Below are 72,089 nucleotides of genomic sequence, written 5' to 3'. Positions count from 1 at the left end.
TAATTGTTTTCTTTATTTCCTTCATATAATTACTATAAATATGAGGACAATAAAACACTTATTATAACTAATTCATTAATCTATAATCTATATTTAATTGATAATTACTTGATTTACAAATGCATGCAAAATTTGATCACTCACATGTGATGTCGATTTGAAATGTCAAGATTTTGGAAGCAAAATTAAATTAGTTGTTATTTCAATAAAATTATTTTTATGCTTTACTTGTACAGGATATTTCATTTTATAACAAAAGACCACAAAAGAAAAATTACTTGAGCTGTAGGACAAAAGTATGGTAGTTCTAAGCACAGAGGAAATAGAGGAGAAGGTTTGAGAAGTGGAGGGCTTTGCAAAAACTTATTTCTTGCAACCACTTCACATGTAAGTAGCAAATCATGGCACAAGTTATACCTCTCTCCCCTCTATTCCCTCTTTACTTTTATCCCTTTTCATACTATTTATTCACATTAAAATATTCTGTATCTGCATAAGCATATATTCATTTATACACCATTCCATTCACTATTACATTATGATACACCATTCCATTAAAATGTGACACTTTTTTGAGGGAAAATATCTTTAAATTTATCCTACTTATAACATCACTTTATGTACATTTATTTCACTACTGTATTAGGAGATACTCAGTACAGTTTTCCTTAGTAATTTCATGAGACCTCTCAGGGCATAGAAATGAAAAAACTCATTCACAGTTCTCAAATTCTTCCAAACAGTTCATAATTCCCATGACACTATTAAGAAGAGGTCAGGTCTTTCTCTTTATATTTGCCCTCATCATTAGAGAGAGAAGAGAGAAAAAAATCAATGAGAGAAGGGAGAAAGAGGAGGGGAGGGAGGGCAGGAGGGAGAGAGAAAGGGAAGAAGAGGGAGAGAGAGAGAGACTGAGAAAACTTCTCAGGGTCATATTAAGTATTTGAGTCAGAATTTTAAATTAAGCCTCCCTACTGCAGTCCCTGTCTGTCAGAGAAGAATAGCCATGTCTCTAATTCCCACAGTCCCTTCCTCCCTCTCTAGTTGGTGTGTTTCTTACCATGTTGCTTGCCAGAATATCCTCATGGATTCTTTCTTTCCACATTGCATCCCATGCAACTTTAGGTAACCTTGACATTCTCTTTCTTGCTATCAAAAGATAACTGACCCATGGAGTGAGTGAGGATGCCCCTCTTTTCCTCCTAGTCACAATGCATGAAAGCACTTCTTATCAGAGGCTATGAGCTGTTCCGGCAAACCTCTTAATTTCCAAAAATTTAGAGATATTAGAATCAAATATGCTTCCATGTTATAGTCAAAAAAATAAGGGGAAGTTTACATACAAAACATTTTGTTGACTTTATATTTCTGCTTGTGTTTCTTTTATGGGAGATATGGAAACTACTAGCCACAAAGGTACCCAGGAATTTGAGGTTTTCTATTACTTTTCTTCTCATTTTTGTTTTTGCTTTGTATTTTTTTTTTAAGTAAGATTCCTTCCTTCTCCCTTCACCCAAAATAAGTTTCTTTTTTTTAGAAAATTAGCTAAGATTAGTCATTAAATATATGATGATCAAATGCCTTAGTCCTTTCTGGCTGCTATAACACAAATACTATAGACTGGGTGGCTTAAACAGCAAACATTTATTTCTCACAGTTTTGAAGGCTGTGAAGTCAAAGACCAAGGTGAGAGGAGACTTGGTGTCTGATGAGAGCCCACTTCCTGGTTGCAGACTGCCATCCTCTCACTGTGTCCTCACATGGCAGAAGGGGCAGGAGAGCTCTCTGGAGTCTCTTTAATAAGGGCACTACCATTGATGAAGACTCCACACTCATGACCTAACCATCTCCCAAAGTTCCCATCCCTTAACCCCATCACTTTGGAAGTTAGGATTTAAACATATACATTTAGGAGGATACATTCAGACACATCAATTCCCTTGTTTGTTTAAACTTCCTTAATTGAAATATCACAACTTACAATACCAAAACACAACACCATAAAACCAATTCTTGTTTGTCACTTTAGCCATTTTTATATCTTTATTCTTATTTTTATTTTTGTTTTTATTATTGATATTGTTTACATGGCCATGTAGTGGCAAAGGAACTTCACGGTTTCCCCATGTTCCATACATATTATGTTTGCCTAACAATCAATTTTACTCTCATTTTTATCTAACCCAATTTTTAGACTATTTATAATATCCTTAAAGGCTTTCCCCTGAACTCTTTCCAGGTTCTTGAGCTCTCTCTAAGGGCCAAAAAAAAAAAAAAAAATACAATTGTCACTTTTCTTCGGTGTTTTAAAGATATAAAAATGAAAATAAATGAACCACTTGAAATTTCTAAGGTTGTTTCTTGATAATGTAATAGTCAACATTTATTATGTAAGTCCCCCACCAAATTGTTAATTCCATTCATACTTAAGTCTAGATAGTCTGGGCTATAAATTTAATAGAAATCTGTCAGTGTATGTGGTGGGTGTGTGGTGTGTCAATGTATGTCTGTGTATGTGTGGTGTGCGTGTGTTTGTGTGTATGTGTGTGCAGTCTGTGTCTCTACAAACTTAAGGCTTTTATATTTTTCCATCGGTATTAATGAGAAGTCCATGCGAATTTAAAAAGCACAAACCTCAAGCTATTTTACAACTTGTCAAAGTCATGAGGAGAGGCTATTTAACTCTTTTACATATTTATTTTGAAAGGACCTTGTACATGCCAATTAGTCACTTCTTTATACTGCTATTCTAAGAAATAACTAAACACAAATAACACCCATGGCAGAAAACTTAATAAATTACATTTAAAAAGCTGAGAAACATAATATAATTGTGTTTCTATTATATATTCATGAACACTTGTAATTCTGTTAGGTATATCTGCTGGCACAGTGTTTTCTTGGCACTCCATCTGCATTTGAATGTGTCATAATAATATTTACTATAGTTCTCAGAGAACATTCACAGACCATAATAAAATAGTGTCTCAGGAATGTTAACCCTTCAGTCTTTGTATTACCTTTGAGCTATATGAGGAACATTGCAGAAGACAGAGATGGCAAGATTACTTAGGACTAGGACTTTAACATTGAGTCTTTTTTTCTAGATGAATAAATAAATAGAGGGAAGCTCCAGCCAAGTGTGAACTGCCAAGCAGTTGTAGTGCTCTACCTAGGCTGAAGGGAAGAAATGAGAGTAGCATCTCAGAATCAAATAAGCACAGAATTCAGATGTTATTCAAAATCAAGTAAGATCAGGGGAGGGAAAAAAAGGAACCAACATTTTCTGATCAACTACTAAATGCCAAAGTAATATGGAGTCATTCTTAGTAACACAACTGAGAAAAATGAGGCACCTAGAGGTTACTCAGTACATATCAATACACTAAGGAAGTCATATAGCTGGAATTTTGAGCCATATAACATCTGCTTTACTTTGAAGCCCATGCTATATCTTTACACTGGTTCATCCTTACGAGCTACTGTAATATTTGCTTTTCTGGTTAGACAGACAAAAAAACAAGAAATTCAGGAAACAAAGGGCTATTAGAAAACAGAATCGGAGGAGGCAAACGGGATCAGAACATCATGGAGCAAAGTATTTCTTTTCTTGAACCTTAAGATCTTTTATGTCTTTTCTTATGTTTGAACTAATTTTACTCTATCTTTTTTAAATAAAAAAAGTATTTATTAATATAAAAAGTAATATATTCTTATTTTTAAATATAGGCTACATAAAAAGATATACATTTAAAAATCAAAATCATCTCAAATCACGGATAAACATTAACAACAGCATAAACCTTCCAAACTATTATACATTTTGTCTATGCATAAATAACTCAAATTTTTGAAAAATATCATCTTTATGAAATACAATTAGTAGTTCATGCTTTTTCCTATTTTCCAACCAATATGCCCTTGCTATCTTTCAACATTAATGAGATAGATTTATATCATCCTTCTCAACAGCTCCATATTATTTATTTAAAAAAAGCTTACCACTCTTCTAATTTAGATCATTTTATTGTTTTTTGGTGGCTATTAAATACAAGTGTTGCTACGAATATGTTGAAAAATACATTTATGCTTACTTGTGCAACTATTTTTCTAAATATGTCTTTTTCATGTTGAACTGGTGGATCAGTTTTGCATACTTTCATAACTAGTTTTTCAGACAGCACTTCTGAAGTATAAAGTGAGCCTCTTATCTCACATATTTACTCATATAAATCACTTCTCCATCTTTAGAATTACTGTCAAATAAGTAGGATCGAAAAGATATAGCACTTTTTAAATCGTTCTTTTATATTCATTAATGATTGAAAAAATCATTATCTATTGAAAGATCCTTTATCCATTGTCTATTGGGTTGCTCGTCTTTTTCTCATTAATGTATATAAAATCTGTATATAAAAAGGATGTTAACCCTTTGTATGTCATCTGTTACAATGTTTTATCAAATTTGTCTTTTTATATTTTTAAAATGTTGAATATGCTTTTGTTTCATTAAGTTTAAAAATTTCTAAAGTCAAATCTATCATCCTTTCTTCTGTAATTTCTTGCTTTAATGCCTCTGTAACTGTTGAAAGGTGGCCTGCAGGCTTGTGGGTCAAGAGCAAGAGCTACACCTGGTTCTGATAAGGGGTGAGCCATGGAAATAATAGCGAGTGCATTTCATAACACCCCAAGGAAAACCATCATGGGCTTTGGAGGGAGCTGTGGGATTAATGACAAGGAAAATAACTTCTTTTTTCAAAAAATGCCACCCTGAAGGGACTATGATCACAGCAGACAATGGTCATTGTCTGGTCACTGAAATGTCTTTTGTTTTCTTTCCTAAAAATTATTCCCTTGGCACACACACATACACACCCCATATATCTGTATATTAGATATTTCCATATGTATTATCATATGACTTCCAAAAGAATGCTGTAACATTGTTGGAGACATGGTTATTAAGTACATTTGGTACATGGAAAGTGCATAAAGTAGAAATATTTTGTACGGGATCACAGGCCAAGTTACAGACCAAGGCAAAACTAGATTCCAGCTTTTGCTTCTGTTGCTAAACTTTTCTAGAACTTCATACAGTTTATGGTTTGTCTATTGCTTTCTTAGTAACATGAATCATATAAGAGCACGGGCTAGGTTCTTTCTATGGCAGTGATTTGATTGTGGGCTAAAACTATACTAAAATGTTTAACTACATAAAGGAAACAACAATGTATTTAATCATTTTCAAATTTACTATTATGATATTTATAAGTAACTTTTAAAACAATTTTAAATCTTTATGGCATTAATATCAGAAATATATTTTCCTCCAAAGCATTTGGTTTATTTGGCATCTCTTTAGGTGTAAAATAGAGCTGATATTGAATAGAAAAAAATAAAAATAAAAAATAAAATCTAAGGTAATGTGTTTCCTGTGTATGTATGTGCATGTACTTTTTGAAAATATTACCTCATACCTGTAGAGCTCGTAGAGCTTTCCAAAAATACTCTCAAATAAAAACATTGATAGACATAATGCACTTATAAAATATGAAAGGCAGAGTAACTATTATTTTATGCCTTTTTCATATTTTAGGACTGATACATGCTCAAAGGATTTAAGCGACTCATTCAAAATCAAATTTAGGCCTATGCAATTATTTTTTTAGTGAATGTCTCAAGTAAATATTCATTAATTTCCTTCTATGTGCCAGGAAATATTCCAATCACTAGGAATAAAGCAGTGGAAAAAGAATATTTGCTTTATTCCCTCTGTCAAAGGTATAGGCACCTCTTTCAGACAGCGAAGATGTTTAAGCAGATTTAATGAAACTATACAAAAATCCACCTGGATGAAATTCTAGTATTCTGGTCTAAACCCTATTTATATGTGAGTAAAATTAAATATATATATATATTTAAAATTAAATATATATATATTTAATATATATATTTTAAATATATATATATATATATATATATATATGAGAAACTGAACAGATTTTCCTTCCCAACATCCATTAAATACATCTTAAAATCTAAGCTACTTGAGCAATTTTTTACTTGCCTGGGGGCTTGAGTACTTTATTTTATTTTGTGATTTTTATTCTTAGAGTCATGTAAAATTATAATATTTCCATAGACAGTCATACCTGAATTCAAACTCTAATACCTTATAAACTTTATTTGGTATTGATGTTCATTGAAGATAGTAAATATTAAAGACCACTAAGGAAAATGCTATGCTGTGATTCCAGAAGAGACAATGACATACTAGATTACTGAACGCCAAATTTCAGCAAGCCCAGTCTAGCAAAATCATTGATTTAGCAAGTGAACTTACTTTGAGTGATCTCATCACCCAGCATCCCAGACTCCTATTGAAAGTATTTTATAAAAATCAGTACCACGATGTTAGAGATTTTAAAAAATAAATAATAATAATTGGTTAATAAACAACTAAAATACTTGGAGTAAAAAGAGAAATGAAATAAAACTCTTGGAGATTACAAGTTCTATTTATAAATGGCAAATTTCCCACTGAGGCACAGATTTTTCAAGGTACTTGAAAGAAAACAATTTACTCATTATGTATTATAACAACTATCCTCCAAGCTATTATTGTTAATATAAGCAGTTAATATTAAGGAGCTCATTAATAATCTTTAAAAAAAAAAACAGAATCAAGGGATATGAACAAATTACATTTGTATACTGTATAATAGCAAATAAAATATTTCCCAGAAATTCCAACCACATTGTCATTGATTGCAATGCTTTAAAACAAACACCCCATGAAAAGTGTGTAGTTTATGTTACAATATCTCATCTTTTATACAACACAGATAAAATAAAAAAAGAACATTTAAATAACAGTCCATTTTTGCTGTTTAATTCTTAAGAAATTACAAACCATTACATTAATTAAATTACACTGTAGTACATAAATTATTTTGAGAAGATGATGTTGAGCAATGCCAACTTTTCTAGATTTCACCTACAGAATCACCCAATCAACCACTTTTAATTCCTAAAGTAACTTTTTGTCCCAAGTGAACACAAACTGAATCGTGATGGTTAATATGGCGGCATTTTTTCCAAAGGGAGTTGAATTCTCAGAATGAGTCATCTTCTTTTATAAAACTACTTTTTTCCTCTTTAAAACATATACTTTTAGTAAAAATTAATATATTCTAATAATAAAGCTGTTTTATCTATCTATCTCTATTATTGATGTTTGTTTACTGGATAACTTATTCAAGATTCGTGTGGATTGAAAAATCTGGAAATGCTGATACTGTAATAGATGTTTTCAATATATGACTTCGTGGTTTTACTAAGTTTGAATTGGGAATTTTTTTTTTACCCTCATTATGTATAATTTTACTCAAAACATCAACTTTCTTGGAAGAAGACCAAAAAAAGAACCCAGGGAACCAGAAAATATTGATGAGAATGCAAAAAGAGCAGCATATGAAATCAATCCTTTAACACCGTTTATGAACTACCGGGTTTACATTTGTAGATATAATTCTAAACAGATATACTTTGAGAACCGAAGTTGGGGCAAACCACAGTCTAAGTCACAAAGAAGCCACCAGGTAGCATATCTTGGGAAATAACTGAATAATACTCCAAAGGTTTTGAAAACTGAACTGGCACTGGATGCAAAACCCACCAAAAACTCTTCAGAATTTGTGGGCTGAACCAAGTGGACTGTCTTCTAAACAAAAACAAAGGAAAACAATATATATCAATGTTCTACCACAGGATTTATGCAAGATCTACAGTGTCATAACAAAATATTTAAAATGTCCAGGCTGCAAATCAAAATTATTCAGCACATGGAAAAGATGACAATTAGCATAGGCTAATGCTAAGATAATAGATATTGAAATAATCTGATAAATACTTCAAAATGACTATTTTTAAAAGAATCTAACAAGTAATGGTAAACACTCTTTAAGTGAATGGGAATATAGCAATACTCAGTACAAGATCTTGAGCATTTTTCCCATTGTTTATTATTATATCATAAAATTTTTAACTCAGTAAAGGTTATTGAATATAACCCATACTTAAAAAGCAGTATTGAAATAATCAATTGATGTTTTTTCTTTAATCAATAATTATAACGTCTTACTTTGAGTATATTCAAAACAATGTGCTTTGCGCTTTGATCTACTAGTTAATTTGAAACACACAACAGGCAACAACATTACTGAGAAAATGTATAGTTTCCTCAACTGGCTAATTTCAAAGTATACTATGGTTTGACAGAGCACCTTACATGTACAAACATTCTCACACATTCAAACAGGACCGAAAGTTAGGAGACAGATTTTTACCCTTGTCTTGCACTAAATACCTGGGAGGACTTCGGAAACACTTCTCTCTAGATTTCAGTCTCGTCATCTGTGCAGAAAAATGTTTACACTAAAGAACCTTCCTTCGAGAACACACTTCCCACTCGTTTAACATGTTCAGTTTCCATCCCCCCAACTCGCTCTCTATATGAAATAAGGCTGTTTCTTTCTTACTACTTCTATTTAATATTTTTACTAGAGGATTTTATCTATTCAATAAGGCAAAGGAGAAGAAAACAAATAAGAAAGAATAACTGACATAAAAATGAAGAATTAAAAGTTTTTATTTGCAGATTACATGATTACACATGTTGAAAATTTTTAAAGGTATGGAAAAAAAAAAAACCCTGCTAGGTATTAAAATGCAAATCCTTAAAGGTGTCAGTATACAAAATCAATATATAAAAATCAGTTATATTTTCTTACTGTAGAAACAAATTATTTTACTTACATTAGAAAAAATATCCATTAAAATACAACACTTTGCAATAGTGTCAAAAGTCCCAAATACTTAGGAACAAATTTCACAAAAAAATCTAAGACTCCTATACTAAAAGCTATAAAACACTGATAAAAGAAAATAATTAAGCTATAAATATTTAAAGAAGTATGTCAAGTTCATTGGTAAGAAGACTCAATACTGTAAAAACAACTATGCTTTCAAAATTGAGTTATTTCAGTATAGTTTTTCAGTTATTCACAAATCAATGATAAAATTTATATAGAAATATTTTTTTAAAACTGTGTAAAGGTGAATCAAGTTGGAGTAATTAATGCTACATCAATTTGTATTACTATAAAGCTATAAGAAGAGAGTATATTATTGACAATGTCAATAAGTTCAATTAAACAGAAAAAAAAATTCACACTGTGGTTAAATATTTAATGAAGACACTAATTCAACTAAATGGGAAAGAAAAAAAATTCTGCAAATGATTCTATATCAACTAATTTTTCTTTAAGAAGAGGGGCTTAAAGTTACATCACGTTATATACAAAAATGCACACACACATAAATATGCAAGCTAAAATTACAGCTCCAAAAAGAAAATATAGAGTAATAGTCAAGTAAACAATCATAAAAGAAAATACTGATAAATTGAACTTAATAAAAATACAATCTACCTTTCAAAAGACTGTTAAAGGAAATGAAAAAGAACCTCAGACTGAGAAAAACATTTCACATATTTATTTCTGACATAAACTTGTGTGCAGAATATGAAAGAACATACAACTCAATTTAAAAAATGGGAAAAAAGAAAAACTTGGACATATTCTATACAAAATAAGATATATAATTTGCTAATCAGCATGAAAAAAGATGGTTAATACTATTATGTATCAGAAATGTCAATAAATTCTACAATAAGATACCACAATTCACCAATGTCATGGATAAAAAAATTAATGAGTCTGTTTATTAATAAGTAAATATCAAAAGACATACTAAGTAATTAGATCTTTCATACAGTACTGTTAGGAGTTTAAATTTGTACAATTTTGGAAAACTGACATTTTACCTTCTTTAATTCCTTCCCCCACTTCCATCCCTGACCTACAGATGTTGTCCTCTCCTCTTAAGAACTGGATCTCTGAAGGTGGGGCATCTCCAACCATGCACGGTGCATACCAAAGGCTTGGCACACTCGGGGAGGCCGGCACACTCAGGGGGCCCAGTGCACACAGGGTATGGTCCATGGCTCCACCTGGGGCATAAACTCAGGACCTTCTGCATGTAAAGCAGACATACCAACCACTTCACTATGGAGCCACCCCCTGGAAAACTGACACTTAAAAATAAATTTATTAATACTGTTTTATGATGCAGCATTTCCATTCCTATGTTATTGTTTTTAAAATATGTATCTATAAAACAGACTGATTACAAGAATGGTCACTGCAGCTTTATTTATAAAAATAATATTTTTAAACATCTCAAATGTCCCTCATAGGAAATAAACAGATGGTGATATAGTCATCTAATGTGTAATATTACTTAGAAATTATAAGAAATGAACTATTGATTCTCACAACATAAAAATTTTTCTTAAATGTTGTGTGAAAGACTTCAAAGCAAAAGACTATACACATTCTGGTTCCATTTACATGATATTAAATAATCCAAAGAAATATAAACCAGAATAGTGATTATCTCTGTGAGATGAAAAGAAAGGGACAAGGGGAATGAATTTCTAGAGTGAAGGCAGCATGCTTTACCTTAATCAGTGTATTGCTTAAGCACATGTATACATTTGACAGAACTCATCAAATTGTGTTCTTAGCGGATGGTCATTTTATGATAATGTAAGCATATCTCAATTTTAAAAATAAGAGAATAAAGAGTTGACAATGTTCTTTTCTCTTTCATTTATTGAATAATTATCACTGGTATTAAGCAGCTAGTCAATTCCTGCTGACTTACTAGTTCTAATGTGGTTGATACACTCAAAGTTCAATTTGTCATCTAAAATGTGTCCAAGGGCATATCCTTCTGTGTTTTACCATCCTTGATGCTAATTTCATACTGCGCTATAAATCTCCCTATTTACACATATCTCATTCCACATGTCCTACATGTTCTCATTTATCGCTGAGTTCATTAGAAAGCTTTCTATGCAGTCTACCTGCTTTCTCTAATTCAGCCTGGTACTTCCCAAGGACAAAGAGAAAAATTTTTGAAACTATAAATAAATACTTTAAAGAGAATCTCCCATCTCTCTCTAGGAATCCATCTCTTTATTTCATAATAACATAAATGCATCTTCTACCAAACTGTCTCTTCCAAAGCAACTGAACAATATTTTCTAACATTTTGTCCCCCTTTCTAGAATATGATAGACAGTCAAATTAATTTCCTCTTTCAAGTGTTAATGGCTTGTGAAATTGAACTCAGGGAAACAGTATGGACAAACCACATAACCTTCTTTCTCACACCCAGACTTCCCTCTTTAAGTGTAATACTTGGTTTGTATTTCGGAATTGTAGAGAGGTGTAGAGACGAGGAAAAAAGAAAGAAAGAAAAAGCAAAAAAACAAAGACTTCAATTCAAATGAAGAGAACTAAAGTTAGAATAAGAAAAAATCAGGATAAGAAATTTCATGATAGCCATGAAGAATGCACAAGCTTTTTAATTTTGAAAACAATAATCCAATAGTTAAAATCCAGCTCTGATCATTTAACTATTTCTCTTATGGAATAGCAAAAAATCTTTATGGAGCTCTTTATTCACATATTCAATATCAATATAAATTGGAAAGTGACACATTAAAGTGTTTCCATTTTGTAGGAAGAAAAACAACTGAGTTACAATAGAATGTCATCGGAGGAAAAAATATGGCTCACATCAGCCAGCACACGCAACATTAGTATACTCATCTGGAATGAAAATTTCTCCCCAAATTTGCACAACTTCTAGCAAATCAAATAAATATGCAACATAATAATCTATTTGTAGATTTTCACATTAATAACTGGAAGATTGAAAAGGTTAAATATAATTTTACCTGAATGAGTATTTCATATAAAAACCAAATTGCATTTAAAAATATATTTCACAAGCTCCAAGCAATGGAAGACCTTGAATGAGTGGTCAGTATCTCTAACAAATGTAATTGTTCCTAGTTATAAATTATTACAACTGGATAACTCTGTTCTTAAGAATGTAGAAATCAGCCAAATTAACTTCTTCCCAGAAAAGCTTTTACACAATCTGCCCAAGTGTAAAGAGCAAAGCAGGCCACTATCGTTGATTTTTTTTTTTTTTTTTTAGCATGCCTATTCTATTTTACTTGATCTAGGTGAAAAAACAGGAAACAAAACAATTTTCTGTTATCTTAATTGCTTTTAGTATTATGTTGACTCTCTCTACCCCTGGAGCTATTTCAGTGCGGGCAGTGAAAATGCCATCAGTTAACATATTACCCAGTGGTTATCAACTTGAACACTGACATCTTCCTCTTACATTCTGTCCAGCTCTGCACACTCAACAGGAAACACAGATGCTGGATGGAAACGCTGGCACCACCTGACCGATGCTGTCAGAGCTCACCAGTGTGAAGTGCATTGCTACTAATGATCATGCCAAGAACTGTCAGCAGGATATTATTAACGACAGTGTCTGAGATCTGCAAATCTCTGGAATTACAATTAGCAGAAGTATACACATCCAATTTCATTCTCCAGATCAAACACCAAAATAAAGAAGAATCTCACATGAGGCACATGGCGATTTTCTGGATGTTCTGATTATTTGGTATTTATTATCTTTGTTTTAGATTATTAAAATTATAGTAAAATGACTCAAATCCATTTGGATGATGTATTGAATTTAAGGCTATTGATGAGTGGTATTAGGAGTAGGTTTGGAGGGGGTGAAGAAGTGTTTATGAAAGATGCCTGTATTGATTTAAAGAAATTATCTTTCCCTTTTTGAAACATGGCTACAGATAAGAAGATTTAGAGTTCATGATAACCTTTCTCAAAATGCCTCTTAATCCTTTTCAGTTACACGCTACAATCATGTGTGCACAAACTACACACACACAGCTGTACTTCACTTAACTCTGTCTGTATTTCAGACACAGTACTAGGTTCTGATAGGAAACAAATATAAAAGGCAAGACTCTGGGTTTTTACATTTTTCCCTTCAAATTAGTTAAACCATTTCAACAACCCCTCCCTCCGATCATGGACTTATTTTTGCATATTGAATTAAAACTTTCAAATCATAAACTCCTCAATTCTACAACATGATATGCTTTTGAATTTATAGGTGACTGCTTACATACCAAAATTAATCTTTGGATAATCCAAGTGAAAGAATAGTAGCTACTATTTACTTAACATTAATTATGTGCAAAGTAGTATGCTAAGGCATTTGTATACATAATTCATTCATTTAGTAATCATTATTGAACATCTACCATATGCAAGATGCTAAGCTATGCTGAAGAAACGAGGCTGAACAGGAGAGACGATTTTACTTCTATAAGCTGCACATATTCATGTTGGGAGAGACATATTTATAAAACAACAAATAGCAAATGAGATAGAAATAAGAGTTATAGTAAAATAAAATATAGCAACAGGTTAGGAGCATGTACAATGTTACATGAAAATCCCCCACATTTTCATTCTCATTTCTAAATTAGCAGAAATATCATGTATTTCCCTCATAGACTTTTCTCTCCACCTAAATTACAAAAAAAAAAAAAAAAGAGAGAGAGAGAGAGAGAGAGAGAGTGAGAGAGAGGCTTTACTCAGTTTAGAGGTGATTATGTCCATCCACCATTACCAAGTGTTTCTTCTGTAAGCAAGTTAAATCAATGGCTACCTCCTTTATTCTGACTCAATGGAATGATAAAGAAAATGGAAAAATATAATCCCTGATAAATACTTTCAGTCATGCTTTTAGTGTTTTTATTCTATTTTATGACATTTTAAATATTAAAGCTTATATCTATAGAAATCCAATCTTCATTTTGTGATACCAGTTTCTTTTGCCTCTTTTGTGGGCAAAAGAGAATTTATAACATTAAAATGTAATCATAATTTAAAAAGTCCCAGATGATGATTTTAATTTGACTCCTCAGATTTTAGAGTATGTTGGTTGTCAGTTTTTATTCTCAGTGATATACTGTTTTTAAGTCTTTATTGGTATACAGATGTTAGAAGTATATTATTAAAATTGAATTACTGATCTAGAATCCTGTTTTTCAATACAGGAATAGCACAGACACCTGTGCACACACACAAACACACACACAATTTTCTCTTGAAGATAAGGATGTACAGATAAGAGAAGCACAATATTTTAGTACTTAATAACTTGGGATTTCTTAGTCAGAAAATTCTTATTTCAAATCCTAGCTTTGCTGTCTCTGTTTAACATATTCCTACTCTGTAACATGAGAATTAAGAAGACACACAGATTGTGAGGATCCAATGAGATAATCTGTGTAAGTGCTTTCTCCAGGGTCTAACAGAGTTGAGATTCAATAATGGAGAATAAATCGTTAGTTCCAGGGCCAGGGAGGTTGGAGAGTGGGGGAAATGGGTAAAGGAGGTCAAAAGCTACAAACTTCTAGTTATAAGATAAGTAAGTCATGAGGATGTAAGGTATAACATGGCAACTATAGTCAATAATACTGTACTACATATTGAGAGTTACTAAGATAGCAGACCTTCAAAAAATTATAAGAAAAAAATTTATAATTATGTATGATAATGGATAACTAGGCTTATTTGTTGATCATTTCATAGTTATTAAATCATTATGTTGTATACCTGAAACTAATATATTATGTCAATTATAGCTTAATTTAAAAAACTTAAATTATTCTGAGATGACAGAAAGATCCTTTTCTCCTTAAGTATGTCACTCATAGTGCCTCAAGTACCACCATGACTAATGGTGTATTTAGGAAACAGGATGTGAATAAATTGTGAATTTAAAGATTGCACCCTGGTGTAAATTATTTGTTATCTAACTAAAAACAGGATCATTACAAGTGCCAGTAAAAAAGAACAAATTATGTGAGTCTAAGTATAAAATTCCCCAAAGCAAGATTCCCAATTTTACTTATTTTTAACATCGGTTCCCACTACATGACAGGGGAGCATCACAGATATTTTTAATATTTGTAAGAGAAAATCTAGAATCCCAGTCACAGCTAATAATTTACAGTTCAAAGTACTCCCAGGCCAGATTTCATTGTTTAGATTCTCTTACAGATAATGATATAGAAACTCCAGTGGCTGGCTGCTGAAAAAATTATCTGGGGATAGAAAATTTAGCATTTCAGAAATCAGAGAGATATAAGTGAGGTTGTATTTATGGCTTTTTGTCCCCTCTTTGTTACCTCTCCAGGAGGAACTCTTAATAATACCTGTAATTATTCAGTTGCTATCCATATTTCCTCTTTTTCCACCAAAATGGCCTGGAATGAGGGAACAAAGTCAGCAAACTCACTGAACTTGTGTTGTCATTTATCACTCTTTGCCATGGCAGACTTTGATAATCCATCTCCACACTGGTTTCTACTGAGAAGTTCCTATTAAGTGACACAATCCTTAACAACACATTGATCAGGAAGCCTGCCACAGGGTATTGGTGCAAGAGACCAAATATTTTTTTTCTACTTCTGCTCAGCTATGAAATTTGACTTAAATATAACACTGAAATATATCAAAAGTATATTATTCCTGGCAATGAAGTTTAGTCATCCTTCACTTTCACCACAAAAAGAAAGCAGAAGTTCATATTGACTTAAAAGTACCAGTATCCTTTTGTTGTGATTTATTAATAAAAGTAAGATTAATTATTAACTCACTTGGGGAGCACTGTGGTTAATTTCATGGACTATATCAAATTTTACTAATAAGAATATTATGAGAGATATCCTCATTAACAGATGGGGAAACCTAACATAAGAAATTGTTTGACTCTGTGGGAAAATACATAGATATTGAGTAGTAAAATCATGTCATATATCTGGCCAGTCTAAGTCCAAAGCTTTCATTTTTAAGATTTTGGAATTTGATTAACTGTTGTTCTGAAAATATGTACCCTGAGTATAGATTTTAAATACTGCCCCCCTCTCTGTAATACACACACGCGCGCACACACACACACACACGAATACGCACACAGTAAAACAAAAACAAAAAAACCCATCTCTTTATCAGAATTTTATAATTGAGGAATTAGAGAAAAACAAAACGAAATGTTAAACACAGAACTATAGAGGTGAAAGTCTCCTTTAATGCCTAATCTCAAAAGTGCTGTTTTAAACAGGAGTATGAATGCCAAAATTTGGTTCAATAAAATATTTATTAGGCCAAGGTGACAAATGCCACACTCATAAAGTGCTCCTCAAACGAAACACAGTGCACAATAAATAAATAAATAAAATGGGTGTAAACATGGCTTTCATACAGACAAATCATACAAGTGACCAGAGTGCAAATGTCATAAAAATAAATAATGGACTGAATAAGGAAAGACTGTATTTTTTACTTGTACTTATGAACAAATAAGAGAGGCTTCATATCAAGAGATAAATTGTCTTGAAATAAAAGATGCTCAAAGAAAAGTAATAATTAATAACTATCGTCCTTTTAGAAGATTTTTATCTCACATAAGAAAGATGAGCTTTGGAAGTTAATTAACCATGATGGAGAAAAATAAGAAAAAAATGACATTTGATTTATTAGTTGACATACCACCATTTGTTTTTAAAAGAGAACTAAACACACTAGCTTGATAAATATTTTATCATGTTGACTCTTGTTTTTTCAAACCAGCAACATATACAAACAGAAAGATTTGAGGAAAGATGTTTAATTTGGGCATTCAGTGGGGCAGAAATATTAGAAGCTGGATATCACTTTCCATCTGGAGTCCATTAAAGTTTAAGAGAAGTATATCATTTTACCAGAGGGTAGAAAATATTTCTAAATCTATTTCTAAAGGTAAGAAAGAACAAGTTCAGGTCTGTGAGTTCAGATTGATTCAAGAAGTTAAACTCTAAAGCCAAATTGATAACCTTTTATTGAAGTAAGATAATAATAATTGGAAAAAAAAACAGCTTTTTAGAGCAAACCCTTCCTTCGGATATGCCCAGTATTTAGAAACTTGGTATTTCATTTTCACACAGTTTAGGGAAAATATAGAGAAGTATCACAGACTGATAAAGAAGGGGTAACACAGAAAAGCTTATTGGAGCCTAGAATAATATATAACCAACAGTTTAATACGTCTGTGAGAATAGTTGTCTCTGAGAGCTCTTTTGCTCTGTATTTTAGGAGCATATAGCTTGTTTTTCTGGATTGAAGTAGCCTATGTTAATCTCTTCTCATACCTGTATGCTGCTCTGTATTTGGGAATGACCCTTTGGTGGTATGCAGTAGTTTACAGGGGGCTTGGATTTAAAAGGAGATTTAAGACTCGGTTACTAGAACCCTTCCAATCACCATCAAAATCTGCCAAAAGCTGGCAGACTCTCCAGCACATGAAATCCAGAGAAACAGCTTTAGCAAAGGTATTATGAAATTAGAGCTTCATAATAAGGTTTGTTTGCTTGTTTGTTTGTTTCGGCAAAATAGAAATTTGGGATCACCTAGGATTAGGCAATATCTTGGGAATTGAGAAATCACATAGATTGAAAGTGATCAAGATACTATGTTTCAAAACAATTGCTCACTTGCTCACTGTTGCACACAGCAGTCCCAAGGTACCAACCTCTACCTCAGGACATAGTTCTCAGCCTTCCTTGTTGAATTGTTTTTCATCTAGACTCTGTTCCTTGGGAGACTAAAGCTAAAAGTTTTCCCCAGGTCAAATAGAAAAAAAAAAAAAAAAAAAAAAGTTTGTTCATTCTTTCATTTGACACACCAATCTCAAATTTCTTTTTAGATCTTTTCTCTTGTGTGTCTTCATTCTCTGTGTTATTCTAATCTGGCATTGAAAATTCCCAGCTGTAAACCAGTTTTCAGAAGAAAGCTGAACCATGTGTCTCTGAATATCTAATATCTTTTTCTTTCTCTTACAGACATCATTTGTGGTAGAGAGGGCAGGCAAGGACATTTATTAATAATATTCATTAAAACAGATTACTTTCTAGATGACAATTTAAATAAAATTATTTCATTTACATGAATACCTAGTTTAGTTGCTGAAATATGAATATGAATAGAACAATGCCTTATTAAAGAAGATGAATGTCCTCAAATGCAGAATAGTAAAATGCTATTGTAAATTTGTCTTTCATTAAAGTTTTAGGGTAGTCTAAAAAAATTAAAACAGATTGTTTACAGCTAAGCTTTCTAAGTGACAGCTGCCAGTCTCAGTATTGTAGATACAGGATGTTAAATATCTGATGAAGTGACCTAACTTCCCAGTTTTTTCTTATAATGTTGATGCCAAAAATATTGTTCCTTTAGTGTAAAACTGTTTTTCCTTGCATGTGAGATCTGGACTATTCTTTTATGATGCCAAGACAATTATTCTGTGTGATCTTTTACTCACATTTAGCTTTTCATATATGTTTCTTTAGTCTCCAAACCAAACTATCTTGAAATTTATAGACCCTAGGATTTTTTTCTTTTTTTCTTTTTTTCTGTAGAGAATTTTTCTAATAATTTATTTGTGCCAAAAAGAGGATAACCTGGAAGCAAGATTTCAACAGACTGAGAAAATGCTTCCAATTTTTTTTTGTTATTTTAAGCTCTACCTACTACCTTGGAAGGTGACTTGTTCACCATAACTACTGATATATGTGTCTGGGTTTGAGTATACAATTTGTAATTTTAGGGTAAATGCATTTCCTCTACTAAATGCTACTTTGGGATTAAATGTTCCTGTATTCATACATTTTCAACAACACATACTCTATGAAATACTAACATTTTAGAACAAACTTGTATTTTGTCCTGGTAACTTAAAATTAGTCTCTGGTATTTACCATCGAGTCCACTGCTATGAAGATATCTGTTGACAATAATATCAGGGATTTATAGACTATAAATTTGAAAGTATTTGGCTAGAATAACAAAATTTTACCCTCTTAAATAACTTTATTGTAACTATTAAACTTATCATGAACCTCAGTATCCTTCCATTGATTTAATTCTGCCTCTGAGAACAATTTTAGATTTTATGATAATTTCTCTCATGAATATTTACCTATTCTTAAACTTGCGGACGAAAAATATAACTTGTCATTGCCAGTAACTTGCTAGTCCTACTATATTATTAATTTTTAATTTACAAAACACAGTCCATAGTATCATGTCTACTGAGGCTTTATAATATCTATTAGCTCAATCGGACCATTAATTTATAATGCAAAATAACAATTTCGTTATATAACCATAGAACAAGAATTATCACCATACTATAGAATACAATAGGCTCTAGATTTGGTTCACCACATACAGTAAAAATAACCTGGAAATATATCCTCTGGTAAAACTACTTCAAAATTATATCTAGATAGTGTCAGTCAATGAAATTAAATCTTTCTAAAGTAGACTGAGTCACAAGGCAGAATATTATACTGACCTCAAAGTCTGTAATAATTTTAATTTTTAATTTTAATTTTTGTTATTTCATAGTTAAATAATCTATATATGTAATACAAAATGATTAGTCAAAGAGCAAAATTTAGTTTTGGTCCATATAAGAAATTATTTCCTACAAACTTGTTACCCTCCGAGCCACTCCTTTTCTGAACAGCGGTTTACTTTTCTGTCTTGAGCATTCATCCCAAGCACTCATTTTTCCCTTATGCCCTTGTATTTCTGTGAGGCAAAGAGTCAAATGAACCGGTTGGTTTTTCTTTCCACTTTTGAGCTCCAAGTAAATAAAGTACCCACAAGATGCAAGCAACTTACTTGCAAGCTCTTTTAGAGTATGGGAAGAGAAAAATCCTCAAATCTATTTTAACATTATCTATCCAGCACTGATTAGTTCTGGAGAGTTGCGTAGGGGGGCAGGCCACACCCAGCATGTGTAGCTTTTAAGAGCGACACAGGTGAGAGAGAACAAGGAACGGGGCACGGGGTTAGCAAAATCATGTTGATTACTGAATGGATCATGGATCATTATACACTACTGTTTTTGAGATACAAGTTAGTGATGATTTAAATATGAACTGTAATATCGAAATACGGTATTAAAATGTATACTACATAAATCTGATAGAGGCCAAAACCTTTCAATACTGGAAGTGGCTTAACATTGTATAATGAATTCCTTTTTTTGAAATTAAGACAACTTCTATTAAGGAAGCATGCTTCCAAAACACCACAAAAACAGACGAATCTTAAAAACAAACAAACAAAAACCCTCTAAAGATAAATACTAAAGGATATATATTTTTAAATTTTTAAAGATTGCCCTGAGGCCTCATGTGTTCCAGTAACATCAGGATTCTTCAATGTTCATAAGTGAAACTTAAAGGTTACTAAATAGCAGTTTACAAGAAAGAGATAGGTTCTCTCAGGACAAATAATTAAAGTTGCAACAGCAAGCTTCATCTTTCCTAATGAAAGTGCTCAGTCCCTTCCCATTCCCAATAGCCACACCCATACATACACACAGGCCAACTCTGTGGTTTATATGAAGAACATAAAAAAAAAAAATGACAGAAAAATTACGATTTATTTTAATTTTAGATTTTGTAAAATCAAGTAAAATCCTCTCTAGGTCAGTTTTGATACAGATATTGCTTGACTACCATGGAGGATTCAAGACAGCCAAATATCCTGAAATTTTGATGACCGAATGTTCTTTGTCTTAACTACAGAAATCTGGGAAGCATTGATATGGAAGAAAGTGACAATGGGAATGGGGCACAGGTCCTGTTATAATTGCAGGATATGTAGCTTATGACTTGTGACTTCTAAACCATTATCTTATAATTTTACTTTAATAAAAATTTGTTCAATGTTGGACTGAGATACTATACTAAGTGGTACAATAACATGCGAATAAGAAATGGATTTAAAATATTAAAGCTGGAAAGATAACATATTAGTGCATTACACAAAAGAGACATGCGAGTGGAATTAGAAAGTAGAAAAAGAGTTGTAACAAGGTTAAAACAAGTAAAGTTCCTTTAAAACAAGTAAAGGTCCTTAAAAGTTCAAAAGCCAAGCTGACCCTTGATGCAGTAGAGAGTCAATGCAATTTAAAGGACCAATGGCTCCTTTCTAAACTTATGTAGCCAGGAGTCTCTCCATTAGATGTATAACCTGAAAGCAGGTGTGATACATGGCATGCAGAAAATGGATAAATAACTAAGTTATTTGACTTAAGCAGCATCACAATGATTATTCCAAAATATTTTATACATACATATATATATATATATATAGATAGATAGATAGATAGATAGATAGATAATTATAAAAGGATGACTTAAACATGTCCATTTTCCTACTTTCCTACTCTCTGCTCCAAGTGTTTTACATTTGTAAGCTAGCTCCTGAGGATTCAGGTCTCTCATATAAACAACATAAACTGCTCTTTTGGTCTACACTTCCTATAGTAAACTCTGAATTTTGCTCTTCTTCATACATAGTAATCTCACATTCCATTCCTAAAAGATTTCTTCATAGAAAACAACTAATGTTTAAATCAATAAGAATATATAAGCCTTGCTCCACAAAGGATGTTTTCTCTGGGAAATGCAAAATTTTGATGTGGAAATCTGACATTTTGACAAATCATTAAAATCTGCTGAATAAAATATCTTGGGCAAAAGGGCTCTTTGGAGTCAATTGTCTCATACTATCTAATAAGATTCCTGTATAACACTCATGCTGTTTACTGACCCTATAATTGGACCAAATTTGTTTTACTAAAATCACTCCCTGCAAATTATTTTAGAATATAACTTCAAAATGAGAACCCATTACCTAATCATTGTTAATGGAAGGTACTTATATAGCCTATGATCCTAAAACATACCATGATATTAAGTTTTTCTAAATCTTTAAATTTTTCAATTTTCCATTATATTGCACCCCAGAGATACTAGGATTTAAAAAATAAGGCTACAAGCAAACTATCATAACTCTTGGAAATTATGTAATACATATGTAGTAAGCTTCAGTGAGGAGACTAAGAGAAATTAGCTTGCTCCAATTTAACTGAAAAACTATGTACTTGAATGTCCTCCGCACTTATTCAAAATACTATAAACTCTATGCTTCAATATTAAAATATGGTTTTGATTTGTCACCTCCTATTTTTTTCCTTATCCTTTCTGTACACCACTCTCTTGTAGTCAGTGTTATTGAATATTTTCAATTTTAAAACTGAAATGTAGTTTGGAAATAGAATAACAATAATGAAATACTCTATCAGCATTGCAAATTCAACGTAGAAACCAAAATTAAATTGTGTTTTTCTATACATTTCCACTAAAAAAATTATATAAAAACTTTTTAAAAATTTCTTATGATTCACAATGTAATCCATATTTTGGGGGAAAATATATTAGCTCTCTGTAATGAGCAAGCTTAATCTTCAAGTTAAACTATACTCTGGATTATATAAAGGACTGCCTGAATGTTTATAACTTGGAAATATATACAATTAGGAGAAAAATATATGCTCTTGTTTTAGTACTTTCCCATCACTTGAGAACAATTTTGTATATATATATAGTTTTCATAGTTATTAGTCTATACATCACTCTACCCAAGAGAAAGTAAGTTAAGATGTTAAACTTAATTTGACCAGCACAACATAGGCACAGATACATTCTCTATATGATAAGCTATTTATCAATATTTCACTAATCTACGTGCATTCTTTACTCTGTCCTAAAGGAAAGATGTGATTTTTATATTATATATTTCATCAAGGTAGCAGTATGTAATATCTTTTAAGGAAAAGAAACTCTTATCCTACAATATTTAGAAAGTTTGGTTATAAAGTAAACCAAACTTTATAAAGTAAACTGAAATAAACATTTAGCACATCTGGCAAGTGGGATCACATACACCATTGTGCTTTGATAGCCACAAACTTAAAGACTTCTATAAAGTGAATACCTAGTGTTTCAGGTGAGAGATAATTATGGTCCAGACATTGGTGGTGGGAGTGGAAATAGAAAGAAACCCGAGTAATATTTAGCATGCAAAAATAGCAGGATTTGATGATTACTGGGGTGCCAAAGGCTGAGGAAGAAGGAAGGATTAAGGATGACTCTCAGGAGTCTGTATTGATGAAAATTAAATATATGCAAATTATACACCCACTACACAATGTGTAAATGACAGATTAATATTACCAAAAGGCATATTATGTGATGATATAAAATATGCCACACTCTATAAAACATCAAGTTTGGATAACTTAAAAGAGTGCAATACTTATTAAATTATTAAAAGAATACAATTGATACTAAAAGAATGCAACTCTTCAAACAAATGGCCCAAAGCATATTTGCTTGAACAGTTATATTCTTTTAATATCACTTTAGATTTTTAGGGTAATATTTTATTTTAGCTCTGGAGCAATGGTCTGAGCACAGACATTTTATTTAATATTTGAAGATCCCATTAGATTTTATCATTTTTGTGGCAAAAATTTTAAGAATTTATTGCTTTTGTTAATATAAAGGTTATTACTCTTCACTGAGTAGCATCTCTGCTTTTACCTCATTCTTATGGCCTGTGCATTAACACATGAGAGAATACAAATAATACTCTGTATTGACCCTTGTTTCAGAACCATCACATATACACAATACAAAGGTAAATCAAAGATTCCTTGTGGTGCATTTAAAAAGAATAAGATAAATCTTAGAAGGCTATTTAAAAGGTCTAGCTATAATACAGTTAATCACACAGCAGTATGTTTACTAAGCTAGTCAAGAACTCTGCAGGTGTAGTATATGAATGAAGGCTGTCTCCCTGGGAAAGCTCTCCAGGACAATGGCTGTGCTTCTCTTACCTGATCAAATCATTGAAGAAGAAGAAAAACATAATTATGTGAAGCTTTATAATACAAGCTTAGAAAAACACAACAAAATCAGACACCATTTCCTTAGACAATTCATGTAACAGAAAAAAAAAGCTGTTTCACTTGCCCGGTTATTATTTTTAAGTCCAAATTAATCTACTCTGCCTCTGTTCTTCTTATGCATATTCATTTTACCTCTCACTCGCTTCCTTCAGAAATTCCCCAGTGGCTCCCAAAAGTGAAGTTAGGTGCACTTCTTATTTACTTAGCCCTAAGAAATCACTTGCGACTTTTATTTTGTTATTACCAGTTTAAGTGTCTATTTTTCTAAAGTGACAATGTCTTTAAGGAAGAGATCTATGTTCACGCCAATATTCCCAAACCATAATTCAATATCTAATGTTTACCGATCATTTAACAAGTATTTGCTAATCTGAAGTAAAGGCAAACTCCAATCTCACTCCATGAGATGGTCTGCTTCCGTTCTTTTGCTCTTTACATCTCTGTCTGGTTCATCCTTAATGTATTCTTAGAAACAATTCAAGTTCATAGTGACTTAGTTTTCCTGAAGTTTCCTAGAGTTAGAGAAACCACTCATCTTATATTTTTGAAGACAATCTTACGTTTAAGTTAATTACTTATATAAATAAACTAACAAACATGTTGCTTTAATCTTTGTCTGCTACTGCACTACACAAAAATGAATGGATATAGATTTTACTAAACTTGAGATTAGGTAACATAAAATAAAGACTACATAGCATGAATTAATAAAAACCTAAAAAAAAATCTTTAAGAAACTCTGGAAGGACTTTAAGGATATAGATATAATTCTTTCAAACTGTAGGTGCTAATTTGTGGAAAGAGGTGTGAGTAGGCAACTCTGAGTAACATATTTCTGAGTGAGCTGCAGCATGATTTCCTTATTACACAAAAGTTAATAGTGAAACAAGCTGGTGACACCAGTTTGTTTTCACTAATGAGATGAACATCCTAGTAAATTGAACTTTTCCATGAATTTTTCATCATCAGATCACCATTGTCTAGAAGAGTGACTAGTAGAGCACCTAGTATATTGTTGATGATCATTTAAAAATGGCTAATGTGTGCCCTTCTTGCAGATGATAATGTTGAGTTTGCTAGATTTCTAAAAAAGTCACATCCACAAAGATGTAGTTAGGATTGAAGCCAGTATCTCAAAGTCAAGAGTAAGATACAACTTTGTATTTAAGATAAGTTTCGACAAATGTTTTAAGATTAGAGAATTAATACACAATATAACAAATCAGGTAAAAGTACATGTTAACCAAATGTTCTTTTAGAAAAGAAAAACCTTTCCTATGAGACCATTTTTTAATTTTCTGTTATCCATTATTTGCTAAATATATGCTGTCTTTAAAGACCATTTTTCTTTCAACATGTCCTTTCTTCCCAATTTGTTTGTCATCTTCTAAAATATGGGATTTTCTCTCATGCCTCTTTAAACCATTCCACTATTGTCCACTATTAACTCCCAACAATTGTTGATTAAATTGATGTACAACTGAATTAATGGCATTTTTATAAAAGAAGCACCTTGTGACTAACATTTTAGAAATCATATGCTGTCATTACCTAACAAATAGGTAGCTTTAGTGAAAAGGAGACTATTGTAAGGTTTAGAGGACACATGTTTATCTATAGGCCATACATCTTTTTATCACTTTTTGGTATTGGAAGAAAATTATCTAATTTTAGTATCCCAAAATTTATTCCTACAATGTCTCACTACAAACTCATTCTCCCTCTTCTTGATACCTATGTGACAGGACTTTGGGAAGGAGGAGGGGAATTATCTTTTACTTCAGTCAAAACTAAAAAGGATTTGACTAAACAAGAAAATGATGATGCCTGATTGATAAAGGCAATGATAATGATGCTAATAATATGAAACATTTATTGAGTGCTTACTATGCACTGATTAATGTGAAATGACTTGCAAGTATTATAATAGGCAATCTTCACAACTATTTTTATCACTATTTTCAAATGACTATATTGAAGTACGGACAGATACAAATATGCCACTCAAGGTCACACAGCTAATAAGATGTAGAAAAAGCAGCACTAAAAACCCAACACTCCAGAGTCCACAGTCCTTATCACTGAGCTACAGTTGTCTTATTTAAGAAGTGTCACAAGTGCTTGGGGACAGAAGATATAAACTGATGAGCATCAGTTTATAAGTTCTAAATGACTGCCATGTTTTTCTGTTAAAATGTTAATCTAAAATGCATTGCCCATTTAAAAACAGATGTTTTTGGCTTAATCAAGTGTATATCTATCTTCCAACAAAGTTTACCTTCAAGAAAAATTTTTAAAATTGATCTCTAGTATGTGTTCAGAATGAATTGTACTGAAAAACAGAAATGGGCAGAAAATTCGGTCAGGAAATATAATGATTAAGCATGAAATTCATCAATCCAATTGACAAAGACTATATTACTGATGATAGTGGAGGAGAATGAGCATTCTTCATGTTAATAATTTGATTTATGTATATGAATCACAAGACTCAAAGTATGTATACTTTCTTAACCAGAAAACTTACCTTAAAATAAATCCAAAGAAAATAATCGTGAAATTTAACAAATATATATGTATATATTAAAAATGAAAAATTATATTAAGACTAAATATCTGAAAACAGGGACTTCCACAGAGGTAACATTCAAGTAAATAATGTGAAAATCCAAAAATAAATTACTCCTGGTTACTTGGAATTTATATTCCAAGTTTCGCTTCAAAACATACTGTTTTCTTTTTACTGGTTTGTCAAATACATAATCTTCTCCTTGCTTCAATGAAGATTAAGTTCATTCACATACATCATTGCCATGCATATCATTATTGTCATTAAATATTATTAAATATGTGCCCATTTTCTAGTAATGTAAATAGTAGGCTTAACTTTTCTTGACATCCACTTAGGCCATCTGGTTCAAGCTATTATCTCTGCCTCCTCTTTCTTCTCTGTTCCTCCCAACCCCTGAGAAGAAATGTTTAAATACTCCCCTTGTTTCAATGCGAAATAGTTCATCTTCTTCTGAAACACTGTCATCAGTCACCATCCTGTTTTCCAAATCATTCCTAAAGCACTTGTAAGAAACTCTTCAAAACAAAGACTGACTTCCCCTTAATGGTAAGACAATACTATATTCATACTGCATATATAGTTACTTTTCTATACCATCAATCCTACTTGCCATGCATATTGTAAGATGTCTTTTCTCCCCTCATTTTATGATAGATGATAGACAATAACTTGTTTTCAAGAAACAGAATTGTGTGGGGACAATCTGTTGTACACAAAGCATATAAAATAGGTATATCTTCCAAATCTGTATTAATGTAAAGTCTCTAAATATTAAGTTCAGAGAGGTATCTAGATAGTCTACACCACACAAAACAAATGCTCTCAGGAATGAATGCTTTCGTACTGTGAAAAAAAAGTGGTCCTATGAAGAGATCGCGCTTAACTTTATGTTGTTTATTGCCCATATATACCAACTAAAATGTAAACTCCATGAAGGCAGACATTTCTACCTTTTAAAAAAATTCATATATTCTTTTAGAATATTAATAAGTGAATGAATGTATAATAAATATTTGTTGAATTAATATTCATTATAGCATTAGTGAATATTTAACTCCAATGTTTTATTTGTGTTGCTGATATTATCTCTGTTTTAACCTGATCATATGAATTTTTTTTTGTTGACTAGGTTTCTCACGAATTATTATAAAGAGTATAATGGATTAAATGAATGCTCTGGTAAGCAAAATACAAAAGATATTTTTACTCTACACATAAGAGAAATCCTCCATCATTTAAAATCTTGGAATTTAGATGGCTAAAAGTACATTTCGGAATAGAGACAATCTAAACTTTGAATTTTTGCTCTGCCCTATCAACCATATGACAAGTGAATTTCTAAACTTTGTCATGTCTTTGTTCCTTTCTTCAAAAAATTGTGAGACTTTGTAACACAATTGTTGAAGATTAAATCAGATGACATTTTACATACCTATCAATGACCTGGCATTTTGAGACAGTTCTATAAATGGTAGTTCTTGCAAGTATTATCTACATAGAGACACTGTTAAGTACTTTATGATTAGACTAAATAATAAATAGCCTTCATCGGTGAATACTCTCCTGTGTGTAAAGAGAAGAGTGAGAAAGGAATGTAGTCAACGACAATATAATTGTTCTCCTTTTGGCTATTGGGAGCTCTTTTAGGTTGACTTTATGCTTTTTGACGCGATGGTATTGTTTTATTTATTTCTGATCACTTCCTTATTTTCAGGCACTATAAGATGCTCCAGGTTATTCTGTATTCTCTCTGCCCCAGAGCTGGAATAGCAAGTGCTCCACAGAGGTCTGATTTATTTTATTGGAAATCAGTATCTATTTCATTGGTTGTGCTCATTGCATTATTTTGGGGAAATGCATACATACATATATACCATATATGTAATGTACATTTTGATATATCTATATAAATGTATACATGCTAATAAATGCTTCCAAATGCCTACGCATCTATATCTGCTTTGTATCTATCAGCCTGTATGTGTGTGTATATGTACATATGATATACACACACACATTCATATCACAACCTCTAACTCCAATCCAACATCATACGGTAGATTCTAGCACTCACCTTATGTTTGTAACTCCTTTATATTTCAGTCAAAGAGAAACCAGTCTCATTATGTACAACATATTTACATGTTTGGCCAACCCTAACATATATATATTAATTCTAGAAATGCTAACACATACCTCTGTAAAAAAACAAATTTAAATACCAGAGTACAGAATTTGTATAAAGCTTTTATTGTTTCATTTTTAGCTTCAAAATAGCCAATTATACAGTGTTTTCCAAAGTCAGTTTAGCTTTCTTCCCCACACTCTTGACTGGATTATATAATTTATATGTATACAGTTAGATTTATTTGTCAGTTCTCATTCCATCTAAATTCTCTTCACATTCTGTTTGATGTATTTTAAAATGTTGCATAAAGTTTAATTCAGACCTTTCTTTGGAGGAGCTAGGCCCTATCCTTCCCCTGCTCTCAAGAGTGGAGATCCTACCCACCAAGGTAGACCGCAGGCTGGCCACTTGAACTGGTGCCAAAGACTCTCATGTTGGAAAGGAAGACAACACTTACCCGGAAAACTGGCCTTGCACAATCTGGAGCCGCTATCGATCAGGAGCATACCAATATCACCATCATGGCAACCTGTGGGAAAAGCCAGGCCATGAGCAAGAGGTGGAGGTGTGTAAAGGTCAGGTAAGGGATCTCCACTCAGACCTAATCAATTTGGTTCCCCGCACTCTGCCACCAGGGGGCACCTTTACTGGTTTTATTTACAAACAGTATGAAATTTACTCTGCGGTATACAATTCTGTGAGTTTCAACAAATGCCCTAGACTCATGTACTCACTACCAAATTTCTCATGTAAAAGTTCCATCATTGCCAAAATCTCTTCAGGATTCCCCTTTGGAGTCAGCTTCACCCCTACGGGTTCTCCAATCCCAGAGTGTGGCAAAATGGAATGCTACCATATGTAGCTTTTTGAGTACGGATTCTTTCACTTAAATAATTTAAGATTCATTAATGTTTTGTGAATATTTATAAACTGAAGGCAATATGGTTTGTGTCTAGTTATTGGTGATTATGAATAAAGCTACTATAAACATTTGCATATCGATATGTTTGTGAACAAAGTTTTCATAACTCTAGAAGGAGAGAGGAACTCCTGTGTCATATGGTAAATGTATGTTTAACTATATAAGAAACTGCTAAACTGCTTTTCAAAGTGACTGTTATTGTGCACTCCCACTAGCAAAGTGTGACAGTTAAGGTTTGTTTATATCTTCATCAAAACCAGGTTGAAATTACCAGGTTTGATTTATGTGCATAAGCATGCGCGTGTGTGTGCTTTGCCGTTCTAATAGGTTTATTGTAATAGCTCAGATTTTGATGCACATTTCCCTGATAGCTTATGATGCTCACAATCTTTTTATATACTTGTCATCTGTATATCCTCTTTGATGAAATATCTTTCCCACCCTTTTGCCCATTTTTCAATGGAGTTGTTTGTTGTTGGGCTGCTGAATTTTAAGAGAACTTTATATATTATGAATATAATTTATTTGTTAGAAATGTGACTTGTAAATATTTTCTCCCATTCTGTGGCTAGTCTTTTAATTATCTTAACAGCATCTTTCACAGAATGAAAGTTTTTAATTTGATAATATACAACTGATAATTATTTTCTAAATTCTTTGATAAAATCTATGTAGACAGTAATGCCACTTGTCAATAGACAAATTTCTTTCCAGTAAGTATGGTTTCCATTGCTTTTACTAGCTTTATACTCACTAGGACTTCCAATAAGATGTTCAATTGGAGTTGTGAGAGAAGATATCCTTCTGTAGTCCTGATTCCTAAGAAAAATTATTCCATCTTTCCCTATTGAATATGGTATTAGCTGTAGGATTTCTGCAAATATTTTATCAGGTTAAGGAAGTTCTTTTTGATTACAAGTTTCTTTCTTTGACATCCAAATTGATGTGAGTTATCTTGAATTAACAATGAATTTTGTTCAATGCTTCTGCATCTATTGAAATGGTAATATTTTTTATTCTTTAGTTTGCTAATATGATGAGTGATATTGATTTTCAAATTTTGAATAAACCTTTTTTTTCTTTGAATAACCTCCTGTTTTCTCTATATTAGCGCATTTAAATTGCTAATTTTACTGAGAGTTTTTGTATCTTTGTTCACGAGAGATTTGGGTTTGTATTTTTCTTTCCATATTGCCTTATAATACATTAGGAAAATTCTGACCTCATAAAATAAATTGTGAGCGTTTCCTCCTTTTCTGATCTCTGGAAGAGACTGTGGAGATTCAGTATTTCTTCTATAAATGTTTGCTATATATTTGTCACTAGAAGAAATATGGATCTAAAGTTTTCTTTGTTGTAAGGTTCTTACTATGAATCCAATTTGTTAAAACAGATATGATTACCATAGAAGTTTCTTAAAAACTTCCATGTCTTTAAAAAATTAAAAAATATATATTTCAGGTTTTCTGGATTTTGTTTATTTTAAGAACCAAAGAATATGCTGAGTTGTATCACAGAAACCCATAACCAGTTTAGCATATAGGTGAACAGAAACTTGTGATGTACTTATCAGGCATTGACTTTAAATAGCAAGCCTCTTTCTGATGAATTCTCTCTCTCTCTCTCTTTTTTTTTTTCCTTTAGCTTAGAGGTCATTTTCCTTCCCCCAAATTTTAAGTACCCATAATTATAATAAGACAGCATATTAATAGTGTCTGAGTGTCTGGACCTCCCTTATTCTTACCTTTAATCGTATGTTTCTATACAGGAAGTTATTCAACCTCCACCATACCCATTTTTTTTTGTTCAATATGCAACATCTTAGTTCAATTATCAAGCAATGATACATATGAACAATAACGTCTGCAGTTTTCAGAAAGCTCAACTTGATGTCATTATATATTTTCAGAGCCTCTTAAATAGATTTTATTTTTCACTTATTACTCTGTATATTTTCTAAGCTGAATCACATATAATCTTTCTAATTCTTTGTGATTACACAGACTGAACATTATGATGAAAGCTAAAAATGAATAACCTTTAAAAACAGTGATTTAATGCCACATATCCATGTCCCATTTTAGGATGTTTGAAAATGAAAAGTGATGGGGGTGGCTCCACAGTGTAGTGGTTAGCACGTCTGCTTTACACACAGAAGGTCCTGGGTCCATGCCCCAGGTGGAGCCATGGACCATACCCCAGGTGAGCCAGGCCCTGGGTGCACCAGACCCCCCCGAGTGTCCCGGGTGCAGCAGGCCCAGGTCCCCTGAGAGGTGCACAACACAAGCATGTGGGAGGGGATGCCCTGCCTTCAGAGGCCCAGTTCTTAAGGGGAAATGGCAACATCCATAGGTCAGGGATGGAAGTAGGGGGTGGGGAATTAAAAAGGAGAAAAAAGAAAAAGAAAAATTAAAGCAATATTAATTTTCTTTCAAATTGTTTGGTATAGTATTATTAAAATGAAGTACCTTAACTCTCAAGTGCTCAAATTTTATCTTTTCCTGCTGCTCTCTGTATTACGTTTTTATTTCCGCTTGTCTTTCTCAAAACCAGTCTTCTGAATAATGTGTGAGTCTATCAGATATCAGCATAATGAATCATGTGTTTGATTAAACCCTTGTAAAGAGAAGGCTATCCTTGGGTGATTAAGACTCATTAGCTATAAACACAAAGACTTCTGGTTTGGAGAGATTGCTGAGTTCCAGGCTCAGAGCAGAATGATCCCAGTGAAGACCCTGGAAACTACTGAGGTTGAACAGAAGATCTGGTTCAACTGCATCAAACGATATTAACCTCTATATTTTGTCTTCGATGTGTTTTTTCATAAAAGCCTTGCCTGATTCCTAAATACTTGGTTTGGTGCTCCACCTATCTTTCTCTTGGCAATCTACTTTAGAATTACAGAAGCTTGTATCAGACTTCATTTTAATTTTGTATATGACATTTCCCTTACTCAATGGTGAGTTTCTTGATATTAGAGACTGACTCTAAAATAGTTTAGTTTTACTTGTTATTTTTGTATCTCTAGAAGTAACAGTGACTACAAATAAAGGGTGGACAACTGATATTTAATTAATGTAAAGGTTAAAAGTATTTAGAAGTTATCTGTTTCACAGCTTCTTATAGATGGGATCTTTATTTACTTGGTTCTCACTGCACCATTTGTGATTTTTAAGATTTTTAACTTGTTATAGCTTTATGACCCTTTTCAATTAGTGATATATATTTTCCTTGGCTTTCCAACTCTGTGTTCCAGAATTAACACTGGTCATGGTAACATAAGCTCTCCACGGAAGACTAAAGAAACCTGTGACCATTCTTGAATTTCTTACATTAGCCAATATTCTAGTGCATTTCCATTATTTATATTTACTAATAAGAAGACCATGTGCTCCTGGAAATAATACAATTTTATCAATTTTTTTTTCTCAAAATATGATATTTTATTATATTAATTCTTGTACTCAAGTTTCAGCAGTCTTACTAAGGTCCACTGCAACAAAATGGAAACAGATGGAGGAAGAATATAGAAAATTATCTTAAGACTAAATACATCTTTATTGACCGCAGGACAAATATTCTGAACCTGTCTGTCTTTTCTTTTAATTTGGTAGATATCAATTTACTAATTTTAAATTTAGAACCATCTACTCAAATGATATAAGACCTAGCATTATTATGTGTAGGGTTAACTCAGAACATAGCCCCTCCACATACTCAGAAGACTGATAGCTGCCTGGCCAGCAGCCAAGGAAGGCAGTACATCAAGATCTTTCAGCAGTGCCTACTCTGGAGGACATTTTTGGTTGCTCCCATAGACATCATCGGCTCCTGTAACCAAGCAGCACATCTTGCTCCCATCTGTCTGAGAAAGTGGCTGCACCCCCAATGATAATCCCTCCCTCTGCTTGTATGCTTAAAAAACTCTGCTTGCTATTGGTCAGCGGCTTTATTCCTGCAGCTTCAACCATCAGCTGCCGAAGCTTCCCTGCCTTGTGAGTGCTGTGTGTAACTGCAGTGTTGTTCAGTAATTGCAAAGGACATCTTAAGTACCTTACAATTCAAGGTCAAAAATATTGTCAGTTTGGAGAACATTTTAAAATAAAGTACTGACATATGTTTGGATAACAACAATTTTGAGAGTTTAACCTCTGGGTAGTAAGATAAGAACATTAATTTTTAAAAATAGGTATGAAATAACATTAGTATTTAAATATTTTAAAATGTTCTTGTATGGAAATAATTAAAACCAGGCAAATGTTTAAAATTAAGTGACTTACTAACATCACATGCACATTATGGGATACTATGTGATCGTAATGAAACATAATTACATGCCTATTATATATTTATTATATACCCAGTATGCATAAAAGTAAACTAACACAATAATGTTCATATACATTTACATATATGCATATCTGGAGATGTCTAATTCACATGTTGTCATTTTCAAATTCTTCTATGTTAACAATATATTGTTTCAATAAACAGTTTAAAAATTGGGAAGGATTCTGAAAATTTCCAGGAAGGCATAGATATGGTACTCAGAGCTGGATGACAACAATTAATGATTCAAACTTCACTATTACTATTTTGCTTTCATCTTCTCTATCTAGGAACATAATTTTCTGTCTAAAATAGAGTGAATGAGTATAATTAAGAAAAATCTGAATTCTCAAATCGTTCCAAAATTGCAAGGCAACTTTTACATGATAAATAGTCCATGTCTTTGAATGTGAGATAAATCAGGAATTGTCTTGGCATATGTGATCATTACAGAATTGGAGAAAAGAGGAGAGTAGTTAGAAAGCTAAGGATGGGGAAATGTCAGTTTTCCAAAAAGGAAGATACTGTAAAATACATATCAATGCAGTTAAACTATGTCAAAAATAACATTTCAAAATTATTATTTAAGATGATCTATTGATTATATCTATAATTATCACAGGAGTTTGAGTATTCTAAAATATAATTAATCAGCCACTTTCCTTATCTTTTTTTTTTTTTTTTACACTCATTGCCATACTTAAAGATTTTGGAAATATAGTAAAACTGTTGAGGCTGAGTTTGAGCAAAATAATCAATAATTTTCCAAAATATTTTCATAAGAGTGATATGGGTTATGTACTTATCTAATAGGATTTTCATCAATGTTTAAATTATAACATTTAAATATGATTTAGAATCAATTTTGACTTGAATATTTAAGCTACTATACTGTGTTTAGCCTGTTTTAATTTACCATTACTCTGTGAAGCTGTAGAAGCCTATTTATTATATTTGAGGAAGACACAAAGCTGGAAGGCTTGTTAAATATGTTTACAACTGTCTGAGAAACATATCTAAAGGTATACACTGATATTCACAATATAAGTAAAATAGTGATAACTTGAAGATCTTTCAATTGAGTCTAGGACATGGTACATTCTGAATGAAGAAAAGCTAACTAAACAATACTTAATTTAAACAAAGAGTAAAAAAATTAAATATGTATATAAATAAATAATAAAAGAGGTTTAAAAATCAATTTATTCAACATGATTCAGAAATATACCTTTTTAGTTGTTTTTTAATTAAATTTATCAGGTGACATTGGTTAATAAAATTATATAGGTTTCAAGTGTACAAATCGACAATATATCACTTGTATATTGCACTGTGTATTCACCACCCAAAATCAAATCTCCTTCCGACACCATGTATTTGACTTCCTTTGCTCTTTTCTTCCTTATCCCTTTCCGTCTGATGACCACTAAGCTGTTGTCTGTGTCTATGAGTTTTTATTTATTTGTCTTGCTCATTTGCTGCTTTCAGTTTTATACCCCACATATAAATGAAATCATATGATTATCAACTCAAACAATGGTTGTTTTAATTTATATTCCACAAGAAAGTCTATCATTCTATTACACACCACACAGAAAAGCCATTCATTCCTATTAAAGTATCGAAAGGATCAAATGGCAGTGTGTATAAAATACTAAGCACAGTGCCTGTCACAACAGAAAACACTCAATATGGTGACTATTTAATAGCTGATATAATTCAACAAATGTACCTCATCAATCAGAGTTCTTGGTAGCAAACAAATGTACTCTGACTCTAGCAGGTAGAATAACTTTGGCTGCAAGTGACAACAAAATATAAATTCTAAAATCTGAGTTGCTTAGAGTTGTAGCCTGCTAAATGAAGCACTTTATTGGCTATCATCACTTACTTTTATCATTTTTGCTCTCACTTATCACCTTCCAAATAAACACTATACTGGAATACACAAATATTTCAGAGTTCATTACTGGGGGAATCTTATAACAACTGATTCCAGAAATGGTCCTAAGAAATAAAACCACCACATAGTAGAATTGTATTACTCCCTGGGAAGATATTAACAGGAAACTCACACTTCTGATGGTGTGATAAACAGAAGGAAGGCTGAGCTAACAACTCTTGCAGATATCTCACTAAAATCAGGACACAAATAGGGAAGCAGTGGACCCCTGAAATGTAGGGTGCGCCATTTGGCCAGATGATTTTGAAAACCGCAAACCCTAAAATTTATCTGAGAACTCTGTGATAAATTCTCACCCTCTCTTGCCAAAAGAGAGCTGCTTCCTCTGGCTTGGAGACTACATAAAGCTTCACGTAGGTGAAAATCTCACAAGAGAATGTTTATGCCCCTCAAAATCTGTCCCATCTCCCTTAGTTTCTTCTAGTCTGAGATTGATATTCAGGTATTTGCAAACCTGATAAATAAAATACTGACCCTACTTGGAAGGAAACATTAAATAGAACTGTGAGCTATGACTAACGTGTACGACAGGAACTAGAATAATATGTGTAGTAATGGATTTTTGCACTTGTTAGAGCAAGGTCCCTAAGGCTTACTGGGAAGATAGCAAACAAACAAACAAAAACCTCACACAAGTAAGAATGCTGCCATGAATCTCCATGAACAAAAATTAAAGTGTTTTTTTTTTTTAAATCATTGAGATTGTTATCCCTTGCTTGAAATTATTTCACAACTAGCACAAAAAAGATACTAAAATTTAAACATATGCTGTTATAGGTTAAAAACTGGAAGTTCAAGCTCTGTATTTAGCATGCAAACATGTAATAGTTAGAAGATACTGTCCAATTTTAAAAAAAGAATGAATGACAATGTCTGTAGTTGGGTCATACTCTGTTAAGATCATAGGCAGCACTACCACCAACAATCTTATATCTACATTTTTGCAGGTTTGAGTTAGCTATGTAATTTCTAAAGACATCTGAGACATTATCTTTCTTTTAATGTTTGAAATTATTTACTCTCTTCTCTTTTATGCCACATGTACTAAAAATATCCAAAATGAGTACTCCTAAAGCATATCTGGTGTTCATACTGTTCAGCATAGATATGAAATTGAGGGTCTTTATGACTTTGATTAAATTTAGTTTTAAATCCTAGCTCTAGAAATCATGTCTTTGTCAATATATACCCTTCAGAGACCTAGCCTTTACCCTGGATAATCAGCAACCCCAGGGGCAGCAGAAGACAGTAGCCCAGATCTGACTAATGGTCACAAGGTCTGGACCTCTATCTTGACCTAAGTTATGTCTCAGCTCCTTAGCCCTATGGTGGAACAACTTCCCTGGCTACCTTCCCATGATATCAGACAGAGGGAAGCTGAAGCAGACTTTGGAACTGTACTCAAGATTGGAGAAACAATTTATTACCCTTACCTCACCTCTAATCAATCAGCTCCCCCTAATCCATGGTGTCTTGTGCTTTTTGCCCTATATAATCTGTAACCTACACGTCATCAGGGAGTCTGATCTCCAGCATCAGCTCACCATGTCCAGATTGGCCAATTCAATACTAAACTATTTTTCTTTCTATACTGCAAACTCCTGCTCATGCATTTCTTTGATCCAGTGTTCACATGCAGGTGAACTCAAAACATTAGTGATCCCAGTAAAAGATATGTGCTTAACAAATGTTCACTTAATAATGAAAATAATAAATATTTTTAGAATTTCACATATACTTTGCTTCAAGTAAAGCACATCTTGATATCTAATTATCACAGAGGATATGAATATTCTGCATGGGACCAATAAATGGAAACCAATAAAATCTTTTCCATTCCTGAACGCTCCTTGATCTTTTCTTTTTTTACTTTTATTCTCCTTTATGACTGGTCAAATATAACACATTTGTTTAGTATTTCATATTTATGTTCCTTCTCCCTATGAAAATTTAAGTTTTTGACTGTTTTTTTTCATGCTATTTTCCCAGAGCCTGGAACAGTGCCTAGAACATAACTAATGATTGCTTAATATTTTTTTAATCAATAAATGAAATATAAATATTACTTATATAGGAATTGGAAAAATTATATCATTATTCAAAATTATACTGGCAATACGATAGTCCTTTAGTAGGGAAGCCATCATAGTGGAACCAAAGGACAAAATGATATCACTCCTACTTATAAAGTCAAGTAATTATGCCAGCCATTGCAACAACATGCTGCATAACAACCCTAAACTCTCCACAAAAAAATAGTCAGCATTTTAACAGCAGTATGAAGCTGTAATTGGCATACAACAAACTGCCTATATTTCAAGAGCATAATGTGATCAGTTTGACATATAGTTACACTTGTGAAATTATCACTACAGTCAAGATAACAAACCTACTCATCACTCCCAAAAGTTTCCTCATGTCCCTTTATTATCCTTCATTCTTGTTCCTCTCTGCTCATCTCTAATCCATCTCCTATCCAACCACTAATTTTCTTTCCATCATTGCAATTAGTTTCCTTTTAGTAAGATGAGCTAGGATTTTGTATTAGTAGTAAGCACTTTATAATTTAGTAAGCATTTCTTTAACTCACAAATCTGCCAATTATTTAAGGGTTTACACTAGCGTTGCATCTACTCCACATTATCAGTCATACTCAGACAAGTAAGTTAGCTTAGATATGTTCATCTCCTGGTGATGGCAGTAATATGAGGGAAGAACCCCAAAACTACAAGCAGTTTTCAACCTTTTGGTCAAATCACACCATGGACATTCTGTTAGTCAAAGCAAGACTCACAGTCGATCTAAAAGTCAAGGGGTGGAAACATATTCTTTTCCTTTTTAGTGGAAGAAGTTGTGAGGCCACATAGCAAAGAATATAGATTCAGCGAGGGAGGATATATGAGAAGTAAAGAATGGTGCTGTTAATAAAATTAGCCACATCATGAGATAGTTATTTACTCAATTTTGTGAATTCCTATACCTTTGAAAGAATGTTTATCTGAAATTATCCTAGTGATTTAGTAATTATTCGTGCCAAACAGAGCCTTCAGACACTTTAAAACTAACATAAATTACCCATAAATTACCAACAGCTTTTGCTCCTTCTTATCAAGCATGACCAAATAACAAACTTTCTTCTAAGTATTATAGTCTATAAATTTAGAAGATTTATAATTTTATCTCCAATTTCCCCAGAACATTTTTTCAATATATAACAATAAAAGATAAAGCAATAACAAATGAGTAAGTGAAAAGATTTCTAGCTAGCTTTTGCCTACCATATTTTTATCAGCATTCTGATAATCTTATAATTATAAGTTTAGTAACTTATGACTAGCTATAATTATCAGGTCTTTGGGTACCAAAAATAATCCTTTGTGTCTATGTTATCTGTTTTTCATCTTAGGTTTTGCCTTCCACTAATACAGTTTAAGTCCTTTTTATTTTTACTCTGTTAATGTGCTAAATGGTCAAATATAAATTTTAATAAGGAAGCATTGATATACTGATATATACATAAATATCATATACTACTAATCATAAGTTGATATTAACTATTATGCACTAGACATGCTAAAAGTTTGAGTTAAAAATTATACATTTTATCATTCTAGATTTTTGAAATACTTGAAAATATTTTAATCACCAAATATCAACAGTCCAAAGTTTATTAAAACTTTTACTATTACATAAACTTAAAATGTTAATTCATCATTTTAAATATTTGGGTAATTGGTTTTGTTTATTTTGTTTTTAGAGTTCCTATAATTCTATCATTACTTAATTACATGCAATGTTTTATACAAAAAGAAAAGTGGATTTCTAGAAAACCGACCTAAAAGTTGGGTTTCCAAATAAAGATAACAAAGAGTCCTTAAACCTCAGCATTATACCTGCTCATATCACCCACATATAAAATTAAATTAAGGGTCCAGTTAGAAAAGTCACATTAAATAGTAGTCATTTAGTGCAGCATTTAACCTAAATGAAAGAGATAAGAAACAAGTTTAAAGAAAAGATTGGTAGTCAGAGACAAATGTAAACAAATATATCAGTTCAGAGGAAATATCTGCAACAAAGGGGAGTAAGAGGCTGAATGCAAATATGCGAGATTGATTTGGATATATGTCCACATTATATTTCCACCAGACCTGAATGTCAGTACAAAAGGTATTTGCAGATAATAGTGTGATTACTGAAGTTCTTAGAATAGTACCAGATTCACTCCATTTTACCTCATAGCCTACTATAGCTGCTCTGTTCAATATAGTAGCCACTAACTGTACACATGGCTATTGAGCACTTAAACTGGAGGTAGCATGAATTGAGATAAAGGTAAAATACATACTACCTTTTGAGGACTTAGTCCTAAAAATAATGTATGATATGTCACTGGTAATTTTATATTACTAATGTGTTTGAAAGATATCTTAGATATGTTTAATCACTAGTTCAGCTACAAGAAACTTTTCAATTACACATCCAACTAGTATTCTATTTGTATTTGATGGTACTAAATTAAACAGAAGCTCATTAAACAGAAGCTCAATCTTCCAAAGTAAATTTTTCCCTAAGTAATTCATTTGATTTCAGATGTACTTAACAAAAACATCGATAAGAACATAAAAAATATGCATCATGATAGTGGCCCCATATACATTATATTTTAACAAAACTGGAGGAAAGGTATTTATATTTTATTTGAAAAAGGCATATTTTACCAAAACTTATCCTAATAATTGCATACAAATTAAAAATTAGGCATTTTAATGGTTCTTAGAACAAATAATATTATTTATATACTAATTTTTTAATTACTAAAATCAAGGTATTCAAATAAAAATACTTCTGATTAAATTTTTATTAAACTACAGAAACTAAAAAAGAAAGTTCCATACTGGATCACAAGAACCCCAAGACAACCAAATCCAGAAGAATGAGGTTTCAAAAAAGCTTAGAATAACTTAATGCAAAAAACTGCACATAATTCAATCTAGGTATGAATAAGTTAGGCCTCAAAGAAGGAAAACTCTTACTAGTTTTAGTTAAATTTCACTGGGAGAAATATGCTTCATTTGGTCTTGAAATTCATAATATACTACAAGTTAAACCAATGAAAATAAATTTTAGAAAAAGTCTTTTAAGAGGATGTTTAATGTTTTTACACAGCTATAGTTGATGCACTTTTGGGTTAAGGTAAAAACATTTTACTTCTCTTGGTTTATGACAAATCTCCTCATCTCAATTTTCTTTCTGTAACATATATTCTCTCACATCCTTGGAAACATACAAAGGGGTTGATTTTTCTTACTATGATAGCCATTAGTTTATAACATAACTGGGTATAAATATGACTGAACAACTGAACCAAGCAAAACTAAATCACTCAGGTAAATGTAAGTTAATAAAGAGGGCTAATATCAAGAATATACAATTCCAACATCAGTCCTTTCTACCTTAAGCAAATTTGTTATTTAAAAGTAAATATATAAACAGCAAAAGCCAATTTTTCCCTGCAGCCAAAAGGTAAATTCACATATAATTATCTGACATTGAAAATGATCTTTCCAGACTACTAAAGCCCCTATCATTATACTAATAAATGACATCGACATAAATTTCTCAAATAAAATGTAAATACAATCATTTAAAATCAAAAGTTTATTTTAAAAATTGCTTATATTTTTGTAGATACAATTATTACTATATTTACTCAGTATTTATTTTATATAGTAGTAATAGATAAGTAGATATTAAACATGTTTTTTTCATAAGCCACAGGCTTAACTGTGAAATATTTACAAGCTTCCATGCTGGAAGAATGAATTGGAATAAATCAGGACCAGGACTGGGGCTAGAGAAAGTGACTGTCCCAGGACAGCTGTATTCCCAGAAGCAGTGAGGAGCAGGACATTTTTATGCATAATATGGACTGATTCCAATATTTAAAATATCAGTTCTAGTGGCTTGGTACTCCACGTTATTGTCAGTATCTGCAAGTAGGAAGACAGGCCAATCTTGGTCTCTGAGTCTAAACCCGTTGTGAAGCAAGTCCACAGCCAAGAGCAACAAGACCAGATTGATCCCCAAGGGACTGGATGCTATAACAAAAACTTATACCCTGGTTTTTCTAGCTCAGGATTGTGTTTGGTTTTGAGTGATAAGAAGATTAAAAACTGAAGGTCAACTCAACCCAAGATTATCTAAAGAGAGTATTTAACCTTCAACCAGTTTCTTTTTCAATCCTCAGAAAGTCCTAGATACAACCCTCTGAATTAATTTATAGAGATTCTTTGGTAAAGTTCATTGGTCTGAAGTTAGAAAACATGGATTGACGTACTACTTTCATCACTTCTCTATTCTCATTTTCCTCACAGAAAATTAAAAGACAATACTTACATATGTATATATCCAGAGGTTTTTTGAGGGCTATGTGAAAAAAATATGCAAAATCTCTTTGTCTAGGCAGTGTTTTACGAATCTGAAGTTTTTTCATCACTATTATTGTTCCTATTGAGATCATGATAATATTGCTGCTGGACACCAGCTAATAAACCTATTAATACAAAAATCTATATTTGAATAAATATGAATAAATGTTTTAATCATATCCTATTTTAATATTTTATTTTTATGTAATGTTTTCTATTTACACAATGTTTATCTGGGACGGGGAAGGAGAGGTGGTTTACTTGGTGAATGACATATTCTCAGTGTTCTTAAAAGCAGATTAAAAAAAAAAAATCAAAGATATCTCCTCCATAGTTTTTTAGTGTTCAGAACCCACCCAAAGGATTCAGTCTGCCTTTTAGTGGCTGCTTTCAGAGTATAGTCCTGAATGTTTGATTATTGAGAAAATGTTGTTTTTGAATGACCAGTCTGTGATAAAGACTTGCTACAAGAGCAAAGGCAAGATCTGAATTAGAGCACATTCCCAATTTATGTGACATTATAAAAAGGATTGGGCAGGGAAATTATTCTTAAAAATACTTTAGAAAATTACTACTCTACCAATATTCTATACTATCAATAAATAGAACACATCCAGTGTTGAGGTTTTATTCCTCCCATAAATTTCCCCCCAGTTTACTCCTTAAGTATCAGCACCTGAAGTAGTTGGCTTGTTCTTAAAGGTTACATTGGATTTAAAAATTAAAGTTACATCCTAGGGCATAAATGCTTTAGGTAGAATAACAGAACTACCCGCACTACCTAACACATTTTTCATTCTTTAATTTTTCTCTTTTTTTTCTTTATGGTTAATGATGTATAGCTTCATTTGTGCAAGTAATTTAAATATGCCTCTGCTATGATTTTCTGTACAATAGAAAACTGAATAAAAGACTGTAATTTAGACTGAGGAAGAAGATCAAAACCAAAGGTACAAAGTGGACCCTGAAGGAATTCTAAAAGTTGAGGAGATGCTGCAGGCTGTTGTCAAATGCACTTACAGGCTTGGCTAATGTGAGAAAGGAACTAACTACCTTAGACCCTTGAACACCACAGATGTGAGTTGCATGGGTCCACTTATAAGTGGGTTCTTCAATAAATACTGAAAGTGTATTTTCTTTAAGATTTTCTGAATAATATTTTCTCTAGTTTACTTTATTGTAAGAATATAGTATATAATACATATATAAAATATGTTATCAATAAGGATTCCGGTCAACAGTAGGCTATTAGAAGTTTCTGAAGAAACTTCTTTTGACTGCACAGAGAGTTGGCATCCCTATCCCCCTGCGTTGTTCAAAGGTCAACTGTATTAAGTTTATTGATCCAATCACTATCACAATATAAGGTACATGAACAATTTGAGGGAAGGAAGAGAGTGGTGTGAGCTGGAGGGCTTGCTGAAATTCTGCTGGATGACTGAGAAGGAATTATATTTAGATTATAAAGAATGTATTGGGGAGAACTATAAGAAATGACAAGTAAAAGAATGACAGCAAATCTATGAAGAGGAACATGTGCTGCTTGTTTTAGAAAATCATCGTATATGAGTTTGGAGGCATAGTATAAAGGGAAAATATTGTACTGGACAATTATTAAAAATATGACAGATTTTATTTGTACTACTACACAAGGGGAGAGAGAGTTCACTAAAAAACTGAGCTCAACTCCAAATACAGCAAAGACAGCTGAGTATTTATAGTCAGTAAACAAAGTGAGAGTTTGTGACCCAGGGCTGGGAACCCATGCTATATAACACTCAGATTGAGGGTTTGCTCTGTAGACAATGAGAGAAAGCAGAATTATTTTAAGAAGAATATTATGGGCAATGATAGGTTACTGTAGATTTTAAACAAATATCAGCATGAATTACATGAATATCAACAAATTGTGTACTTCACAGCTAACCAAAAAAGTTTTTATGTTACAGTTAATTCTTATTGCTTGAAATTTAGAAATTATTAACCTTGTTCCTTAAACCAGCCAAATGGAAGTAATCTAGTCTTTGATAATTGCAGTTATGGATTGACATATGACTCCACAGAATCCTGGCCCTTCCTTTATCAGGACACTACACTACAAAAAAGATGTCAAGATTGAGCCTAAAAGAATCCAGTAATTTTTAAAATATCTTTTAAATATCTTTTCCAAAAAAGAAATTACAAACTTTATAAATTTTTATTATAATGGATAAGTCAGAAAACTCAAGTATATAAACATAAATATAAAGGTGTCCATCTTCCCAGAATCTTCCCTTAATAGGTAACCTAGAAATATATTAATTTACATTCTTAGAAAATGTTCAATGTCTATATATTTAATATAAAATATTTATATACAACTCTGTAACTTGCTGTTTCCACTTAACATTTTCTCTATAAATACATATAAATCACCTTAATTTTTAAAAGCTAAAGATTATTTCATTACCTCCAACATATTATAATTATGGAATATAATTTATAGCCATACATAGATGTGAGATTTTCAGTTTTGAACTTTAGTTCCAATACTTTAATAAATATGCTACTATGTAGCTATTTGCATATTTGCACACATGCTATACAAGTGGAATCCTTGTGTAAAAGTACACAACTACAATATCGATAAGTATTGCCAAATTTCATGAAGAAATATCATTTCGTTTTATAGCCCCTGAGGGAATAAATGTTTTTCTCAAATTCTTGTGAACATATACTATCAATCCTTTATAATCATTGAAAATATAATAGAAAAAATGTATATAGTTTTATATTTACATTTTAGTATTGAATTTTTTGTTTAAAAAGAGAGCTTAGAGATAAATTATTGCTGGTTTTACAAAAGTACAAAGTAAAAATGTTATGAGATAGGTAGGAAAGACATGATTAAAACTTCATTTTCTTTAAAAGAATCTCTACAGTGTATACTATTTCCTAGATTTCATAATGACTTCTGGCTGCATAATGTATGCCATAGCATACAAATAATTTATATTTATATATATATATACACACATACATATATTTGTGTGTGTATAAATATATATATATATATATATGTAATACATACACATACACACACATATTTCTATTGATAGCTTCTGTAAACACAGCCATTGGATGTTTTCCAAAATAAATGTTGTTTACAGAATTGTACTCCACTGGGAATAGATTTGTGAAAAGTCTCCATACATTTTTAAAATTAAACTACTCAGATGGAAAATTTACTGACAAGCTGGGTAACTTCCATCAAGTAACATTACTTCTCTACTCTGGACATGAATTTTCTTAACTGTTAAATGAGGTTATTGAATATAACCTTTCTAGTAGGAAAAAAAAAACTATGATTCAAAGTATAATTTTTCTTGTAGTATATCCAATAAATCTTAGCATAATACTTTTTAAATATTTAACAAACATGTAGGAGACACATAAAGGCCTAACAACAGGTAATAATGAAAACAAAAAGTCATGGGATTCATAGTATTCTCATTCAAGGTCTCTGTGTTTAACTTCCTCTTTGCTTTAAAAAGTACTTATGTATTAATTTTACAATAAAAAAATAATTTATTTAAGACAAATAATAAACAGAAGGTTGAATAAGTTAAAATGTTATACAGCAATGGGAATGAACGAACTATGGATCCATGCATCACAGATGAGTCTTCGAACAATAATGTTAAGTGAATACAAAATACCCAGATGGCTACATACGGTGTGGTGCTGTTTATAAAACTACAAACCTAAACAACATAATGTAAATAATCACAAGTAATAAGGTTATAAAAATAACCGTGGGATTTTAATCATAAAATTCAGCACAACTGTTACCTATTTAAGCGAAGGTAGAATGAAATAGGTGAGGAGAAGGAAAATGGATATGATATACTGCTGATAATTTTTGTTTTCAGATAAAATTTTAGTATAAGGAGGCTTATTTTCTAGTTATACTTATTGTACATATTGTAATAAGTATTGTATACATATTATTATAAAAATGTCAAAAATATCCAGTGTGTTGTAAAGATTGGGTAAAATTATATAATTGTTCAACTCTATATCATTATGTTTATTCTATATGTGTAATGTTACCACATGCACAAAACTCACGCAATTCTGTTTGTTACTAAACCATGAATAACAAATTTTATTATTTACATAGTCTAATGAAATACAATACAGTGTAAAAACTAACACAAGCATATGAGGAAGACTTATTTTTAAGAGTAGATATGGCAGACCAATGAGAAAACAAGAGGCCATTAAATATGTTGAGGAAATTATTGACTATGTATCTAGAAATAAAGGAAATTGAAATTTATATTACATAATACAAAGATGTCAACTCTAGAATGACACAATTGTTGGAATTAAAAACATTAAATTAGTCATTATACGTTGGTTCCATGAAGCAAGGGCAGGCTCTTGAAATCAATGGAAAAAGAATTTCTTGGCCCAAAAAATATTAATTTATAAAAAAGGACCAAATGTTTTATAACTGAAAAATGAAATAACTGGTAAGGGTGGGAGAGATCTCAATGGCTCAACAGCAGAATGAAATCCAGGAGAGAATCAACAAATTTCAAGGTCAATCAAAAGAAATTATTGAATCTGAGGAATAGTCAATATATTTTTTAAAATGAATGGAACCTTGGAGACCTTTGAGATAATTTTAACATTCATATCACTAGATTTCCTGAAAATGAGAAGAAAGAAATTAGTGAACAAAATCTATTTAAGAAACAGTGACTGAAAACATTCCAAACTTGGTGAAAAACACATTTCAAAATCAAAAACTTCAAAAACCCCGAACAGAATAAACTCTAAGAAAACCATGAAGAGACACAATAATGAAACTCCTGAGCACCAGAAATAAAGAAAGATATCTTGAAAGCAACCAGAGGAAAAAAACATATAAAGAAATAATGATTCAAACAATTCCAAGTTTCTCATCAAATAACAATGAGGCCAAAGACAGTTGAATACTGTTTTAATGTGCTAAAATAAAAGGACTGTTGGAGTTGAATTAATATTTAGTAAAAATATCCTCCAGGAATGAACATAAAATAAATACATTCTCATGTACAAGAAGAGTAAGAAAGTTGCCACTAGATATACTTTAAAAGAAATATAGAGAGAGATCTTCAGTAAAAGGGAAATGCTAATAGAAATGTGGAATTCCAAAAATGAAGAACAACAGAAATTATAATATATATGGGTAAATATATTATACTAGTTTTCTCCTGTTAAATTCTCTCCTGTTAATTATCACAAAGGGTTGAAACCAAAAATTATAGCATTGTCTGAATTGGTTTAAATGTATGTAGACATATTATATATGACAACTATGACACAGGGAAAAGAGAAAGGAAATTATATGGTTGGTTACATTTTACTTGAAGTGAGAAAATATTAACTTTAAATCAACTGTAAAAGTTACATATGCATGCTGAAATCTCAGAATAACAGCAATTTACAAAGAAATATACTTAGTAAAATTACACAGACAAAATGAAATACTAAGAAAAAACAGTCAAATAATCAAAAAGAAGACAGGAAAGGGAAACCAAAGGAATGAAGAAAAGGGAGAACAAAATAGATTATAAAATACTATACCTAAAGAAATGGATCTCAGTTGAATTTTTTGTTTTCTGTTTTTCTAGTTCTAAGTTGATTTGCACTCACATGTGCAAATAAACTCAATCATTTTCAATTAACTGGTCTTGGTCAAAACACTTCAGAGGCACTCAATCAGCATGTGGTTATAAAACACTTTAGTGGAACTCGATTGAGTTTATATTCTGATTCTCCAAAATTGAGCAAACATTTTATCAAAACGTGAGTTAACATCATGTTTATGCAGGGCTAACACAAGTCAAGCTTTTCCTGAATATCCTAGTCTACACTGAAATCACCTATTTATATACTAAAACAAATCTTAAAGTGTATATTATATAATATAAAATAGGAAGGATAATCAGATTCACAATTTTTTGTTGTTGTTAATCCTCTACCATAACCCATGGCCATGACAAGTTAAGAATGGATACGGGTCAGATTGCCTGGAAATATACTAGTGATGTGACCTCTGACAAATATTTAAATTCTCAAAGCTTCATTCTCTCATCTCTAATATAGAGAAAGCATAGTTTTTATCTTATTTCTTATAAAAAAGATAAAATTAGTTAATACATATGACATGATTAGTATAGTGACTGGAACAGTAAATATTCAATAAATGTTATTTATAAATTTTATAAGATAGGAACTAAAGAACAGTGAGTATAAGACACACACAGAAAATAGAACCTAGTTTCTAACTCAGGTTTTCTTAGTGTCATGCTTCTTTTTTTCTGCTAGTTCCTGATACTGAATAATTATTTGTTGTCTCACAACTTTTAGGCATTGAATAGTCTTGTAGTTTGAAGCACTAACTGCAAAGCTGTGTTCATGGGGTTGATAATATCAGCTCCACACTTATTATTTGTGCAACTTTGGGTAAATTATAGTACGTCCTCACTTAGCATCATCAATAGGTTCTTGGAACTGCTGCAAAATGAACATATAGTGAAACCAACTTTACTACAGGCTAATTGATATAAACAAGAGTTAAATTCCAATGGCATCTCATCAATATTGTAACAAAACCACATTAATATAGTACCTGCTGTATTTAACATCATAATGACACAAAAATTCTTGCCTTCAAAATGTGGAACATGTCAACTAAGTTTTGTGGGATTGAATATATATGAAAGAATAGTACATGGCACCTACTTAGTATGAGTATAAAGAATGGTGCTCTTATTATTATTCACATTTTTTTTAGATATGTGGCCAATGTTTATAACTATGTAATATATTCATTAAAAGCAAAAATTTTATGTCATTTATTTTATTATGAGTCTCTCGTCACTCTTAATACTGGTAAGTATATAGCATTTTCTCACTAAATTATTGATCTGCATCAGTAAACCGATTCACTAACAATTGAATCACTAATCTTGCATAGGGACATCAGTTCTGGAAATATTTATTTTTAGTTCTTAATTCTAAGCACATCATAAGATGATGCTAAAATAATTTCCTAAATATAGACATCTGACACGGTGGGCCTTAAAATTAATATTCAATTTTCTCAAGTACCAACACTAAAAATTATCCTCAGTGCTATTTTACAATTCTGTCATACTTCAGTAATGTTCACACTCATTCCCTGAAATCACATTACCTCAATACATAAAAATTAGCTCATACATTCCTCCAAATATTTCTGATTTTTACCAGTGAGGTGAGCTTAGGAACAGAAAGAATATTTTTATTGAGAATTGAGAGTAGTTATAGGTAAGTTTAAATAAATGTCCTCTTAGTTTCACATAAATACATACACGTACACACACACACACACACACACACACACACACACACACAGAATTGAATTAGTCAGCTCTTTCCCCAAGAAATAGCCCCTTTGAGAGCTCTTAGCAGTGAAACTGGTCAAGATGAAAAACCAAAGGTATATCTTACAACAGAAACTGGTTATGTTAAAGTCTAGAGTCTAGAATTATTTGCTACTGGTAGCTATTTCTTACAGGTGAACCAAGCTTCTCAATAGCTTAAGAACAGATCTGACAAGTGGTAAACTTGGGCAAGTTCGAGACTCTAGAGGAGCATAGAGAAACACTGAAAGAAATACCTTAAACTGTAAAATCACCTAGCGCCAGGGCAATAGTTCAGTTCTTTCATTTAAGATGGAAAAGCAAAACAAGCTTTTTTCCTCCAATTTATTATTTCATTCACTTGGAGAAAGCAGGGAAATAATAAGGGCTTAGAGAGTTTGAGTACTGGTCTCATTAAAATAACATTTAGGTGGAAAAAAAAAAGTCTACAGCATAAAAAATGCAATAATCACAACTTATAAAAACAGTAACTATCCATTTTACTTAGAAGAATAGAAATGTAGGCTCATAAAATAGTGACTTGTCAACAATATAGGGGAAAAATACACACACAAAAAAACATAGGCTACAATCCCATCAGACACTAAAAGGAAAGAAATATGTCTAATGTTATAACTTCAAAAGACATGCAAAGTGCTTTTACATTAGACAAAGCAAAACATTTAAATGAGAAGGAATAAGTTAGTCAATAAATGGTAGAGCCATAACCTATGGTAAAGTAAACAAGGAAAATATTTGGGTGAAGAAGGGGAGACCACAAGTGTAGAGACTTCTACCTTTTCCACACAAGTTCAGTGACATTCTCAGTACTATGGAATTATACCTTAGATATAGTCTTCTTAAAAAATACCCGAGACAACTGTCCTCACATCGAACTAACTGGACATTTTTTTTTTCTGTCCATAAATCTATCACTAGCTTTATGGGCTATGACTTTATCCTTTTGGAAAGGGCATATGCAATCCATAAATCTCAAAGAAAGGTCACCGGAATGATAAAGAAATTGCATGTGCTTGGTTAAAACCCATGGAACCAGCATCTTAAGTTAAAAATAAGGATATATTTACCAATTATGAAAACTGCTTAGCCATGGTTTTATTTCAGGTGACTGTGGGTGTGTTTAACAAGATCCAAATATATTCCTCCATGTTTCATATTCAGGTAGAAACTTCCATTCTCAATCAGTTTCAGTTTCTACATTACTTATTCACTGAATTCAGGATAAATTTTCTTCAAGGGTAAGTTTTCTATATTAATAATATTTACCTCTATTTATATTCTTCAGCACTACAATGGTATTTTAGACAATTCTTCAGCTTTTAGTCTAATGATACCTAAATATGCTGGTCCTTCATTCTTATTAATAAGTATTAACTACAGTATAAGCCTTTGAGCATATTTTTAGTGAAGTATTATTGAGAAATGTTCCTCCAAGGAGAAAAGTGCTACAATAAAATTATGAGAAAATTATTAAATCATTCTTATTCCTTGGTGAGTTCATTCAAAAAATATTTACTGATTGACAAAATTATAATATATAATGTGTTAGGAACTTGCAATATAAATATGCAGAAGATAATTAAAAGCAAGGAATTAGCTCTTTTTTTATTTTTTGAGGGGGAGACAGACATACAAGGAAATATTTTCCACATAAAGAAGTAAATGTAAGTAGTAGTTATAGAAGACATTACTTATGAGTATTGGTCTAGGAAAGCTTTCAGAAGATAAATATAATGCTCATGCAGCAATAGTAGAGCAATATTCATAGGGTAATATGGACAGTAACCAGATGTCTTAAAATAAAATTTGAAAAAATGTATCCGCATCAATGATGTGAACTCTAAGTGGGTCACTTCCAAAAGACTCATAATTCATGAAAATACTAGAATATCAAATATATTCTTTTTATAGATATCAGGTTATCTTGTAAAATTAGCACAGTGCAACCAAAATGTATCATGTAAATTTCTATATAGATATCTGTGAGGATTTCTTATTAAACTGTCACTAACTATTGTTTACTGAACGGTCATTGATATTTTTAATTAATCTTCTGGTGGGATGTATTAGTGTCCACAGAAAAGAGCACTTACTACTTTTTTTAATTACATGAAGATGTCGTGTAGGAGCAGTCATTTTCACATTGTTTTAATTAAATTATAGCATAATTTTAATATGATTAAGATTATGGAATTCAATGCATTGCATTTCAAAGCAAATTACACAATGGAGTTGCAATTAAATATAATATCAGGAAAATGAAGAAAGCAATAAGGAAGGTGAATCCTATTATTTGTCACTAGACCTATATCCATTAGTTAATTTGCTAATAAACTGTCAAAAAGCAGTAAAAAGTGGTATTGTGTTTGGTTCTCATATCTGGAATTTATCTAAGAAGCATTTGATATCTTTAGTCAATTCAGAAAAATAAATTGAAATGTAGACATTTATTTTACATGCACACACACTACATGTTGACAGCAGAAATCATTTAAATATTAATAATAAATTAGGTATAGCATGTTTCAGAAATAAGGAGCAAAGCCCTGGGAATTGGCTACTACATTTTCTTCTAGATTTATGCATAGATAGTCTTGGTTTAGAAAAGTTATAATATTCAGTGGTTTAAGAAAGTTGTTTTATTATTCCACTAAACAATGTCTCTAGGTGACTGGAAATGGAATGATATCATTAGAATAATTGTTGTGCCCTCTAGTAAATCTGGATTTCTTCCTTATAGTATGGGGTCAGGATTTTCTGTTTACAATATAAGGTGCAGTAATGGAAAGCAATTAATAAATGAGAGTAGTATCACTGTCTCACAATATTTTATTTTTTTAACTTTTGCTGTAGACTGGCAAAATTATCCAAGTATGAGATATTGCTCAGCTCTATGATGAAGAATGAGAGTCATACTACCCATATCATAGGTCAGCTCCAAAGAATGATATCAAAGACCATGAAACTAAGCAATATATTAAAGAAGACCAAATCGAGATTGAGAATTTTTCTAATATATGATACCTCTTCAGTCATGGTTTAGGGATTATAATTTCAATTTTTCAATTGTTTATTGAAAATCTATAAAGTTTTCTTCCTTCTTCCATAACATACTATTCATTTTGGTATAACTTAACTGAAAATCGTGGAACTTTCTCAGGACTGGAGTGGACTCCTGGTCAGTATTTTGCAAGTTTTTAATGGCATGTATATTAGCCACAACCACCTGGGACAAAGAATAAGAACTGAGGCAAGCAACATACACACTGAAAAGTCTGGGAAGGAAGAGGCTGGGATAGGAAATGCATGGAAGACAAAGTCTTTGAGGAACTAACCTACAAACTAGGAAATACAGAAGGTCAAATGTATGTACCGGACTTAACAAATGCTATAAAAGACATGAATGAACTCAAACTTTCATCTTAGATTGATGTGTAGTCTCCCCACAAATAGTAAGGGAAGGATGAGGCAGAATTGTAAACAGCTAGACTAAGCTTTGGAGAAATGTCCCAACAGAGAGCTAATATGCAAAGACTGGGAGAATTTTTTCTCTTTAGTTTCAGAAATTCAAGAGCTTTGTCAAACCCCTAGCTGACCACTCAGGTAACAGAACAGACACACATGACAAATAATACATCATTACAAAAATAGTTTAGAAAAGTCACTAAATAAACAAGCAAACAAATGCAACCCCAAATAAACAGCAACAACAAACACTTCGAAGAGAAAATAATTTGATTTTTGGATGTATTCAAAATGTTTTCAACAAAAAATACAAGGCATGCAAAGAAATAAGAAATTATGGCCCACTGACAGAAAAAAAAAAAAAAAAAAAAAAAGATCTGTCCTTATGGAAGCACAGACATTGCAGTTACTATACAAATACTTTAAATTAACTGTCTTAAATACATTAAAGAGCTAAAGAAAACCATGGATGAAGAAATAAAGCAGAAGAAAAGAAATAATAAAAACTAGAGATGAAATCAAAATGAGAAAAACAATAGAAAAAACCAATAAACCAAAGCCTGGTTCTTTGAAAAGATTACCAAATTAAAATATAATTAATTTTTTTAATTAAATAAAAAATTAAAAAATGTTTCTAGCAGTCCAATCAATTAAAAGAAAAATTATCATCTGAATGAAAGGAGGAATTATTACTACTGATCCTACATACATGGAAATGATCATAAAGGAATACTACATACAATTCTATGCCTACAAATTTGATAACATGAAACAGAAAATTTTCTTGAAAGACAAACTACCAAAAATTCATGCAAAGAGAAAGTGATACTATGAATAAGCTTACATTTATTAAAGAAATTGAATCAACCATTACTAACCTTCAAGAAAGCAGCATGAGCAGATGATTTCATTAGTGTATTTTTCTAAATGTTTAAGGAAAAAAATGATAAAAATTTCCCATGATCTCTCCCAAAAACAGACTAAATACTTCTTTATTCATCTTATAAGACCAAATTACTGTGGTACTGAAGGTATTACTAGAAAACTACAAAACAATATCTTTCATGAACACAGACACAAACATCCAAATAAATTATTAGCAAATTCAAACATTCAAGTTTGGTTTAATATTCAAAAAATAAAAATCTACCACATTAACAGCCTATAGAAGAGTCATGTGATGATATTAATTAATATAAATCAAACATTTGACAGGTTCCAATTCTCCTCCATGACCAAAAAAAAAAAAAAAAAATCTCTCTCAGCAAACCAGAATAAAGAATATCTTCAAAAATTGATAGCTAACTACATACTTCACAGTGAAAAAAAAAAATGAACGCTATTCCCCTATAATTGGGAACAAGGTAAGGATGTCCTCTCCCACCAAACCAATCCGACAATGGACTAGATGTCCTAGTTAGTACAATAAAACAAGAAAAAAATAACAGTATATCTGTTCATAGATGATGTGACTTTCTATGCAGAAAAATCTCAAAGGATCAAACACAACGAAAGAAAAATCTTGTAATAAACAAAAATAACAAGTTTACAAGATACATGGACAATATACAAAACTTAATTTCTTATGTGCCGAAAATAAATCATTGGACTTTAAAATTTTAGGAAATATTTTTTACAATAGTACAAAAAATAAAATACTTAGAAATAATTATAACAAGGTATAAATAGCATCTATATGAAAAAATGCAAAATTGAAGAACTCTCAAAGATAATTTAAGATACAAATAAAGATATTTCATGTTCATGAACTGGAAGAATCGCTATTATTAAGATGACATTTCTCCATTCGATCTCTAGATTCTATGAAATGCCAATCGAAATTTCAGACATCTACTGTATAAATACTGACAACATGATTCTAAAACTTATATGCAAAGGCAAAAGACAGAATAGCCAATATAATACCAATAAACAAGAACAAAGTTGAAGGATTTATCTTAAAGCTACAATAATCGAGAAAATGTAGTATTGGTGATTATAAAAATTGGCACATAGATCAATGGAATAGACTAGAGAACCAAGAAAAAACCCTTACAAATATAATCAACTGATTCTTGACAGACAAAGACAATAGAGAAAGAAGCTTTGTCAACAATTGGAGCTGGAAGAACTGGAGTCTCCACATGTAGAAAAATGAACCTATACAGACCTTACACATTTTAAAAGAATTAGTTCAAAAAGGATCTATAGACCTAAACATCAATGCAACACTATAAAACTTCTAAAGGAAAGCAAGGAGAAAAATTTATGTAACTATATATTTGATTAATTCTTAGAGACAGCATCAAAAGCATAATCCATGAATTAAAAAAAAAAGATAATTTGGTTTTAATAAAATTTAAAATGTCTACTCTGTGAAAGACAATGATGTAAGACTAAAGTCACAAACCACAAGGTGAGGGAAAATATGTTCTAAAACATATATCTGATAAAGGACTTAAATCAAAAATATGCCAATACTCTTAAGACACACAATAACAAAAACAAAGATTTTAATGAGCAAAAGAGCTGACTAGGCACCTCACCAAAGATATTTGAATTGAAAATAAGCATATGAAAATATGCTCAGCATCATCTGTCATTTATTACAAACCAAAACAGCAAGATACCATTATAAGCCTATTAGATTGGCTAAAATAAAAAATAAATAAATAAATAAAAATGACAATACCAACCGTTAACAAGCATACAGACCAATAGAAAATTTCATTCATTGCTGGTCAGAATGTAAAATGGCACAACCACTTTGGAAGATCATCTGTTAACGTCACAAAGTTACACACAGTCTTATAGAATCCATAATTCATGTTTCGAGGTATTTAATCGACTGACTTAAAAGCATGGGGAAGATGGTTAATAATGTTGTAATAAATATGTAAGGAGTGCTAGATTTAGTGGAATGATCTCTTTGCAAGTTATGTAGGTCTCTGATCACTATGCTGTACAACTGAAACTGGTATATTATTATATGCCAACTATAATTAAAAAAAAACTCATTGAATTGTACAATATAAATACAAGCAACTAATTGTCTATTATATTTCAATAAAGCTGGGAAAAAAGAATGCTATAAATCTTTTCCAAATTCATTAAATTTAACCTCTTGAATTCAGATTTCTGGAAGTATTTCATATCCCCAATAAACATAATTTCATCTTTTCTTTTAAAAAAAAAATGTACCCAGTATAACTTGCATATGAATATTTGTAGTAGCTTTATTCCTAATTGCAAAATGCTGAAAGCAACCATGATTTCCTTCAAGAAGTGAATTGATAAGAATGTCTTGCATCTATATAATGAATATTATTCAATAATAAAAAGATTCATAATATGAAGTCATGAGAAGACTTGTATGAATTTTAAATGTATATTTGTATATAAAAATATTAATTTGAATAAGCTACATATTACATAATTCCGATTGTATAACATTGTAAAAACTATAGAGATGGTTAAAAGATGAACAGATGCCAAGGTTTCAAGGGGAAGTAGAAAGAGCTTAACAGATGAAGCATAAAGGATTTTAGGGTATTGAAACTGTTATGTATGAACCGTAATGATAGGTACATGACAATAACGATTTAACAAAACCTTAGAACTTTACAACACAAAGAGTAAACCGGAATGATGCAAATTTTTAAATAATCATTTTAAGGTCAAGATCCCAGGATCAAATGCAACAAGTTATCAAATAAACTATACCATGACTATATGAAAAAACTTAACTGAATAGAGATGGGGAAAATGTTACTGATCGTGGTAATTTTGGAAACGAGCAGAGTTTGTAAAACTAAATGCAAATGAAAGTGTACATAAGCACTGTACTCTAGTTGATGATTTTGGTTACCACATAGATATGGATTAATTCTGATACCCCTATACATGCACACTAACCCTTAATGATTAAATATATTAATGAACATAAATGGATTAATTCTGATACCCCTATACATGCACACTAACCCTTAATGATTAAATATATTAATGAACATAAAAGAGCCAAAATTTACATTGTTGAAGTGAGAAGGTTACAGGTAAGCAAGTGGAAGAAGCTGGAATCATCCATGTCATGATGGATTAGAACTGAAGACATCAGCATAGACATATTTAGCTTTCCAGCAGTAAAATAAGCCAAAGATGAATGGCATCATTTATGTGTGGAATCTAAAACAAACATTGAATTCAAGAAATAGAGGGTAGAAAAGGGGTTGCCAGGAGTTCAGGGGAAGAGGAATAGGAAAAAGACAGTAGTAAATGAGTACAAACTTTCAATTATAAGATAAAGTCTGAGGGTTTAATGTATAACATGGTGACTACAGTTTGAAATCTGCTAAGAGAGTAGAACTTAAATGTTCTCAAAAAAAGGGGGGATTTTTAAAAAGGTAAAAAAAAAAAACTCCATTAGATAATATTTCAAAATAGTTTATATAAATACTCCACTCTCAAAAGGCAGAGCATAACCCCCCACTTCTTGAGTGTGGGCTACGCATTGTGATTTCTTTTCAATGAGTACAGCATGGAAAAAGAAGGCGTAACTATATAGTAGGAAAACCTGACAAATGCTACCTGAGCCAGATGTCAAGTGTTATATTAACAGTGATAAGTCATATTAATAGTATATACCTTTGATATGATATGATGAAAATGACAGTCTGTTGACTTCCTCCCTAAAATATACAACTCCATTCTAGTCATTAGAAAATATCAGACATATATCAATTGTAGAACATTGTACAAAATATCTGAAAAGCACTCTGCAAAACTATCAATGTGATCAAAAACAAGAAAGTCTGAGAAATTGTCACAGCAAAAAAGAAACTTAAAGAGACATGAAGACTGTTATGTGATATCCTGGAGAGGATGTTCCTAACATTAGACTGTGTTAGGAATGGACATGATGTCCATGATAATCAAGAATGCCATTCTGTTGGAAGTTTATGGTTTTAACCAAGTTCTTGGTTTTATCATTTAGGTTTTCAGTTTCAGGGTTAAAAATCTCTTCAGTTATCCCAAGTAAAAATTTAAATGCAGCTTGAAAGAATTAAGATATGAATGAGGTAGTCATTATCATCTTAGCCTTTAAACTTCACGTGAACAAATCAACTGAAAACTAGTTGAAACTTCAGGAAATAGAGAACAAAACTGATAGTACAATATTCAAAGCAAACATATTGTGGGAAAGAAAAAAGAATGTATATTAATCTAGATAAGGAAGTTTTATTTTAGAGAAAATAAGGCAAGTTAATGAGATCTTTTAACAGTAGGATTTCTGTAGAAAGAAGATATTTTTAGAATCTGACTCAGTAAAAATAAAGTAGAGGAAATGACAACAAATTGACAAAAACTGCGAAATGTTCTCAAATGACAAACTTTTCCTTGCATCTCAGTTTTGCCTGAAGATGATTCTGATGGGACGTTAGAAGTATAAATGAAGGAATTTAACTTATTAATAATAAAATATTAGTAATATATGATAAAATGCACCTATATTCATCTATATAGTATTATTCATTACAATCTTATTTAGTAAAAAGCCTTGGGAAGGTGTAATAAAAATGGATGTACTCGAGTATATTTTAAGTGTTTAGCTGAGTTATTCAAGTGAGCAAGATGAAGAAAAAATTTCATTGCTTATTTGCAGATGAAAATTAATTAAACAGTAGTTATTGACTGACCAGAGATGGAACTGCCATCTCATCCTTTATCAAATGTCTAGACGAGAGCCTGTGAAGAAATTATGAAGAGCAAAAAATGAAATCTCAAGTGGATAAACATGTGTTGAAATAAAAAAAAATTGTTGAACCTGTTTCCTTAAGAATTTCTTGGGTATAATAAAGGTGTACTGTTTCTTACACTAATTAAACACAGTCAATGTCAAGAAAACAAGCAATTTTGTGGGTTGTTGTTAGCCCAATTATTCTTCCTGTCAATCCTATTATATGGAAGGGATATGGTCTGAAACATGATAGATAGTACCCAATCTTGGGCCTGAGCAAATTGTTGAATTGGCATAGCAAACATGGCAGACCATTGCATAAGGCAGTGTTCCTGCTTTTTCCCTTTGCCAAGGAGGGTCAAGCCCCCTTCACAAGAGGGCTATAATTATAGAATAGTCAACATGCTATAATTTTAACCTTCTGTTTAAAAAGCACAAAAAGAAATCTTTCGAGAGCTTAGGAAAATTGAAGAAGCATACTCTAAGGACTTTGGATTTCTAAAGTTCTTTTTTAGAAAATCAATTGCAATATCAGGCCATACTATACCAAGAGAAATTTCTAAAGCATTTATGGAATCCTATATCTTTCAATAGAGAGTTTTGATTTTAAGTCCCTGTCCCATTGATGCAATGTATTGATTTTTCTTCTCATTTTTCCTGAGGTTCTTTTATTTTTATAAGAATACTACTACAATGTATCCATCAGCTCAGAGAAAAAGGGTGAATATACAAACTATAGTCCAGAAAAATATTGACTCTGTAAAAATATATAAAGAATCTACAGTCAGTTCTCTGTATCCATGGGTTCCTAAACCCTAGATTCAACCTACCATAGATCAAAAATATATATATTTTAAATGTTATGTTGTTGCTGACATATAGTTAAGCCTATGATGGTTGCATTTGTACTAAACATATACAGACTTTTTTCTTGTCATTATTTCCTAACAATACAGTATAAAATCTATTTACATAGCATTTATATTTTAGTAGGTATTATAAGTAATCTAAAGATGATTTAAAGTACACAGGTGTAGGTTATATGCAAATACTACACCATTTTATAAAGGGAATTGAGCATCCTTGGATTTTGGTATCTGCAGGGGTTCCTAGAGCCAGTTCCCCACAGATGTGGAGAAATGACTATTATCTTTGCTATTATACTTTATGGTCATTCTGTAATTTATGATTCACAAAGCATGGTGTGGCTAGTCTAGTAAGGAAATCATTACTTTTATCATCACTTCAGGACCAATAGTAAGAGATGCTATAGTAAAAAATAGAAAAAGAGAAGTATTACGCTGTTTCAATGAAGAAAAAAAATTAAAGAAAAAACATTTTTGATGGTTAGGATAGTTCTGATACCCTTATTAAAGAATGATTTGCAAGCCTGTGGCTTAAGTCACCTTTTCTAAAATTTAATTTTATTTCTTTACTTTAATTTTTTTATAAACCCAAACACACAAGCTACATTTCTCTAGGACTTACTTATTCTTAAATCACTGTTTCCAAGAACTAAATGTTTGACTAAGCTCTGTCCTACCCCCTGCTTCATATCACCATTCTTATTCTATATTCTCATGACCAAACTAAGAGACTGTATGTAGCGTAATTTCTACTAACAGTCAGAAGGTAAGGACAATTTTACTTTTTAACTGACATTCTTATTCTCTGGTAGTTTTCCTCTAGGACTTTCAACACTGTATTGACATGTGGTATGGTATGAAGATAAAGAAAGCATACATATGCAATGATCACAGCTTTAAAACATAGTCTGGCCATTAAAGGATATAGTCAACACAATATTGAAGGATAAGAACAAAGTTAGAGGACTAATACTACCTGACTTTAGTCTTACTATAAAGCTAAAGTAATCAAGATAGTGTAGTACTGGCTATAGCACAGACAAATAGATCAGTAGAACATAATAGAAAACTCAGAAACAGACCCCCACAAACATAGTCGAATGATCTTTGACGAAAGAGCAGAGGCAAGACAGCTGGGCAAACACAGTCTTTTCAAAAAATGGTGGTGAATAACTGGACAGTCACATATTAAAAAAAAAATCTAGATTCTTAAATACAGAATTACTCCCTTCACAAAAATTACTCAGAATGGATCAGAGATCTAAATGTAGAATATAAAATCACGAAACTCTTGGATGATAACACAAGCAAAAACCTAGATGACTTTGGGTTTAGCAGTGACATTTTAGGTATAACGCCAAAGGTATGATACATGAAAAAAATAATCAATAAGCAGGGCTTCATTAAAATTAAAAATTTCTGCTCTTTAAAAGACAATGTCAAGAAAATGAGACAAAAAGACACAGGCTGAGAGAAGGTATTTTCAAAGGATACATTTAATAATGTATTATTATCTAAAATATATAAAGAACTCCTAAAACTCAACAAGGAAATAAACAACCCATTTTAAAAATGGGCAAAAGACCTTAACAGACACTTCTAAAAGAAGATATGCAGATGGTATGTAAGCATATGAAAAAATACTCGACATTATATGTAATCAGGGAAATTAAAACAGCAATGAAATACCACAATATACCTATAAGGATGACCACAATATCAAATGCTGGTGTAGATGTGGAGTGAACAGGAACTCTCATTCACTGTTTGTGGGAATGCACGATGGTACAGACACTTTGGAGACAATTTGGCAGTTTCTTCCAAAACTAAACATACACTTACCGTAAGGCGCAGCAAATCATGCTACATGGTATTACTTAAAGGAGTTGAAAATTTGTGTTGATGCAAAAATCTACATACAGATGTTTGTAGCAGCTTTATTCATAATTGCCAAAACTTGGAAGCAACCAAGAGGTCCTTCAGTAAATGAATGATTGAGTAAACTGTGTTATATCCAGACAATGGAATATTATTCACTCCTAAAAAGAAACGAACTATCAAGCCATAAAAAGACATGGAGGATTTTTAAATGCATATTACTAAGTGAAATACACCAACCCCAAAAGGCTACATACTATACAAATCCAACTATACAACATTCTGTGAAAGGCAAACCTATAGAGAGAGTAAAAAGATCGGTGATTGGGAAATGTCAAGAAGAATAAATAAGCAGAGCACAGAGAATTTTCCATGATACCATAATGACACATATCTCATTTTGCATTGTACACTTTCTTAAGCCACAGAATATGTAACACCAAAAGTAAAATTTAATATACACTATGGACTTTGGTGATTATGATGTGTTAGCATAGGTTCATTAATTGTATAACAAATGTACTACCCAGGTCGGGTACATTGATAATAGGGGAGACTAGGAATGTGTGGGAGTAGGGGATATATGAGAGATTGCTGTTCTTTCAAATTTGCTATGAAACAAACTCCTCTTTAAAAAAAAATCTTAAAAAAGTAATAATACTGTGATAAATTTGATTTACATAGAATTTTTCTAATATTTTGTTAAAGTTCTATTATGTGTTAAATTAATTTCCCTTAAAATTCTTATTATGGATTAAAATTTCTCCCTTAAAATCCTAACCCTACTGCCTCAGAATGTGACTGTATTTGGAGAATGTGACTGTATTATGAAGGTCTTTAAAGAGATGATTAAGTTAAAATAAGGACCTTGAGTGAGCTCTAAACCAATCTGATCAGGATCTTTATAAGAGAAAATCTGGACGTACCAAAAAGAGATACCAGGAACAAATGTGTACAAAGGAAAAGCCGTATGAGGAAGGATATCAGACATCTACGATCCAAAGGGAGAGAGAGCAGAATAAACCTAACCTGCCAACACCTAGCCTCCGTAAGTGTTAAATTTCTGTTAAGCCACCTAGTCTGATATTTTGTTTAGGCAGCCCTATCCAACTAATACAGGGACATATATCCATAAGTGATACCACTCTATCAAGCCTATAAATTTGTGACATCTAGATTCATGTTGCCATTATATTTTCAAGAAACAGTATGATGATTCCTGTTTTACTATGTGCTTCCCAAAACAGTTCTTTCTGTGATGTTTTTTATTAAAAAAATAAATAAATTTTAAAAGAAAGAAGGAGGAAAGGAAGGAAGGAAGGAAGGAAGGAAGGAAGGAAGGAAGGAAGGAAGGAAGGAAGGAAGGAAGGAAGGTAGGTAGTGGGGAAACAAAGGCATTGCTTTAAAACTAATTTCTAACTATGAATAGAGTTAAATATCTATTAAATAAGATTCTTTCATCTGATATATTGTTCTATTTTATAACTTAGTCCAAACCAATTTCTTTTCTACTAATTAAGAATGGAATAACGACAGGTAATTACTAACAAAATATATGGAGATTTCTCTCCCTAATAATTACAATCTATGGATCTTGCAGAAAACATCAGAATGGTAATAAATATTATGTGACCCTTTGATAGGACTCTCATCAGCAATCAAGTTAAGACTTGACTGTTCAAGGATAACCGATGGTAAATAAACTTATATAAAAGACTGCCTTCCTTACACTATACTGTACTAACATTAGTCTCTTCCCAACACAGAAAGTTTAAAGAATTACCATACCTATTATTGTACAAATTCCTACAATTCAAGGCAATGAAATAGTAGAAAAAGAAAAAAATAACTACCCAGGAATAAAACTTGGGAAGTAGAAGAGATTTTTGAAAATATAAACAAACGAAATTTATGCAATAGAATGGATATTGCTTTTTCTTCATTTCTAAATAAGTCCCTTAAACATCATTGCTTTAATAATGTAGTAGTTAAATGTTATGCTGGCAATGTAATATAATCTCTAATTTTACAAAATTAATAATGGAGTAGATATATTTAAATTAGTCTTTTAATTTCAAGAGGTTTGCTTGAGGAGGAATCTTTTTATAGTCAAAAACTGATAAAGGCTGTTAACATATATAACTTTGGGAAACGAGTCTGTGTTATACAATATTAGAACTCGATGTACTAGAAGATGCTATATTAATAAAACACTAGTCCTGAGGCATCTTAATCATATGATTTGATGTTGCTTTACAAATGTAATAAGGAAATTCATTTTTATTTTTAAGGTGACAATACCCGAGTAAAATTTTTATATTATTTTTATCATTTTATAAAGGTGAAATAAGGTTTCCAATGACAAATATTAATTTAGGTTGTTAATTTTATGTAACTGCATTTAGTTTTAATTCTATACTACCAACAATCTAGTCTTAAATTCAGCTCAGAATATATATACACAAGAGCTCTATATTACATAGTTTATAGATATATGGAAAATGTATGTATTTCATCAATATCTAGCAAACATTTGTATGTGAAATACTTCTACTTGGTAGATGTTATGTGAAAAAGGTCCCCATGACCTTACAAATTCGGGAAATTTTAGATAGAAGCATTTAAGCAGTTTTTCTTTTTCCTTGAAGGAATTCTCAGAATCATGAATATGTTAAAATGCATTGGAAATCCTCAAGGAAGGTACGGACTTTTCAGGATTTGCCAAAAATCAAATCGAGGTATTAACAATTATCAAATGAGATTTTGGTTCTTACCCTATTTTATCACTGTTAAACATGCTCCGACTCCCGCCACCTGTGTTCTATTGACATTACCTAGGAAATAGCTCTAAATTCTATCAATTCTATTTTCATACTCACTATCATTATTCTGGTTCTGGTCCTATTATCTTATTGCTGCACTAATACATTGGCTCTGTAAATGTCCCCCTCCTACTGAAATCAATTCTTCCACAAATTATCTTTCTAAAATCAGATTGTATCGAGTAGTCTTTAAAAAATCTTCAAGGAAAAGTGTCAGTATAGCAACTGGCATCACTGCATCATAGACTCTTATCGTCTTCATGTCTTTGTGCTTTTGTTCTAACACATCACTACCGCATGGGTTCTCATATTTCAGTGTAACCCTGTGATGCCTTCATTTCAACCCTCTCTTTGAATTAATTAATCTTAAAAACATCTTCTTGTAATATGCTACATTTATCATAAAAAGTACTACAGAGGTAGAAGCATCTTTTAGAACACTGTAAGCCAGCAGATAGGATATTTTAAGAAAAGTCATGTCTTTAAAAGACATCTAGTTCATTATGAATTTTTTACTAATTCCATTGCAAGAACACAACCCTTAATTTTAAATACTAATTTCATGTACTATTATTGCCTATATTTTGAGCTGAGATTGCTATTATTGACAGAAGGCAAACTCAGGCTGTAAAACAGCACTCGAAGGAGTACTATTAGTTTTCCATGGAAAACAGATATTCTGGTTAGAAAATAGGTAGAGAGCAATTTGTGGCACGAGTATCTGATTTGTTAACAGTGTTATCTACTTAAAGATATTAAAATTACACTTTATTTCCTGGACAGAGCAACCCTATCAACAAACGTAAGCTTCAATTTAGAAGAGATCACCAGTAATACGACTTAAAGAACTTGTGTTGTGCCTCCTGTTGTATATCGGTCATTTCCAGGAAATCTAGAATTAACAATGAAATTATCTTACAGTAATTCGCTTTGAAGATTTTCTCTTTCACCACAATCTCACAGGTTACTAACATACATTATTTCCATTTACTGTAATGTTATATAGCAACTAGAAATTTGTTTTGGGCACTTCCAAGGACTCATCACCAAGTATGAGTTCTGTCAATAATTACTAAAAGGTTCTACATATGAAAATACTCAGTAATTGAACAATATGTCCTGTATTAGAAATCTTTCCCCAAAGTATCTACTTCCATGCTACATCTCTCATCTCCTTGGACTACATAGGTCAGTTCAGATGGTTTGGTTCTGCATTTTAGATTGGAAGTGTTTTTATCTGTATTTTCTCTCTCCAAAAATGTATATTTCTATACAAGAATTCTGATGCTCATTTTACCCACAATGAGTAAGCATTTTTAAAGGCAAACTGTAATGAAAGCAGGACAGAACAAAGATGTAGGATATATATTTCCAGAAAGTAGCTGATTGTTTTGCCAGATTGAACATTTTATCTTTTTCCATTAAGAGATTCCAGGAATTAGTCTATTTTAGAAAATGATACACTCCTTAATTTTTTATTGTTTGTAGTTTACTAATCAGATTAACATTTGAGAAGTGCTATTATCAATATTGTTCTTTGCTTTTGATTATCAGGCTAATATATTTATCAAAGTGTTGCAAATCTTACTTTTTCCCTTATGGAAGTAGTACATTGATTTGTACCACTAATACTCATTCCATCTTTATAATCGGAATTTCAATGGCATATTTTCTTTCCTACAGTTTCAGCTATATGAGAATGTTTAAAAATTGCTTTATGAAGTTCAGTCTGCAGAAGGTTAACAGCTTTTAGCTTTCCAGACTAAAACTTCTTCATTTTATTTAGCTTGCCATTAATCAACACAAGCACATATAAGTGTTCATGGACACTTATTGCTTGATGACTTGTATATAATTTTTAGAATCCAATTGACATTTTGTGCTATTTTTCCTCCTTGCTTATACTTTACAGTAACCTTTTGCTTTTGGGGTTTTTTGTTTTCTTTTTTTAGAAATTTGCTTACATTACTGGATAGTATTAGAATGTTTCACCTGTCGGTTCTTAAACCATCAAGTAATCATGATGAAACAGGAATCAAATTATTTAAATAGTATCATATCAGCATCCATTTTGGGATGACATTTTATAAGATCTTACTTACAATTGTCATCTGTTCTTTCAACTTCCTCAAAGTGTCAAAAGTGAAATTAGAGCTTGCCATATTTAAGTAAATGCGTAATTAAAAACATCTGATTTATTTCCATTTTATAGCATAAGGAAAAGGCCTTCCTTGCTAAATTTCTAACTCTTGCTTTCTATTACTTCAATTGTGCCCTTTCTAGAATTTATACAAATGGAATCAAATTGTATTTAGTGGTTTATTATCTGCATTTCTTCACTCATGATAATGTTTTAAAGATACGTCGATTTTGTTGCAATCTCAGTACATTACTCTTTTTATTGCTGAGTATCATTCACCACCTGAAGATCTATATTATTTCAAGTTTAATGTTATTAAGAATAAAACTTTTATGAATATGCAGGAACATGTCAGGTTAATTTTTTGAGGGGGAGGGGAGGGGAGAAAGTATGAGGAGTCAGTGTATGTTAGCCATTACATATACTGCAAAATTATGTCCCAAAGTAACTGTGCCATTTGATGTTCTGTTCATTTTTTACAGTATTTTTTTCTGTGATTCATTTTGGATAGCTTCTAATGTTACATTTTAAGTTCTGTTCTCTTTTTTTAAATTTAAAAAGTTTAATCTGTTTTTATCCCTTCTCTAAAGATAGTGCATTTTTCATTTCTATCAGTTTGAGTTGTTTTTACATCTTGCAGTTCTCTCTTCATCACGCTTAATACTTTACCTACATGAATGAATATTTGAAATATAATTATAAAAACATTTTAATGTCCTTATTGTAAAATTGTATTAGTTTCATCCTTTCTAGTTGATTGATATTTCTCCTGGTTATGAAGGTATATTTGTCTGCTTCTTGCATGTCTAGAAATGTTTAATAGAATAATTTTGAATTTTGAATTTTGTGGGTTTTTTAAATATTATTTTTAACTGTTTTGGGTTTTCTTCTATGGTTCCTTGTCTGGCATTAGTCTGATCACCTGCACTGATCAATTCTCTGCTAAAGACATACGAGAATCCCTCTGCTAATCACCAGAGTCTGTGCAGTTTCCTTCCCTTTCTATTGTCTCAAATTCTAGCTGTCTTGGCTCCTCAAACTCCAAACTCTGCGTCTCTAACTCAGAGAGATTGCCAGACTCTATTTGGGCTCTCACTTTGGGTAATGCAGTCTAGAAATCTTTTTCCAAGCAGTAAGTTGGGGCACTTGAAGAGGTCTATTCACTTAATTTCAATACTTGTCCCTTCCTTCCTATTTGCCACTTCCTGTTGTCTTTTACTTAGTACTGGACACTCAGAATGACCAAGGCATCCTCTCCCTGCTCCTCTATCACGAACCTCGCTTACGCCCCCCACACCCAAAGTCACATATCACACCCTTGCAGGCGCCGACTGTGCCGTTTGTCTTCCTAGAAAACATCGCACTCTACTCACCAGTACCAGGCCCTGGTCTCAGTCCGTGGCATTCCACCATGATTCTCAACAGAGAACATTTCCTGAGGGAGGGGCTTGGATGAAAGGTCCACTCCCCAGTTACAGGCTGCTGGAAGTTAGACTGGGTCCGAAAGAGCAATGCACTGGAGGCATTGAGGGGAATGGTTGAAGAATTTTCCACGATAGTCTCCAGGGAAAAATTCTAGATACCTCGCAGCTGCTGGAAGGAAAAACTGGATCGAGGTTGTGCACTGGAACAGTATGTTTGGGTTGCTGCAGCCTTAGGCCTTGGCGGATGTCGCATTGGGGTGATGGGGCCTGCTCCAGAAACCCGCATCGCTGCCCTGGGCCTTAATCCAGCAGAAAACTACAAATTTGGGACCAATACATGCGGAGTTCACTCGCCACATTCTGGCCTGGGGTGTTCCAGCTGCCCTGCACAGCCTTTGGGCCAGAGACTTGGCCCAGCCCCTGCGGTGAGGCACTGCTGCAGTGTGATTCTGCGAGAGGAGGGGAGGCTGCATCCACGACGATTGAGGTTTGCTTGTTAGATGGTGTGAATTAGACTCCTTACAGAAGATTCCGGATGAGAGGCCTCCGGCAGCAGGGCCACCCAGGTGTTTCGCAACTCGACCTACCTTTCGTGGGAATACAATTCCCGAGATCTCGCGAGTTCACGCTTCCTTTGAAAACGGAGGTTGCTGCAGCCTCAGTCCATCATTCTCTGAGACTCTCTTGACTCCCAGCGCATCCTAGTCCATCATCTCCCTGGTACCCCAGGGAGACTAGCTTTTATTGTCTCCACACACCTGCAGCCACATAACCCACTATGGGCTCCACCTGCACTCTGTTGTGTCCTGGAAAACCCCACACTCCACAAATCTGGACCAGGCCTTATCCTGGGCCTTAGCCACGGGCATCCTCTGTGGTGCTGAAGGGAGGACATATCCTGATGGAAAGATTTGGGTGAAGGTTCCAGCTCCTCCATCATAAGGTGGAAAAAAATTGGGGGGGGGGCTATTGCCCAATGTCTCAAAACTGTTATTTGATTTTTTTTTCTGGTTTTCTAATTGTTTAAGGCAGGAAGGCATCCTGTTATTCCTCTAGAATAGTGAGTCCAAGTTATAAGGCATTTTTTTAAGACCGAGATTATTTTCTATTGCTTTATACCATATTTATTACTAAACCTACACTTATTTTTTGAATCATCTGTAATGAGTGCATATAAATATTTTCTATGTCTAGCTTTAATATGACTTCATTTAAATTTTGCTGTGCATACATTTGCTGAAACTATATTAGACAGATGTATATGCTGCAATTTGGTGAATATTATCAATAACATTTTTTACCCCAGTATGATATTTAACATAATAAAATTGACTAAATTCATTAGAAATTCTCATATTCACCAATAGTAAAATGCTGGTAATACCCCTTATCTCTGATAGTTAAATGCAGTATATCTCCTACCATGTGAGCATATAACCATATATTGGCAAATGAACATAACAGGTTTAGATTATCATGCATACATGGCTGAGCAATATATATTATAGATTAAATTGATAATGGATATGATGTAATCAGATAAACTAATAATATTGAAATGTCTACCTATAAGTGTACAGTATATGTTTGTAACTACTAAAACCTGGGAAATTATTTTTCTGAAAAGGCTTTTGACCTAATAAGACAGATTTAAGAACATCCACTGCAAAAAAGCAAACGAAAAATATTTTTTTACAAGAAAAACATACAAACTTCATAGAGTACTGATTTATATATACTTCTCGTACAGTCTAATAAAATTGGGTATTTGGCTTTCCAGACTTCACTAAATTAAAGGGAAATGGCAGGAGAGTTAAAGAATCAAAAAGCTAACTCTTAAAGCACAAGAAGAGACTAAATTTCTATTTCACTTTGATACAAGAATCTCTGTGATTTGAGATTGTTTACCATAGCATAAATCAGCATTACTAACATTACTATCAAAGATATCACTCATTACTGTTACAGCGGAGTACTACAAAATTATATACATATATGGTAATGAGTTATAAAAATAATAAATATAACTTGGCATTGCCATTATAACCTTCTAAAAAAGAAGTAATTGTTTTTGGATGATTCCCATGATGAGATAAAATAATTTTCTGGCATAATAGAGAATAACATTTTCTTGTCTATAAAATTCACATGTGTGCTATTATGCAGAAATTTCAGGAAAATATACATATCTCTTTTTAATGAGCAAAGTATTAGAGATATACCTAGATTTCAATGTTATATTAATAGATGGTTAACTGAAATAATTATCACAGGCTCTTTAATAACAGATCTCAAAGTATATCATTGACCATTTTTAAAACAATAAATCATATTATAGTAATCTATTGTTAATGCATATGTATATAAAACATGTTTTTAATCCAAATCGAAATGCAGAACTGGATTTATTGGATAAATCGTCATTTTGCCAATGGAGAAACTGTCCTCTAAACACATTCTCAATGTGTAAGACTTGCTGGTTTTTCTATTTCCCTGACAATCTTCAAATTTTGAATAGAACGGTTTAGTGATATCTGTTATTTCACCATTTCTGGTGTTTTCTTCTACATCTATTTTTAAAAAATTCAAAGTGATGTAAAATTGACAAATTGAGACATCTTTGTTTTAGGCTAATCTTGTATTTATCTTAGTTTTTAGGTATGCAACCTACTTTCATTGGTAGTTTACAGTTGGATGGCCAAAAATATCCTAACTATAATATTTTAAATGTATTTTTAAGCTTCTCATTTTTCTTGTACTAATATATGAATTAATACATTTTGGGGGTTTAGTCACACTTTTCATATTTTACCATTCAGTGATTAGCTATTATGTATGAAGTTTATAAACTCCACATAGCAAAAGCAAAGCCTAATTTTATAAGACAAAAGAGAAATACAGAACATTTTGTTCAAATAATTAATGCTTCCAGATTTCTTATAATTTGCTACTCTCAAAAAATCAGTATATTTATAGCACCTTTGTTCTTATACAAAAACTATCTAATCATTTTATTTCTCTGTAATTTCTCATAGTTCAATAAGCAATAAACTCCAAATCTTATCTAAATAATCTTCCTTCCAAATGAAAGGTCACAAAAACTGTACTGTTACGAAGAGGATATACTATTAAACTTTAGTCTTCTACAGCTTACTATTCTGATATAAAATGTGACCAGAGTTTTCCATGAGCTTTCATGAGACTGGGAATTTAGAATATGGCTCTACATGTAGGAAATTCGGCAAAAATAATTTCCAATCTATGCATCTCGTGCCTTGCAACTGATTTTTACCAATAAAATGTTATTTAACCTTGTACTTTGTAAGTAACACTATCCAGCAATATACAATTTATTTTCTATCTTAAATAGTTTCTTAGTACTTATAAAAAGAGGTCTGAAACGCTGTGCGCTCAGCACACAATCTTAAATTGGCCAGAGTGTTGGCTGAGGGATAAGGGAATCCTAAATGATAGTTTCACTCCTGTCATTCTTTCTTCACTTCCTTTATGTTCATTTAATTCATTGGCTTCATTTTCTCAACCTGCTACGTAATACTTTGCTCACCTGTTTTAATTCACCTTCTTAGCCTGTCCTAAACTGCCCAGTCAGAGGCATAACTGCTACGTCTTTCACTTTAGTCTAGATTAGAAGCCTTTGACTCTGGAGAGATGACTTGTCTTGATGACTTTGGAATGACCTGAAAAATTGCCAGTGTGTGTGGTATCTGCTATGCCTCAGACATACCTCTTCTTCTGAATGCTAATGCTTTAGCTGAGAATATAAATTCCGAAGCTTAAAGTTAGTTAATGAGTTAAACACAGCATTTCAAGAAACAGAAGATGAACCACAAGATAACTGGAAAGTCTGTTTACTGTGGTCAATGCTTTGGAGTGATCTGCCCAACCTTCTCTCACTGGAGTTAGATAAATCAACAGTCTCTGGAAATAAATTGGATTGATGTGCTAGAGGAACAACAGCTTCTCCACTTTTTACGCAGTGAACCTGAGATGGCTGTGGTAATCCTAAAAGAAAAAGAGATCAAAG

This window comes from Rousettus aegyptiacus, unplaced genomic scaffold (assembly GCF_014176215.1).
Source record: "Rousettus aegyptiacus isolate mRouAeg1 unplaced genomic scaffold, mRouAeg1.p scaffold_m13_p_6, whole genome shotgun sequence".
Taxonomy (NCBI): Eukaryota; Metazoa; Chordata; class Mammalia; order Chiroptera; family Pteropodidae; genus Rousettus; species Rousettus aegyptiacus.
Note: the sequence above shows the minus strand (reverse complement) of the source record.